At 35.7% G+C, this 71,028-nt stretch overlaps 2 protein-coding genes across 2 annotated transcripts; one reads left to right on the top strand and one right to left on the bottom strand.

Moving 5' to 3' along the window:
- The first annotated feature begins 15,542 nt into the window (after positions 1-15,542).
- Positions 15,543-59,613, top strand: CCDC152 (coiled-coil domain containing 152). The gene is made up of 8 exons (XM_008566691.1): positions 15,543-15,629; positions 17,288-17,393; positions 23,328-23,396; positions 44,017-44,081; positions 47,786-47,888; positions 55,920-56,047; positions 58,544-58,627; positions 58,925-59,613. Exons 1-8 carry the CDS (start codon positions 15,543-15,545, stop codon positions 59,045-59,047), a joined length of 765 nt encoding a protein of 254 aa, XP_008564913.1. The 3' UTR covers positions 59,048-59,613.
- On the bottom strand, positions 59,158-69,021 carry SEPP1 (selenoprotein P, plasma, 1). Its single transcript, XM_008566693.1, is given in 5 exon segments — positions 59,158-60,577; positions 62,959-63,076; positions 64,401-64,613; positions 65,458-65,669; positions 68,918-69,021. Coding segments are annotated over 4 exon segments (1,131 nt in total). The 5' UTR covers positions 65,661-65,669; positions 68,918-69,021; the 3' UTR covers positions 59,158-59,980.
- Positions 69,022-71,028: the final 2,007 nt, after the last annotated feature.

Genomic DNA, 71,028 nt, shown 5'->3' with positions numbered 1-71,028 from the left:
CATACATTGTTGGTGGGACTGCAAAATGGTGCAGCCTTTATGGAAAATGGTATGGAGGTTCCTCAAACAATTGTAGATAGATCTACCATATGACCCAGCTGCCCCACTGCTGGGAATATACCCAGAGGAATGGAAATCATCAAGTTGAAGGTATAACTATTCCCCAATGTTCATCGCAGCACTTTTTACAATAGGTAAGAGTTGGAACCAGCCCAAATGTCCATCATCAGATGAGTGGATACGGAAAAGTGGTATATCTCCACAATGGAATACTACTCAGCTATAAAAAAGAATGAAATACTGCCATTTGCAATGACATGGATGGACCTAGAGAGAACTATATTAAGTGAAACGAGTCAGGCACAGAAAGAGAAATATCACATGTTCTCACTTATTTGTGGGAGCCAAAATAAATAAATAAATACACACAAAAAAAAACAGGGGGCAGGGGAGGGTAGAAGACACAACAATTACAATTCCTTGAAGTTGATACGACAAGCAAACAGAAAGGAAATTGATGGGAGGGAGGGGGGAGAGGGAAGAGGGAGAGAGGTTTCGGTAATTGGCCACAATAATCAACCACATTGTATATTGACAAAATAAAATAAAATTTGGAAGGAAAAAAAATGCCTCTTGAGTTGAGTGCTTGGCTGACATTTTCATTCTTTTGTTGTTGTTATTGTTTAATAATGAAAGAACTTAAAAAGTCTTCACTTTCCTATGGGTTTTGGTCCCATATGCAGGGTTTTTATATGCAGTGTTCTACTTTTCAATAATGTATATAAAACTTATCATTTCACTTTTGAATTCTTATTTGGCTGAAAATTATTTATATTGTTTTAATTAAAATTCCAAGTCATTGGAAATATTTTAAGTTAAAATTTTATTGTTAGTATCTAATTGTATAACATTATCTTCAAAGAAAATTGGTAAGAACACGAAATTTTTAGAACTTATTGAGAATTATTTTGCATCCTAACATATAATCAAATTTTGTAAATGGTATTTGAGTGTTTGAACAAAATGTATATTACTTATTTTTAGGTACAAAGCTAAAAATATAACTACTAAAACAAGATTTCTAATGGTCTCATTCAAATCCTTTAGATTCTTGATATTTGTTTACTTGATCTACCACAATCTGAGAGAAGTAGGTTAGAATATCTCACCATGATTGTAAGTTTTTGTCAAATTGATATATTTTGATGCTGAATTTCTAGAAGCACAAATGTGATTACTGTAACAGGTAAAAGAGCTAATATATTAAGTAGGTATTTTTAGTTTCAAACAACAGAAACAGATAATGCTATAACAGAACACACTGCACAATTCAAAGTCATGAAGATAGCTAGACCTCAGGAAGGTACTAGAATCAAAGTCTGATAGCTACATGAAATATATTTTTGCTTCTTATCTGTGTTCCTTTCCATTGGTCTTTTTTACTCATCTATTTCTTTCTCCATGTATGTGATATTATATGAAAATACATGTGGCATATATACAACAAACAGAAAATATGCAACTCACCACAGCTCCCAAGCCATCTGGATTTTCATGTCAAGCTATCTGAAGACAGTACCATCCTTTCATATTCCCAGAATAGGGATGTTGACTGATCCAGCTTGGGTTAATTACCCACCTCTGGTTCAATTTGCTGTAGCTGTGAGACTGGGCAAGATCACATTGTTCAACCTAATTGCAGTTACCCAGTCTTGTCCATGAGAAGAGGAAGCAGTTGCCAGAAAAGGAGGGCTGGACAAGCAAGCTTCCATGTGTGACCTTGAACAGGAAATCACTTTTAAAGTCTCACATATAACCAAGGCATATAATAAGAGTAGTCCATTTATTATGTTTAGAGGGGTGAAGATAAATATTATTCCACAGCTGTCACTGACATCTGATGCAATGAAATTCAAAATATGAAATATGAAGAGAGCATTTAAAGTGACCCTCTCAACACAGTGGACAGCAGAAGAGAAAGAATAAAACAGAAAGAAAATAGAAGTGACATAATAGCAAGAGAATTCCAGAAAACAACCAGAGAAAAGTTATGAACAATGCTTTCTCATAAATATTTCAAACCAGGCACACAGGCAAAGTAGTCAAAATAAGTGGCACTAGTAGTTAAAGGCAGGAAAAAAGCCTCATAAATTTTTGTCTTGTAGCTAACTTTATACTTTGGAATTCAGGATGGATTTCAGGAAACTGCTATTTTAGCTTTAATTCCAACAAAGAATGAGAAGTGATCAATGATATGGAAATGATAGGAAACTTGGAGGAAAGCTACCATATCATCTAAGAAAGTGGGATAGTAAATTCAAGGACTCCTGTTCAGACATACATTCCCCAAGAAAGCAAATTTCAGCTATTTTTGAGAAAAGATAATGATCCTATGACAACTAAAGGTCCTGAAAATGTGACTCGGACTTAAAAATTACAAATAATTCCTATTCTTTTATTCAATCCAAAATTCTATCCGGGCCTTTTTGACCCCCATTTCACCCTATTCCCCTGTCCTCATCGAGAACTCTGTTTAACTTGATGTCTCTTCCTTCCTTCCCTCCCCAGTGTTTTGGCTGCTTGGTACCACCATGGCAGCTATAATTGTGTTTCTACTTTTTTTTCCTACTATATTCCTGAAGCCACTGCCACCTACACAGTCTTCTACTTTCTTCCCTCTACTTCTTATTTATTCTTTATTTTTTCTTCTGTCTCCTGTTGGTTCTGCAGCAGACTTGGCTCTCATGCAGGAAGTCTGACTTTTAGAAATGGCCAGACCACTAGAGTTTCTTCTGATCAGGAAATAACCGTTCACAGGGTATGGAATATAATCATCAAGAGAGCTCGCTCTAGATCTTCTTGGTTTTTTCCAGGATTGTTCACTGCGCTCTTTCTTCTTCACCATCAGAAATATTTTATGTTACTTTTCTTTTTTCTTTTTTCTTTTTGCTTGTACTTACCAGAACACTGGTTTCTAGATTATTTTAGTTTTGCTGTAAAAGCAAGAGGAGGCAGAAGAGTAAACCCATCATTAACTAGGATGCCCAGGGGATGGAATGTGGATTATACTTTCTGTTGAATCTTACTAAATGTCTTAGTCCACTTTTCTGATGTATCATAAAGCATCAGGATCATTGCTCTGGATTTCAACTCAAATTGTGCTGCTCTATACATGTAGATGTTAAGTGGACTCCTGATCACATGTATCCTGGAAGTATTATAAGTTATTGTCTTTTATTACAATACCCAGTGGCTAATAGTGCAAGTGCAAAATTGGTGCAACTATTTTAGAAGGATATTTGGCAATATGTATTCTTCAGCCTCAACAATATTCTTAAACCTTACTCAGTAATGGCACATCTAGGAATTTAACTATCAGACTAATCAGAGATGTGTACAAAGAATTACATGCTTAAAGGTTCATCACATGTATTTTGAAATAGTTAGGACAGTATGTCCCCCATGCAAGATAAATAAGTACTGGAAATCTTCTGTACAACATAGTGCCTATAGTTAACAATACAGTATTGTTCACTTAAAATTTTGTTAAGATGGTAGATCTTATGTTAAGTAATATTAGTACAAAAACAACAAAAAACATCCACGAGGCACAAGGATACCTGTAAAGCAATAGATATGTCTATTACCTTGATTGTGGTGATGGTTTCATGAATATAGGTGTACGTTCAAACTCATCATTAAATTGTACATATTAAATATGTGCAGCTTTTTGTATATCAATTATCCCTCAATAAAGCTGTTTTTAAAAGAATACTATTATTCAATATTAGTCATATATACTTTGTTCCATCCATAAAACTTAAATAACATGCAACCATTAAAATTCATATTCTCAAAGGATCTTTAATATTTTTAGGGAAATTCTCATAATAAGAGAAAAAGGGAGAGTGTAAAGCAATATAGTCAGTATGGTTTCTATTTGGTATAATACACACACACGTATATATATATATACACACACACAGGTACTTGTGTGTATACATATGCTCATGTGTGTGTGTTATATGGGAAATTTCAGGTATATACATCAAAATGTTAATAATGTTTATCTCTGGCAGAAATAGACACCAAAAGAAATATGGGTCTTTAAATTTTCTTTTTTATATTTTGGTGTAATTTCCTACATTTTCTATAACAAACATTTATTATTTTAAGGTCATAAAACATCATGTAATATATTATTAAAATTTCTATTAAAATGTATTCCTATTATATGCCTCTTTCTCCCAAAGGCTGGAATGCAGGGAACTGAACTTGAGAGTTCTAGTTTTCAGTCTTTTGCTAACTGAAGTTTTCATATTCTGTTTTTCCTATTATTTTAATTTTTATTAGAATTTTATATACACAAACTTATTTGAATTATTGCCTTCCTTCATATGAGAAGTGCTCTGAAGGGTAAAATTCAAGTTTAGAGTATTTAGGATTTGTGCAGAATTTAGGATTTTTTCTGGGAGCTTAAAGGACTGGGATTACTCAAGATAATCACTGCTGTAGACTGGGTGCTCCCCCAACCTCATTGAGGCTTAATCTCAAATGTAACTTTTGAGGGTGGGAACTCATATTATGGTCATTGAAAGGTGGGGCCTTGAAAAGGTGATTAGGTTGTAGAATCATGCCATAGTGAATGGATTAAAAATGGTGGTCACAGGTGTGGTTCTTAGGGATTTAAAAGGGGAGCACAAAGAGTCTGTCTTTCACTCTGCTACACCATTTTCCTAATGTGATACCCTGCCATCATCACTGAAGTCACCAACAAAGAAAACCTTCACCAGATGTGTTCCCTGGACTTTGGATTTCCTAGACTCTGAAATGTAAGCAATAAATTTCATTTTCTTATAAACGACCCAGTTCCAGGTATTTTGTTATAAGCAACAGAAACGGACTAATACAATCACACAAACCTGTAATGTTCACATAGAGGGGAAATCTGTCAAATTTAAATGTCTTCAATAATCCTACTCAGGGATGAGACTTGGAAGTCACTGAGCAATCCATTAATCTATTCCCTTATTAACATCCTCTCTTCTACTACTTTAGTTCAGGTTTATTGCAAGCCTCAGTCTCCTAAATTGTCCCCCGTTTGCATCAGATTAGGAAAGCTACCTTTTCTCTAATTTGAAAGGTCATTTCTGAAAAATGACAATAAATGAAAAAAAATCAAATTCCTTTCCATGGCAGACATATTATGCTCCACTATGTTTCAAATAATAGCAATAAACTCAGCTTTGATGTGTAACGAAGCACCCCAAAACTTAGTAGTTTAAAACAACAATCATTTATTAGCTCACAAGTCTGGGTTGGCCATTTGGGCTGGGTCCAACTGGGCAGTGTTTCTGCTCCTCTCAGGGAGGCTCACTCATTCGTCTACTGTCAGATGATGGTGTGACTGGGGCAGGAAGATCTCGGATGGACACACTTACCTATGGGGCAGTTGGCAGGCTGTTGGCTAGGGGCTCAGTTTCTTCCACATGACCTCTCAGCAGGGTAGTTTAGGCTTATTCACATGGTAGAACTGAAAAAAGATAAGAGTGAAAGGTGCAAAGTCTCTTGAGGACTAAGCTGGGAAATGTCACATTTCTGCATTGTAACAAAGCCAATCTAAATTAAAAAGATGAGGGGCCGGCCCGGTGGCACACTGCTGCAGTGCGCCGCTTGGGAGCACGGGGGCGCGCTCCCGCCGAGGGTTCGGATCCCACATACAGACCGGTTCCCGCTCACGGGCTGAGTGAGGTGCGGGGGCAACACCGGGGGTTGCGATCCCATTGCCAGTCCCGGTCCGGTACGGGCGCGACACTGAGGGTTGCGATCTGTTGCCAGACATGAAAAAAGACAAAAAGGAATAAAAAAATAAATAAATTAAAAAGATGAGGAAAGGGCCGGCCGGGTGGCACACTGGAGAGTGCGCTGCTTGGGAGCGCGGCGGTGCTCCCGCCAAGGGTTGGGATCCCACGTGGAGACCGGTTCCCACTCACTGGCTGAGCACGGTGCGGGTGCAACACTGAGGGTTGCGATCCCGTTGCCGGTCCCTGGTCAGGGCGCGACACCGAGGGTTGCGAACTTGTTACCGGTCAGTAAAAAAGACAAAAAGGAAAAAAAAAAAAAAAGATGAGGAAATAGATTCCACCTCTTGAGGGCAGAAGCTGCAGTGAATTTGTGGCCATTATTAATCTACCACAATATATGATGAGACTTAACACATACATAGAAAGGAAAGAAAGCAAAGAAAGTCAGTCTTGGCTCCCAGCCAGGCTCTGACAGTGACCCAACAGTAACTCATTGTTCCTCAAAGGCATTCACCTGGTGATCCCTTCCCTCTAATTATCCACCCTATTCCTGTGGTTCTGACTCTCTTGTTCTGTATTTCCCCTTTTACTTTCTGACACAGCCTAAGAGAGAAGTTCTGATTAGGTTGGGTGGTCTCAATCCATACAAAACATCCCTACCGGACAGGATTCTCACACTGGATCACCTCCAGAGGGTGCTCGTCTGTTTAAAGATTTCTGATTCTCAAAAGGAAGAAGGTTACTAAGTACTCTGCAAATAAGGGAGGCCAGAATCACCTGTTAACATCTTTTTAATTACCTTTCCTTCTAGAATAGATTCAAATTTACAAGAATTACTTCCTTTGTGAAACCTTCCCTAGCACCTGTAGCAGGATTAGTGGCTTCCTCCTCTGTGCCTTTGTGTTATCCCAAGTTTTGGACTAGTTACATTTTACAATAATGTTGTGGACAGAACACTGGGAAGGGTAGGCAAGGTTATAGAAACATTTCTGGTAGGCAAAATGGGCTCAGATTGAAATTTCTTGGAAGGTTGCCTCGTGACATTTATCTCTAATAGCCTTGAAGTAATTATAGTTACTGACTAATTTAAGCCTATAGCTCTCATAATGCTGGCAAAAGTTGTTGTATTACACCTACATAATATTTAACCTTAATAAAATGATTTTAAAAGAAACACACACACATACACACAAACACAAGAAAACAACAAAACTCTAGCTAACCCTATTCTTATTGGCTTAGCCCTAAATTTACAGATTAATATAGAAGAATTGACATTTTGCAACCATTTTCTTTTCATTTTATAATTTCCTTTTAATCTTTGTTCTTTTGTTTAGGATATGCTATGTTGTTTAAATGTTTCCAAATTTTATGTAATAGCTAATCATTTTCACTTAAAAAGTAGTCCAATTTACTTATATAATACATAAAATAAATTTGTTCCAGAGTTTCATTTTCAATTCAGTTGTTAAATATTCTGAAGGCATGTTTCTAAAAGACTACAGTCAGATCCTATGGTTAGATACACCTATAGAAGACAATATAAACTTCAGTGTCACTGAAATACTATACGAGTATATTCAAAATAAAATTTTTTACACTGGGCAACACCTGATTAAGAAACAGTTTTTAAAGTATCTTTCATTTTATGTTTGAGAAGGATATTTAACTAGAAGAAAATGTGGAGGCAGATGGAGGCTTCTGTGAGAATCATGAAGAAGACTCACAGACACTCCCAGGAGCTTTAGAGTTGATAATACTGGTTGCCAATTTTAAATTACCTTTTATGTGGGTCACACCACATTTGTTAACCATAATTAATTTTGGTTTTGTAACATAGGAATGGATCCAAGAAAGAGATAAAAATTCCTCAAGATTACAGGGCACATATTGAGTATAGTAGAAGGATGTGGTGTACCTGTGAGAAAGCAGTTTCCTGAGGTAGAATTAACTGAGCAGTGACAAATACAATAGCAAAGATAAGAATAGGACTCTCAGTCAGGGTCTGGGCTCATGAAACAAAATCTTGATTCTTTCTAACCGGATTAAGCTTCTTTTCAAGAAGTTTATGATATTCTGTTTATAGTCACCCTGCTGTGTCCTATACTACCTATTCCTATATTTAGCTTCAATTTGTTAGTTTTTTGCTTGTTTGTTTTGTTTTCTACTTGAATATTTTCTGGAGATCCTAATGGAAAGGCTACTAATGACTTCCTTGGTGGAAGGAGGAGGATGGGGGGTATCCAGATTAGCTCTGTTCACTGTGTTTTAAGAAGTGTCTACCTCTACATTTCCTCCATTTCTTCTTAACATTGTTTAAAAATTTATAACTGCATAGAATGGTATGTACCCCCCTATATATGGATGATTAAAAACTATGAGTTGTCTCAAAAGATATTTCATTTTGCTATCTAACTACTATAGAATGAATGACCAAATTTCATTTTTTTTTTTTTTTGGACACAAAATCATTTGGCAAATGTCTTCCAAATTTGATTTGGTTTATACATAACAATTATATACAACGGGCTGTTTTTTTCCTTTACTTGGGCATGCGTTCTGTAACTATTTTATTTTGACAGGTTTATGTAAGGGCAGTTATTAATAAATTTTTTTCAAAACAGCTATCATTATTACCTCCCTGGAGCCATCCCCCTTTGCAGCTCCTGCCATCAATAGGTGGAGTTTGTTTCTTTACCCCTTGAATCTGGGCAGCCACGTACTCTGCTTTGGCCAATAGGATGTGTGGAAGTAGCAGTGGACCAGTGCTGAGACTTGTCCCTTAGAGGGCCTTACATGGGTCTGGTTTCTCTCTTGGAACCCTGATATTCCCTGAAAACAAGCCGGGCTGAGACAGCTGGAGGATGAGAGACCAAATGGCAGTGATGAGTCATCCCAACCAAGGCTCCAGAGATGTGAGAGCCCAGCCAAGATCAGCAAAGCAACTCAAGCTACCTATATAACCCACAGCTGACTACAGATGCATTGGGTAACCCAGCCAAGACTAGAAAAAGTGCCTACCTGAGCCCAGTTTAAATTGCTAACCTGAAATTACATGAGGTAAATAAATGGTTGTTTCAAACTACTAAATTTTAGAGTGGTTTATTATATCACAATAGCTTACTGATACAGGAACTAACATTGTTCATTGGTTCATTCTTTCACGCATCCAACAAATACTTATTTCTGGCCTACTCTGAGCCAGCCTCAGGTTAGATATATATAGTATCTTGCTTTATCCCTACAGTAATCTTCGGAGATTTGTTCCCATTTTATATAGATGAAATATAGGAGCGGAGAGATGAACTGACTTGCCTATGACCACACGGCTAGTAGGGGCAGAGCCAGGATCTGAAGCTAGGAATGCTAAAAGCCCATTTACTCTGCCACCTCCAACAGTGTTATCACTAAGAAAGTAGGTTGTGCATAAGTGGATGTTCTCTGGTGGCATTGGAATATTTTAGTCCTAAGTTATCAAACTTATGCCCTATTATGACATTAAAGTTATCACGGAGTATTTATGTACTTGAACAGACTTAAGGCTGTATATTGAGAAAAAGTTTGATTTCCCCTAAGAGTACCCCCATAAACACCTCCAAGTAGCTAAGGAATGCCAGACCATTTAGAGTTGGTTAGACTCCTTAATTACCACAAAAATGTTACCTTTACCATATACACATTGTTTAAAGTATTTTGATCTCAGTAAATTAAGTGGAATACCTGAACTTCCTGTCCTCAACCAAAAATACACATTCTGCCTAGATAGCAACATGATCCTACTTTTTACGGAAGCCTGTTAAGAGATGAAATATTTACATATCTAAGTAGGATTGTTTAAAGAAAAGTTATCCAAGTACTGCATGGTTTAGTCTTTATCCTAGAACCATGTTCAAATTCTTCTTTCCATTTGGGGAAGAATGGTGATGAGTCCAATCAACAGAGTTCCAGAGTGTCATAGATCTGATGCACAAGGTGTCTTTTACCTAATTCCTGCGAGTAATGCTGAGAGCCAGGGAGCTGCAGAACTGACACCTGAAGTTGCAGTTGCAGTCAACACAATATGAGTAGGTTCAGAAGCAGAATTGAAATATGGGAATCAGATAGACAGAGACAAGTGCAGAGAGAAATCTGTCAAGAGAGCAAATAGGAGGTAAACAGTGTAACCCTGGCATTTATCTGTTGCCCACAGCTAACTTTTTTATGTACTCCTCCAGGTCTCACTTGCATCTTCCCCTGACCTCTTACCTTGACCACACTATATCCAAAGCAACTCCCACTTACTTTTTAAATCAATATCATAGATTTGTATTTTTCTTTGCACTTATTACAATTTTATTTGTAGGTAATTTATTTGATTATTATATATTTCCCTCTTAACCTGTAAGCCCTTTGGACTCAGGGACCATGTCTGTTTTGTTTATTCCTAGAGTTCTCATAGACTTCAAATGTGGTTGGTGCTCAACAGGTATTTCTTGAATAAGGAAAAGGGTAAGTGCTGATAGTTTTTAAAGGGTGAAGGGAGGAAATAAAAAGCTCTAAAAGCTTTGTGCTTAGAAGACTGATTCTTGTCAAACATTAACGTGCACATGAGTCACTTGGAAATCTTGTTAAAATGCAGAATCTGATTTAGTAGTTATTGAGTAGAGTCTGAGATTCTGCATTTTTATAAGCTTGAAGGTAACGCTGATGTTGCTGGTCCAGATACCATCCGTTGAATAGCAGAGCCTTAAACCATGATTCATTCTGATTACCATTGCTAATTTACTCTGGCCTTTTAAATAGAGATACTTTTAGAAAAGTGTCTTACAAAGCTCATATCTGCCTTTGCTCTCAGATTAATATTGGGTAAATTGCTTATTAAATTATCTAGTGCCTCTTATATGAATCTTGATGTGATAAGTTAAGAGGGGAGAGTTAGGAAACACTCTGTTTCTCCTAAGAAACTTGTATGTTTTCTCCTCCTTCACAAGGAAAACTAAGAAATCGAGCCTGTATCCTTTTTTATTCTGGCCAGCAGGAAATTCAAAGCCAAATTTGTGGAAGGAATGCAACAACTTTATAGACCTACAAGCCAATGTATTTGTGTTTTATATTCCCTCCTGGCCTTTACTTCCATTTCTAATTTATATTTCACTTTATGCAGATTTTTTCCTATTTATAACATTTTATAAATTAATATTCTTGGAAATGAGATTGAGCTGAAAATTGCAATTGGTCGATTTGATTAGGCAGATGAAAAACATGCCCTGAACATAAGTAAGAATAATGAGGAAGTTAATTAATATAGCTGGAACAGAGGACTCAATAGACTACCTAAGCCATTTCTAAACACTTGCCATGACGTGGGAGTAACACCATCATATTTTGTTCTTGTAACACACTGATGACAGCAACTAAAGTAATGAGGTAAGAGTGTAACGTCAAAGCAATATTGCCAATAACACATACTAAATTTCAATTCCCTGCTAATTTTTCCTATGAGACTATAAGCTACAAAACAGGAGAATATTCTATTTGTCTTGTTCTCCTTAGTGCCTAGACCTTCAGTAGCTGGTATTTTGCAAGTACCTAGATGTTTTAGAATGAATGAATAAATGAAATGGTTTGTAACCTAAAAAACAACAAAGAAATTAATGTCACTCATATTAAGATCCTTATATGAATAAATCTGTAGCTTCTGATTTTTTTTTTTCATTTGCCTAGGTGTATATGTGTTTCTTTTCCAAATCAGGGTATTTTTAATGGATTCCAATATTACTTTCTTTGTTAGCGTGGCATAATAATGTAATTTGCTTCTCTCTTATGGTTTTCCAGGCAGTTTTTCAATAAATATTTAATGAATCCTTAACTAATCAGAAAATGAATATTTTCTGAGCAAATATTTGATCGATTCTCTTTCTCAATTGGATGATGTTTGAGGAATAAAACTGTGAATACAACTGTGAAGAGCATTCTCTTTTGAAGGATAAAATCATGGGAAGCTCATGAAGTTTTTCATTGACATATTTTGAACCCACAGGATTCTTTGAAAAAAATGCTAACATTTATAAATAGAAGAGAAACTTGTGACTCATTCTGAACTAGAAAAAACAAGCTAAACCTTCCCGATTTGTTTCTGGTGTGTTGTTTCATTCCTATTTACCTATTCTAGGCACTATGGAGGAATAAACAACTATAGATATGTGAATAATAAATAAATAAATATACATATATATAAAGAAAATAGAATTTCTTCTCCCAAGGAGCCAGAAATAAATAAAGCATGAAAGATAGCACACCAGTTCAAACAGTCCTAACAAATGCCACAAGAAGGCCAGCATGTTCCAGAGTAAGGAAAGGTAGGTCACTGCTGACTGATATAATCAATGAATGACTCATGGAGAAGGTCACATTTTAGGTGAGTCTTAAAAATGGGCCATTTCAAAAACTATTATGACATGAGTCACATGGAACATTTTATATATGCTAATTGATAGAACCAGCAATTCAGAAGGCCATTTTCAACATCACTATTATTACTAATGTCAAGGAAAGCTTATATGAACAGCAGAGTGAGGATTACACCTCACATTTCCCATTTTGATCTAGTTCTCTTGCCACTATGCTATCCTACATTTCAAATAATTAAGTATAGATTATCCTATTACCGTTTACACTTTTCTGCTTGCCAAATTTTTTATCCCACAGAAAAATCAAATTAATAAAAATAATTGTCCCATTCCCACTTTAAAAAAAAAAAGTAGATGGGGCAAAGTTAGCAGTGGCTACACTTTCAAATTGTTACTGAAAAAAATTGAGAAATTATAACAATTAACATTTTTGAACACTTTAAGCAAGGAACTCCATTAAGCACCTTCTAAATGCATCATTTCATTTAACAGCCCTATGAAGTAGGCATTATTTCTAATTTCTACTATGCGGATAAAAAAGCTGAGGCACATATAATAAGAACTTGCCCAAGATCACCCACTGGTAAGAATGAGAGCTGAGGCTTGAATCCACACAAGAGCCTATGTCCTTAATCACTAAGCTACCAAGACAAAACTCTGTAGATGAGAAACCATATCTATTAACTGACTCTGGTACTTTAAAAGCCTCCTTAATATGTTATCAGAATAAATATGGATTATTATTTATTCAATGGTGTGGACTCGCAAATCAAAACTAAAACCAATGTGATTTATTCCTTGGTTAGGAAAATACTGATCTGGCAGTCACTGGCTGCTGATCCTTGTTCTAGAAACCACATGAAAATACCTAAGAAGCAATAGATGTGGAGGGGAGCTAGGGCCAAGTTGGTAAGGAGGCTGGTGGTGGGAGCTCCAGGACAGGGCATAGGAGGGGCTAGAGAAGTGCGGACCCATTGTTGCGGGAACTTGCTTCCTGGGGAGGGGACGGCAGTCGGGGGCGGACCGGGCATCCGAGGAGACGGAGAGGACTGGGGGGAACCAAGAGGAAGAGCAGGTACGCTCCGGACTCTGTCAGCGGTTCGAAATTCCCACTTTTTCCGTGGGGATTCTTTTCTTCACATCTCCTCACGGCGTCCTGGGTCTGTACAGAGTTTTGTCCCAGCCACTTCTCTCATACCTGCGGGTCCTCGGCCCTCACGCTGTATTTCATTTGGGCCCCTGAGGACACCGGCACGCGGTGGAGGGGGCCGGAAGCCCCAGGCTTCAGGACTGAATCAATGGCGGGCGGCGGGGAGAGGAGAAGAGGAGGTGACCCGAGCCTATCCTCTGGCACCGGCGCCAAGGACTGGGACGACGGAGCGGCGGGTGCCGGACTGAGTGGGGTCGCCGAGAGCAGGGAGACAGGAGGAAAGAGAAGGAAATGAGACTGTCACTTGCCTGTGGGGAGGGATGAAGCTGGGCCGGCGCCAAGGACTGGGACGACGGAGCGGCGGGTGCCGGACTGAGTGGGGTCGCCGAGAGCAGAGAGACAGGAGGACAGAGAAGGAAATGAGACTGTCACTTGCCTGTGGGGAGGGATGAAGCTGGGCCTGAAGGTCACAAATAGTCTCTCCGGCTCATTAAAGGATTTGACAAGCACTGAATCACCAGCTTGTCACCTAGTTTCACCGTGCAAGACCATATCCCCTGAAAGGATCTTGATCTAGGAAATTGGAAGAGGGGACAATGAAGATGCCTAGACATGAACTGGCTGGCTCGGCTAGTGCGACCAAAGAGATAATATGCAATGATAGCAAGTGGATACTGGTGGTGGTTTTATAAAGAAAACACTCCAAGGGGGAAGGAGTTGGGAGAAAATCAAGTTCAAATTTAGTTCAGGAGCCAGGTTCTGAGACAAAATCCTAGTAAAGCCTTTTTTATTTAAAATATTAAGAATTAAGAAGAAAAAAATTGGGGATGGAAGGATTTTGTATTAGCTACTGCAGATGATCCTAAAGAATAACAGTAATATCAAAGAGCAATGATTTTTAATTTTACCCCCAAAGGAATTTTACCGTATTTATCACAGGAGGTTTTTACAATTATTTTTCTATCATAAGGATTAAGTTTTAACTGTTTAAAGGATTTTATGTAGCGTTTTACTTGTGTATGTGATACAGAGGATAATCAACAAAATGAAAAAATACAGCTAAAATTCTCTCAGATTTAAAAATCATTAATACTTGCTGATGTAAAATAATATGAAAAAGAAGTAAATGGGATTTCCTGATGAAGTAACATATTGTCAGGCAATGTCTGTTTTGGTGTTTTTTTTAAACAATAATATTTCCCCAAATTACTCTGAACAATTACCTCAGGAATTTTACTTACCTTTTACTTTAGACTAATTGCCAAAGTCACCATACCTCGACTCCTACTCTCTCCTCAATCTACAATGCTTGCATTTCAAATTTGTATTTTCCTCTTCTTTGCTAGAGAAGTCTAAAGACAAGTGTCTTATACTTGCACATTGTATTAATACTGATTCTGGACATCCTCCCACTCTTAAATACAGATGCTGTCTACTTTGCAAAAGTCAGTTTCTCCATCATTACCAGATGAGTTTACCTTTGGGATTCTGAAAAATTACATGTGATTAGTTCCATCTGACTAAAATTGAAACTCTTATTCTTCACTTTAACAGATAGCTAGCTGTTTCCAAAGAATAATCTTACACAAAATTATGAGAGAATAGAAATACAGAGAGACCTTTGAGCACATTAATTTCCATATGTCCTTTATTTACCAAACAAGTTACCAAACAAAATAGGAAAAACAGCACATTACTAGAAAATATTTATGGCACTGTAGTTAAATGAATATTTTTAACCTCTTAAATACCCACGCTCAAAAGTCATGCCTCAGATTGACTAATGCATCAGATTTTAAGTCCAGCCATACTGATGGCAAGGAGATGAGTGTTGGACAGTGTATTTGTTGTTTTGGAGGTTTTTTGGGTTTTTTTCTTTTTCTTTTCTTTCTTTTTTTTTTTTTTTTTGGTATAATAGGAACAAATAATTTCTATATATGCACATATCATTGCACTAGATTTGTTTAGAAAAAACTCAGCTTGGGGGGGGTGGTAAGAAGTGGAGAAGACTTAATGCATTAGATCATTGTTAATACTGGGTATAACAAATTCTCTGAGTGCAATGGAGCTCGAGTAGGTGCTCTGTGAGAAAAGAACAGAAACTTAAGTGTTTGAGGTATAACCACTATTGTGATGATTTAGATCTTATTTACTGATTTATTTAATTTTTTTAAACACTACTCTTCGCTAGGTTCAGGCATGGATCAAAGCAGCAAAGGATGTATGAAAAAGATTAGCAGTGTGAATCTTGACAAACTTATAAATGACTTCTCACAGATAGAAAAGGTATGTAAAGTTAGCAAACAGTTGTAGTATGTAAGGGAAAATGCAACAGATTTTGCCAATGTAGGAAGTTGGGAAGAAAGAAAAATGTACCAAAAAATGAGCAAGGTAATAATGAAAATGTATTTTGCTAAGCCCTTAAAATATGTATTTAAAATATACCTGGTTTTGGCTCATTTGTTTTAACACATCAAAATGTTTCTTGGTCAGGGGGACAAATATTTGATGTACTATTGCCAAAGTTAAAGAGAAAATATATACTTAAATACCCAGATGTCCATAAACTCAGGAATGATTTTAGTAAGAATTGAAGTAGACCCATCTTTCAATCCTTTACCATTATGACTAACTCTAAAATTTTTTGAATCTTTCCTGTTTTATCTGTTCCCTTTTCCTTCTTTTTTGCCTAAAAGCAAACCAATCTGAAGTCCCTCTCCCCAAGTCTAGACAAATGGTAGACCAGCCCACAACTATATATTGGGTTTTTCCTTCTCCTCTGCCAGGGAGAGAAGTAGGCATAGTCGTTGAAAAAATATAGGTGGATAAATTGAAGATTTGGGGAGTGGGTTTGTTAAGCAAGAGTGGGAGGAGGAGTAAAACCTACCTCTATGTTCTTTCCTTTTCTTATTATTCTTTACTATTCCTTCTTTTCTTGTGTGCACAAAAAAAAGTTGCCATAATGAAAGAATTTTCCTGATGATCAGTATTTTGAGATAATAATAAACTTTTTTAAAACAAGAAGAGAGAAAAGAAAGAATTACTGCTGGGATGAGAGGAATTAATGCAAGGTTTTTGAGATTAAATTGGAAATATCTATCATTTTTGAATATTTTAAATAAGAAATAATTGTTCATTTTTTGATGTGATAATAGTACTGTGATATTTTGCAAAAGTCTTATCTCTTAGAGATATGTATGGATGGTGATATTTACAGATGAAATAATATAATGTCAGGGATTTGCTTTGAGATAAATTCAGAAGTGGGGAGACTAAGGAAGTAGGTAGAGGTACAGATGACATAAGACTGGTCATGAATTAATGATTTTTGAAACTGAAGAGTACATAGAGGCTTATACTATTCAAAAAGATTTCAAAGAAATATGTTTAACAATGTTTATTCATTGTCTGTAATAGCAAAAAAAAAGTAGAAATAACTCATTCTCCTCCATAGAGACTAGTTAAATAAATTATAGCATATTCAAAAATGAGACTCAACTCAGCTGTTAAAAAGAATAGATCCATATGTGCTCACATGACATCATCTCCTAGATAATAGTATTAAGTGGAAGCCAAGATAAGGTGCAGAACAGAATATATGATCGTTTTCTATAATCACATAGTCATAAAATACTTTGGAAACATATATAAGGAATTGTTAACCATGTGACTGAGGGTTGAGTAGTTGGAAAGAAAGAGGTTCAAGTTAGGTCATATTTTTACTTTTTATTTATAACTGTTAGTCTGTTTTAATATTTTACAATGTTACTTTTAAAATTAAAAATAAATCAGGAAATTGGCTTATTTAAAAATACGTGATAGATTTAATTATTAGACTTTCAGGTAATAAGTAGTTTGTATTTTCATTATTCTTCATATCTCAGTAAAAGAATCAAAATAGCAGCAGTGATTTGGTAATAATATATATTCTGTTTCTTTGACAGAAAATGATAGAAACCATTGGAAAGAACAATATACTGGATATCCAGTTGGAAAAGACTAACTGTTTATTAAAAGTAATGCAAACAAATGAGGTCTCAATTAAAGAAGGTTAGTTTTTTACTGCTTGAAGAAATAGTAATTCTAATGAGAGTCCTTTTTAGTACAACAGTGATTAATTTTATACCATACATTTGTAAAGTGTTTTAATTCCACATGGGACTTTCCAGACTGTTATCTCATTTTATCTTTAGGATAGCCCTAAAAGACAGGATTAGTACCATTACACTACCTCGCTAATTAAGAAATGTAAATGAAAGAAGTTAATCTGTCTGAGCTACTCAGATAAGAAATGGCAGATCAAAGGCTCAGTACAGGCCTGTAAAACTATGGGGGGAAAAGTTGAATTCCTATCTCAAAATGACATGAAAATTAATGTGAGATGGGTCAAAAAAATTGTTGTTAAAAATGAAGCCATGCACACATATTTTCTTGTTCTGTCAACTGAGAGAGCCTAGAAGCAATAATACCCCAGTGGCAATGAGCATACCTAGTTCCCAGATCTCAGTTTCTAATGCCATTCTCTAATAAAAGGAATCAGGATTCTTTGAAGAAATGTCTGATTCTAGGACTGGGGCAGGAAATATATAAGATAAGCCTGAAACATCTTGTCAAAAAGTAAGAAAGTGCTCAAAACAACAAAATCCAACAATGATGGGAGAATGTCAAAAGGGACAAAGGAGCCAACTGAAAGAGCTCTCAATGGGAAAAGCTGGAATAATTTGAGCAACAAAATAGTGTTGGATTATAGCCCAAAGTATAAAATAAATATCCATGGGTCTATACTAATATAAATAAATTATTTAATAAATAAATAATTGGGGAAAAAGAGACAAATTTCCTGTGCAAACTAATTCCAGATAATTTATGTAGGTAATTTGCCCTCAAGTAGGTAGAGTGCAACACCACATTCATTAAGTGTGGGCTGAGTATAATGACTTCCTTCACTATAGTGAAACATACAGTATGGAAAGGATGGGGAAGAGAGAACATAACACAGTTATTTATCAGTGGAGAAACCTGATAAATACTACCTCAGCCCCATGATTGGGGTCAACATCAAAAGAGATATGTTGATAGTACATACCATTGATGTATATGATGAAAATGGCAATACACTTCTGTGGCCTTCCTCTCCAAAATCCATAACCCCAGTCTAACCGTGAGATAAACATCAGACAAAACCCCACACAGGGACATTACAAAATACCTGACCAGTACTTGTCAAAACTGTCAAGTTCATCAAAAACAAGGAAACTCTAAGAAACTATCCTAACCTAGAGGAGTCTAAGAAGACATGACAAATAAATGTAATGTAGTGTGGTGGATGAGATCCTACAATAGAAAAAGGACATTGGGTAAAAACTAAGGAAATTTGAATAAAGTATGGATTTAGTTAATAGTAGTGTATCAACATTTGTTCATTAATTGTAATAAATATACCATATTAATTACAATGTTAATAATAGAGGTGACTAGATATATAGGATATATGGCAACTCTCTAATATCTTCCCAGTTTTTCTGTACATCTAAAATTGTTCTAGAACTGAAGCCACCAGAAGTGGGAAAGAGAAAGGGGGAGGGGAGGTTAGTGAGAAATTGTTAAGGGGCCACAAAAAAAGATTACATTGTGTAATGTTGAATATACTAATTATCCTAATTCGAGCATCACATATTACACACAGGTATTAATATTCAATGCTGTACCCAAGAGATATGTACAAACAATTATGTTTCGATTAAAAACAAGTGAAAATAAAAAACAAAAAGTTAAAGTTTTTAAAATCAGAAAAATAAATAAAACTGTTCTAAAAAACAGTTTTATTGAAGATCAAAAAGATGAAACTACAGAAAAACTAGAAAAGAATATAGATATTTAATTTTTATAATGGAGGAGGTCTTTCTCAGTATGTGACACAACATGTAAAAGCAATAAAAGAAAGGATTTGTATGTATGACATTTTAAAATTAATAGCAATTATTTGGAGCAGTTTTAGGTTTACAGAAAAAATTGAGTGAAAGTACAGAGGATCCCCATATACTCTCTCACCCCCTCCAATTTCCGTATTATTAATATCTTGCATTAGTGTGGTATAATTGATAGGCCAATATCAATACATAATTATTAACTAAAGCTTATAGTTTACACTAGTGTTCACTCTTTCCAAATGTATCCAGCCACCATTTCAGTATCAAACCAAATAATAGTTTCACTGCCCTAAAAAATTCCCAATATTCCACTTATTTAGCCCTCTTTCCTTCCTCCCCCTGAAGCCCCAGCAACCACTTATCTTTTTAACGTCTCTATAGTTTTGCCTTTTCCAGAATGTCATATAGTTAGAATCATACAATATGTAGCCTTTTCAGATTGACTTCTTTCACTTAGCAATATGCATTTAAAGTTCCTACTTGTCTTTTCATGGCTGAGTAGCACAATTTCTGTTATTGTATTATTGCATGGGTGTACCACAGTTTATCCATTCACCTATTAAAGGACACCTTAGTTGCACACAAATTCTGGCCATTATAAATAAAGCTGCTATAAACATCCATGTGCAGACTGTTGTGTGGACATAAGTTTCAGCTCATTTGGGTAAATCCCAAGTAGTTCAATTGTTGGATCACATGGCAAGAGTGTGTTTAGCTTTGTAAGAAACTGCCAAACTGTCTTCTAAAGTGGATGTGCCATTTGACATTCCCACCAGCAATGAATGAGAATTTCTGTTGCTCCACATTGTCATCAGCATTTGGTGTTTTCAGTGTTGTGAATTTTGGCCATTCTAATTGGTGCATTGCAGTACTTCATTGTTGTTTTAATTTGCAATTCCCTAATAACAAATGATGTTGAGCATCTTGTCATGTGCTTCTTTGCCATCTGTATATTTTCTTTGGTGAGGTATCAGTTCATTTTTTAATTTGGTTGTTTGTTTCTTATAGTTGACTTTTAAGGGTTCTTTGTATATTTTGGATACCAGTCCATTATCTGACATATTTTGCAAAGATTTTCTCTCAGTCTATGGCTTGTCTTTTCATTCTCTTACGTATGTTTGAATTTGATGATGGAATAACTCTATGTGGCAAAAAAAAAAGACATATGAAGTAAAATAGCAAAATGTTTACAACTCATATTACAGGTAAGTTAATGAGAAAAAGAACAGTAACAATATAAAAATAGGCATGATACAGTAGGTCACAGAAAATAAATATCAAGTGACTCACAAACATATGAAATTTGAGCTCTCTCATAACTTAAAAATTCTACATGAAATGCCATTTTCACATCAGGTTGAAAATGATCAAAATGTTTGATATTTTATTGGCAAGGATGTAGAGAGGCAGTCATCTCATATATTTCTAATAAGGGGGTAAAACCTCTGTTGAAAATAGATTGGCAATATCTATCAAAACTTAAAATTCATATGCCTTTTGACTTAACCATTACACTTCTAGGAATCTATGCTAAAGATACACTTTTATATATGCAAAATGATGAATATATTTGTTGCTATATTGTTTATAAAAGAAAAAAAGGAAATAATCTAAACTGTCAGTGGAGTTCTTGTTAAATAAGTCACAATATATTTATTTAATGAAACACTGCAGGTGATAAAATAAATAAAGTAATTTTATATGACATAGATAATCTCCAAGATACAGTAAATGAAAACAACAATGTGCAGAATATTATGCTATCATTTGTAGGAAATTACATCTTTACACACACACACAAACACCCTCTCTTCAATGTATTTGTATATCCCTGGAAAGATACACAGTGTCCCGGTAACTGTGCTTGCCTTGGGAAGAAGGTAACTGATTAGTTTGGGGGCAGAGATTGGAGAGATATCCACTTTTCACTATACTTGTGTGTCTTGTGTATTATCTGAAAAAAAAAAAAGTACTTTAAAAAAAATCCAGCTGTACTTTTTCTACATCTAATGTCTTTTTCACTAGGTTATAAATAGCAGAAGTAAAAGAATGAGTGAGAATCACAACTTACAGAGCCATTTAGGGAAGAAGAACGAACTATAATATAATTAATATAATATAAGTATAATTGTATTTATTCAACAATAAAAGTGGTATTTAGACATTTTATTTTCTACATTTGTTGCCAGATAAAGAATTTTTTACCAGTTCAAAATGTTAATAATATTAGTATTGAGGACCAAGTGCTGTAGAACATTCTTTACATGCATAATTACATCTGATATTTATCACTAGCCTATGAAATAGATATTAATACCCAAATTGCTGGTTAATGTTAGAGCCTAAATTAGTGCTCAAAATGATCATAGTCTTACCAATTTATGTAGTATAAGAAATAGCTTAATATTTTGAACTCTGACTTTTGGGAAGAATTTAATAGGACAGTATTCTTCAAATTACATAATAAAGTCTAACAGAAAAGATAATGTGAGTTAAGGTTTGCAAAGAGAATTAAAAGTCATTATTCTAAATTAGTGAATGCTATTCACCTTATGAAGAATTTCTTATGGAGCAAAGTTTCCACTGTAGAAAAAAAATGTGATGAGGGAGCCACCTTGTGTTCTACCTTTGAAAATACACATTTTTGAAACAAGTCCAATATACGTACTTTCGGTTGCAGGGCTGTTTTCAATCTGTTGATCAGTGAGGTAAATTGAGCTACTGTACTTCATGAATTGCTGGATTCATTACTCTAAAAGATACAAATACAAGTAGTGGCAGAGTCTATGCCTCTTTAATTTTTTAATTGTAGCAGCTAGCACGGTAACATACACGAAGCAGGTTCTCAGCTAATGTCTATCAAATGTAGTTTAACCATCTTTCTGTTACTGGGAAATAGCAAGATAGAGAAAATGGAAGATGTTAGGAATTTTGCCTGAGTGGGTGGTAGGGATGGTAGAGAGGGCAGGGAGGAGTGAAGAGCCACAAAAATAGAACATTATATCTGCATAAAGCTTTTAACTTCTACAAAATGCCTTCATTTCTATCAGCATAGTTGAAGAAAGTGCATGGAGACTGAGTGCAGAACCTCTAACTGAAAGGTGAAAATTTTGCATTCTCTCTGCACAGTATTGGTTCTTTTATTCAGTCAATAAAACATATGTTGTTTTCAGGCCAGAGCTTCTCTAGAACACTTACCCATTTTTTGTTCCAGTTTACTGTGATATTACCTATCTAGCCATCAATCATTCAACAAATATTTGTGAATTGCCTACTATGAAACACAACTATTCTAAATACTAGGAAGAAATAGTAAACAAAACAAAAATAATCCCTGCTTTTGTGGAGCTTATAACCGATAGACTGTTAAAGCCATGGAAGTTTCCACCACTACTGCTTCCCATCAAAGGCGTGGCTGTTGCTAGTGGTAACCAAGAGTATGATCAGGCTCAGATGCACATGTCAGGGCTCTAACACTTGCATTGAAGGTTCTATCTCACATTATGTCAGAAGTCACTGATACTAAAAATGCTGATGCTTTGTAACACTACTCATTGAGTTGTTACTACTTTTACTGCTATTCTCTTGTTCTAAAACTCATGCATGAGAATTAAGAGGACAGACAGTGAGTAAGAAAAGCATCGTCTTATTGTCTTATACCTTCTTACTGGCTCTGGTCTTTTATCATTAAACAAAACTTAATATAATTTGATTCTCTTTTTTTAGGATGTTCTTTCATGGAAGATTTGTATGGAATACTCCATAGTTCCCAAGACATGTATAGGTGTGCCTTACTTCTAGGGCAGATATGGTACATGGGAGGATCCCTACTATACTGTGCCTTAGAAAACACATTACTAAATATTGGAATTCATTTGACATAAAGAGCGATTTAAAAGTATTTATAATATAATTAACTTCAAGTTGCTTGGTTGCTTTATTAAATCTCATAATTATCAATTAAATGTTATTTTATGTTAATTATTTCAACTGAGAGAATAATTACAAAACGAAAGCAAAGGATGTTCAAATAAATTTATTTTTTGTGTTTTAGAATGTGCTACTCTTCATGATATGATAAAAGGGCTACAGCAGACCATTGAATATCAACACAATTTGAAAGGTGAGTTTGGAAACAAAAATGTAAAAATGCATGATTTACTCGAGCATCTTTAAAACTAGAGGGGTTTTACATCATTGAGAGTAAGTTTCTTTTAATTTGATCATATTCAATTCATCAGCTAAGGGCAGGACTCCTTACTGCTTAAAAATAATTTCCTAAATTATTATGAAATAATAAATGCTATGCTGAACAGAATGTTTCAGTAATGTTCTATCTATAAAACATCAAGGGATGTTTTATAATACATCATGATAGTTATTTTTATTGCTTTCAGATGTTTAGAAGTATACCGTATTTATTGTCTATGGCACTCTTGGTCTTTAATAATCCTGTGTTCAGTTTTGAATGGTGGGTATTTACTAGTTAAACCATGAATATTCTATTCATAGACTAAGACCGTATTTGTGGAAGTGAAGCCACCACATTCAGCTTACCTTCATTTTAATAATCATATTAACTCAATATGCCTACCGTTGATTAAACAGAGAGACCAATTGTTTGTACTGTTCTGATTCAGCTGTGCAATGGCTGTGAGATTTTCCTCACTATATTACAGATTAGACTGAATTGCTTTAAAGGCCCCCTCCAACATACAGCTCTCATCAAATAAGTATTTCTTGTCTTAGACCTCTGCCTTTATCATAAAGAATGCACCTTACATATGGAAATGAGATAGAATATTGATCTTATATGTCATTTCTTTAATTTGGCATGTTATTTCTTACTGTCTTTGTAATTTTCTGGTTGAGATGTACCTTAAGAAATACTATTAGTTCTTATTTTTTCCACATTTCCGTCCCCTAAAATGGGGGCTTTCATTCCCCCACCTCAATGCTGTGGGCTCAGAACAACTTTCACCTTCTTTGTGACTATAATATAACACCCAGCTAGATTAAATGAATATATGAAGGCTCATAATTTTTCCAGACCTCTTATTCTAGGATTAAATTGTATTTCATTTAACTCTTCCCAGGATTTCATTCAAACAAAACATCTATTAGAAATTAATGTTAAATACATTGAAGTTCCAGAAAATCTGTTATTAATATATTATACATTATTTTTTGGTAAAAGGATATCAAATATTGACCAACAGTCTAGCATACCATTTTTTCACAAATGGTAGTACAAGTTGTTTTTCCAGCTTTATTGAGATATAGCTAACAATTAGAAACTGTGTTTATTTAATATGTACAACTTGATGATTTGATGTACATCTACACTTTGAAATATTCAACATAGCCAAACTAATGAACATATCAATCACCTCACATTGTTACTTTTGTGTGTGTGTGGTGGGGGGGAGAACACTTAAGATCTACCCTTTTAGCAAATTTCAAGTATACAATACAATATAGTTAATTATAGTCACATTGTTAAACTTTAGCTCTCCAGAACTAATTTCTCCTGCACAACTGAAACTTTGTATGTCTTGACCAATATCTCATGTCTTCAGCCCCCAGTAACCACCATTCTACTCTTTGTTTCTATGAGCTAGACTTTTTTAGATTCCACATATAAGTGAAATCATGCAGCATTTGTCTTTCTGCATCTGGCTTATTTCACTTAGCATAATTTCCTCCAGGTTCATCCATGTTTTCTCAAATGGCAAGATTTTCTTTTTTAAGGCTGAATAATTTTCTCGTGTGTGTGTGTGTGTGTGTGTGTGTGTGTGTCACATTTTATTTAGCCATTTATCCATTGGCAAACATTTAGGTTGCTTTCATATCTTGGCTATTGTGAATAATGCTGAAATAAATATGGGAGCATGGATATCTCTTTGAGATACTGATTTTATTTCCTTTAGATATATACCCAGAAGAGACATTGCTGGATCATATGGTAGTTCTATTTTTAATTTTTTGAGGACCTGTACACTGTCTTCTATAATGGCTGTACCAATTTATATTCCCACCAATAATAAAGATTTCCTTCTTTCCGTATTATCTTTCTGATAATAGCCATTCCAACAGGTGTGAAGTGATATCTCATGGTCTTCGTTTCCATTTCCCTGATGATTAATGAAGTTGAACAGCTTTTCATATACATATTGCTATTTGTGTGTCTTCTCTTGAGAAATGTCTATTCAGGTCCTTTACTCATTTTTTGATCAGGTTATTTGTTTTCTTGCTATTGAGTTGTTTGAGTTCTTTATAAGTTTTGGATGTTAACTGCTTATCAAATATTTGGTTGGCAGATATTTTCTCCATTCTGTGGATTGCCTTTTCACTCTGTGGATTGTTTCTTTTGCTGTTCAGAAGATGTTCAGTTTGATGCAAGCCTGTTTGTCTATTTTTGCTTTCATTGCCTGTGCTTGTGGTGTCATATTCAAAAAGTCATTGCCCAGACCAGTGTCAAGAAACTCTCCCTATGTTTTCTTCTGGTGATTTTATGAGTTCAGATTTCACATTTAAGTCTTTAATCCATTTTGAGTTGATTTTTGTATATGGTGTGAGATAAGGGTCCAATTTCATTCTTCTATATATGGATATCCAGTTTTCTCAACACCATTTACTGAAGAAAATATTCTTTCTCCATTGTGCATTCTTGGCATTCTTGTTGAAGATCAGCTGACGACAGATACATGATTTATTTCTGGGCTCTCTATTCTGTTCCATGGTCTATATGTCTGTTTTTATGCCAGTACTATACTGTTTTAACTAGTGTAGCTTTGTAATATATTTTGAAATCAGGAGATGGATGGCTCCAGCTTTGTTCTACTTGCTCAAGATTGCTTTGGCTATTGGAGGTCTGTGTGACTTTTCTGATTGTTTTATCTACTTCCATAAAGAATGCCATTGGGATTTTGATAGGGATTGCATTAAATATGTAGACCACTTTGGGCAGTGTGGACATTTTAGCAGTATTCATTTTTTTTATCTATTAGTACAGGATATTTTTCTTTTTCTTTTTCTTTTTTTTTGTGTCCTTTTTGAAACCAGCCGCACTGCGCTCAGCCAGTGAGCGCTGTGAGTGAACTGGTCATCCCTATATAGGATCCGAACCCGCAGCGGGAGTGCTGCTGTGCTCCCAGCGCTGCACTCTCCCGAGTGCGCCACGGGCTCGGCCCAGTACAGGATATTTTTCATTTATCTTTCTTCTTTATCTTCTTTAATTTCTTTCATCGGTGCTTTATAATTTTCAGTGTACAAGTCTCACCTCTTTGCACAAGTCTCTCACCTCTTTGGTTAAGCTTATTCCTGAATATCTTATCCTTTGTTTTGCTATTGTAAATTGGATTGACTTTTTAATTTTTTTCAGATATAGAAATGTGATTGATTCATTTATTAATTCTAAGTTTTTTTTCCTTTGAGTCATTAGAGTTTTCTAAGTATATGATCATATCATCTACAAACAGAGATAATTTTACTTCTTTCTTTCTGAATTGGATGCCTTTACTTCTTTCTCTTGCCTAATTGCTCTGGCTAAGACTTCCAGTATCATGCTGTAGAGAAATGGCAAAAGTGCTAAACACACTCTTGAACATAAATTGGGTCAAAGAAGAAATCTAAAGAGAATTTAAAAAGCATCTGAGACAAATTGAAAATGAAAATGCAACATACCAAAACCTATGGGATGCAGCAAAAGCAGTTCTAAGAAGGAAGTTTATAGCAATGAATGCCTAGATTAAAAAGGAAGAAAGATATCAAATAAACAACCTATCTTTACATCTCAAGAAACTAGAGAAAGAACAATAAACTAAATCCAGTTAGCAGAAGGAAGGAAATAGTGAACATTAGGGGAGAAGTAAATCAAGTAGAGAATTAAAACCAATAAAAACTCAACAAAACGAAGAGTTGTTTTTTTAAAATATAAACCAAATTGGCGAACCCTTAACTAGACCAAGAAAAAAAAGAATGAAGATTTAAATAAATAAAATCAGAAATGAAGGAGGAAACATTACAATGGATGCCTCAGGGAGGGAAATAGAGTCATCAGGGACTATTATAAACAATTATATGCTGACAAACTGGGTAACCTAGAAGAAACAGACAAATTCCTAGAAACATACAACCTACCAAAACTAAGTCAAGAAATAAAAATACTGAACAGACCAATATCAAATAGGGATATTGAATGAATAATCGAAAATCTCCCAACAAAGAAAAGCCCAGTACCAGTTGGCTTCATGGATAAATTTTATCAAGCACTCAAAGAAAAATTAATACCAATTCTTATTAAACTCTTTTAGAAAATAAAAGAGGAAACACTTCTAAACTCATTCTGTGAGGCCAGCATCATCCTGATACAAAAACCAAAGACTACAAGAAAATAAAACTGCAGGCCAATATTCCTGATGAACCCAGATGCAAAAATCCTCAATAAAATACTAGCAAACCAAATTTAATAACACATTAAAAGGATCATATACCATTACCAAGTGGGATATATCCCTGGAATGCAAGGATAATACAAATCAATCAATGTGATATACCACATTAGCAAATGAAACAAAAACCCACATGAACATCTCAATAGATGCTGAAAAAGCATTTGACAAAGTTCAACATCCATTCATAATTTTAAAAACTCTCAACAATATAAGTATAGGTATAAAAGGTAATAGATATAGGAGGAACTTACTTCAACGCAATAAAGGTCATATGTGAAAAGCCCACAGCTAACAGCATAATCAATGAGAGAAAACTAAAAGCTTTCCCTTTAAGATTCAGTACAAGGTAAGTACAAGTTTTTAAATAGCCATTCTTGAGAATGTATGTATTAGTCCATTTCTGTTACTTATAACAAAATTCATGGAACTGGGTGATTTATAAAGAAAAATCAAATTTATTGCTTACCATTGCTGAGGCTGGGAAGTCCAAAGTCCATCTGGTGGTGGAGACAATGACCCAGAGGTCTCACATTGCAAGATGGTGGAAGCCGAAGGAGCAGAGAGAGACTCTCCTCTCTCTTCTTTTAAAGCCCTCAGAACCACGCCCCTGATTACCATTTTTAATCTATTCACTACTGCACAGTCCTATAATCTAATCACCTCTTCAAGGCCCCACCTTTCAATTACCATAACAGGATCCCCCCCCTCTTAACAATCACAGTGGGGGCCAAGTTTCTAATACATAAAACTTGGGGGACAAAATTCAAGCTTCAGGGAGTTTGGGGGGACATAATTCAATCCATTACAATGGATATCCTCTGTTGCCTCTCAGGAAGAAATGGGGATTCACTGAGTTCATTTTCCCACTGTTTCTGCAAGGCTTGGTTGAGCAAAGTGATGGTTGTAAACTACCTATATTTGACTTCTTTCACCCAATTGATTACCCAGGTAGTACGGTTAACTTGCTTATTTAAGCTACCCAGTGTTCTCTCCAGTAACTGTTTCCTCTTCTTAATAGAAACCTGATTTTTTTTCTGACATTCACCCTTTGTTCAATTAACCATATGCCTCAGAAGAAGTTGATTGCACCCTATTTTCAAGGGAGGACTTCTGGAATAATTTTCCACTCTCCCAAAAGATGAGTTGTGTTCTTCTTGTTATAAAATTGCATATGATGCCTGAAAGTATTTCAGACTTCTTGCTTCCAGCCTAAAAATTGTGCCAGCACTGAGAATGGCAAGAAAGACTATGAGAATGGTTTCTTGGTAACATTATTGAGCTGGTGGATCAATTACTCTCTGAGTTTAAGAGTTTTTTCAGTTACAATTCGAGAAATAATAACTTTCTTTATTCTCATCCATCAATCTTTTCAGTAGGGACTTATGGATTAAGAGTAAAAGATGATCAACTGAGATATAGAAAAAAGATTACAATTCCTATTTGCATTTATTTTTATCTAAAAAACATCAAAGCAAGTAATCTTATGAAAGTTTTATAAATAAAATAATATTCCTTATAATATGTATAAGTCAGTTATGTGTCATTTTGGATATACAAGGTGCTTCCTCTGAGAATGGGAGTTCTAAAACTGAACAGTTGCTTGTTAATTTTTCCTCCAGTCTCAATGTAAAGACATGTAGTACAGTTTACCTGTAGCTGGATAAGAGAGTTTTGCAGATAATATTAGCTACTTCTAATCAAATTATTCTTTTCAAATGGACAAGTGGCTTTCAAGAAATATAACACATATTGAGGATAACAACAGCAACAATAATGATAATGATAATAATAATAATAATAATACAAGCACAAGCCAAAAAAAAAGTATGAGAGCTGTCATATTTCCTACCGCTATAAAAGTTCTTCATCAGGTATATTAATAAATTTAAAATAATGAAAATATATTAAACCTGATGAAATATCAGCCAAAAGTGGCCAAGTAACTGATTTTGGAAGAAAATTAATCCATAGAAAGGCCATTTGATATTTAGAAATGGTTCCATCATTAAGCAATTTGAGGGCTGAAAATGTATTGACTTTAAGTACTCTGGCCTGCACATTAAACTTGGAAACAGAACTCTAACTTCAACAAAAATCCTTCAAATAGACCTTAGGTTTCATATAAGGAAGATGTAAGGATCTTAGAAGATGCCGCTGCATCCTATCAATAAGTAAAAAGTTGAATGAACTGAAAAATCAACAATTCTTCTTAGATTCAACAGAGAAGTGGGGTCACAGGGCAAACCACTGCCTTCAAAGTTGGAGAGACAGACAAACACATACAATCACAACTTATCAGAGAAGTTGTGAGCAAAACCCCAAACAGAAACCTTCCCAAGTATCAGGAAGACTCCAAGTAGGAAACCCTAAACTGTAATTGATTAACTGCTGGAGGCTCAGTATGGGCAAATCTAAGAGAAAAAAACTTCAAGGAGAATTAGCCATGGGTGGGAGGGGCAACACGTTTACAGATTTTACCTCTAAGGTCTACTAAGTTCTCACAATGAAAATCTGAGAAAAATCTCCTTGGGCTTCTGGAAGGGGGAGGGGAATTAACCATTTTGAAATAAGCTAGAGCATCTTCTTAATAAGACCTGCCCCCAAAGAAACTATTTTACCACAGACTAACCTACTGGGGTTTTATCAGAGGCTAATGTATGTGGGGGAAGGGAAATATTCGATTTCAGCCCTCTCTAGTCTTCCATATCTAGTCAGGGTCCACCCCAGCCCACTCTAGCCATCCTTTCCCACCTACAGGAGGGGGGACTGAGAACCATATGTGTAATAAACAGTTCAGAGGCATAGGCTCACTAAAAGACTGTGATCTAAGCATAAGACTATAGAGTGCTTCCTTTCTCTCACAGGTATATTTACTGGTGTTCCATTTACCAGTACTTCATGTCCCACTTTTTAAAAAAATTACAAGGCATACTAGAAGGAATAACACACAGTTTGAAGAGACAGACCAAGCATAAGAACCAGACTCAGATATGTCGTGGAAGAAGGAAAGAAGCAGAGCATGCCCAGGGTCCTAAGGCAGGCACTGAAGGCTGCCTCCTCTACCCAGAAGCAGACAAGAAGCAGAGCACACCCAGGGTCCTAAGGCAGGAGCTGAGGGACGCTCCTTCTGCCTACAACCAGGCAAGCAGAGGATGCCCCAGGGTCCTAAGGCAGGAGCCAAGGGCAGCACCTTCCACCCAGAAGCAGGCAAGAAGCAGAGCACACCCAGTTTCCTAAGGCAGGAGCCAAAGACAGCACCCTCTGCCCAAAAACATACAAGAAGCAGAGCACAACTGTGGTCCTAAGGCAGGAGCAAAGAGTAGCACCCCTCCATCTGGAAGCAGGCAAGGAGCACACCAAAAAACACCACTTCCACAAGGGTGTCCTACCACAGTCACTTCCAAAGCCACAGCTCCACTAAAGCAGCTCAGTGCCACAGCCACTGTGCAGGTGGCCTGCCAGACACTCAACTGCATTGACACAAGGAGAATCATCAGTGCAGACCAGAAAAAGAAGATGTCTCTCTCCTCAAAGCCTATTCCAGAGTAATAGAAGAAGCAACTGCTCTACCAGATGACTGGACATCAATGTAGAGGTACTAGAAATATGAAAAAACAAGAAAATATGATAGCACCAAAAGAATACAGTAATTCTCAAATACCAGACTCTATCGAGCAGGAAACACTTGAAATGACTGAGAAGGAATTCCAAGCAACAATCTTAAGGAAATTCACTGTGAGATGAGAAGACTCAGCTAGACAACATAATGAAATGAGAAAAAAAATCCAGGATATGAAGGAAGAAATTCGCAAAAAGATTAATACCTTAAAAAAGAACATAGCAGAACTCATGGAACTGAAAGATTAACTCAATGAAATAAAAATCACAACTGTTAGCTTAAGCAGCAGGCTAGAACAAGCAGAAGAAAGAATTTCTGATCTTGAAGATAGTCTTTTTGAAATTACCCAGGCGGACAAGAAAAAGGAAAAAAGAATTTTAAAAAATGAAGAAAATCTAAAAGAGCTAGCAGACAACCTTAAACATACAAATATTCAAATCATGGGTGTTCCAGAAGGGGAGGAGAAAGGAAAAGGGATAGAAAACCTATTCAACAAAATAATAACAGAAAACTTCCCAGGTATAAGGAGAAACACAGACCTTCAGATCCAGGAGGCTCAAAGATCCCCAAACAGATTCAACTAAAAAAGATCTTCTCCAAGACATATTATAGTCAAACTTGGAAAGCTCAAAGACAGAGAATCTTAAAAGAAGCAAGAGAAAAGTGTCAAGTCACCTATAAGAGAGTCCCTATCAGACTAATAGTAGACTTCTCAACAGAAACTCTACAGGCCAGAAGAAAATGATATATTCAAAATACTAAAAAACGAACAAACAAACAAACAAAAACTCCAGCAAGGCTACGCTTCAGAAATGAGGAAAAATAATGTATTTTCTAGACAAACAAAAACTGCAGGAGTTCACTACCACATGACCAGACCTACAAGAAATTCTCAAGGAGGGGCCGGCCCGGTGGCGCACTGCTACAGTGCGCCGCTTGGGAGCGCGGCGACGCTCCCGCCAAGGGTTCAGATCCCACATACAGACCGGTTCCCACTCACTGGCTGAGCGAGGTGCGGACGCAGCGCCGAGGGTTGCGATCCCGTTGCCGGACACGAAAAAAGACAAAAAGAAAAAAAAAAAGAAATTCTCAAGGAAGTCCTGCATATATAATCCAAAAATGGAAAAATGGTAAATAGTACCATAAATACATAAGTAAGAACAAAACCCATAGGTAGAACAAAAATGCAAACAAGAGAAAGAAACTAAATCTTACCACCACAAAAAACCCTAATGACAATTTAATAATGCACCTGCTTTACTCATGGTTTTAGTAATTTTGGTCTTCTCTCTTTTTTTTCTTGGCCAATTTAGATAAAGCATCAACTTTTTTAAAGAATCAACTTCTGGTTTTATTGATTTTCTCCATTGTTTCTTAATTCCCTATTCAGATATTTCTGTTGCAATCTTTGTTATTTCCTACTTATATTTGCTTTTGATTGATTTTGCTCTTTTTTTTTCTATTTTCTTAAGATAGAAGTTTACGTTACTGATTTGAGATTTTTCTTATTTTTAACATAGGCGTTTACAAGTATAAATTTTCCTCTAAGCACTGCATAAGCCCTGCATCCTATAAATATTGATATGTTTTTATATCAAAGTACTCTCTAATTCCCCTGTGAATTTTCTTTTTGCCCATTGTTTATTTAGGAGAGTGTTGTTTAATTTCCACACATATGTGAATTTTTGAAATTTCCTTCTGTTATTCTGGTCAGAGAACATATTTTCTATGATCTTAGTCTTTTTAAATGTATTAAGACTTGTTTTATGGCCAAAAATTATTTTCTAATTTTTAAAAAATGAACAAATTACTAATATCAGAAATGACAGAGAGGACATTACTATAGATTCCATGGACATTTGAAGGATGATAAAGGAATACTATGAAAAACTGTATGCCCATAAATTTGATAACCTATGTGCAATTGACTAATTCTTTAAAAGACACAATCTGACAAAACTCATACAAGAAAATATAAAACAATCTGAATAGTCCTATATCTATTAAAGAAATTTAGTAAATAATTAGTAACCTTTCAAAACAGAAAGCACCAGGCCCATATGGATTTACTGGTTAATTCTACCAAACATTTAAGGATGAAATTATGCCAATTCTCTGTAATCTCGTCCAGAAATAAAAGCAGAAGGAATGCTTCCTAACTCATCCTATGAGGCCAGCATTACCCTAATACCAACACCAGCAAAAGATATTACAAGAAAAGAAAACTACAGACCAGTATCTCTCAGGAACATAGATGCAAAAACCTTCAACAAAATATTAGCAAATCAAATCCAACAATGTATAAAAAGATTTATACACCATGAGCAAGTGATATTTATCCCAGGTATTTAAGGTTGGTTCAACATTTGAAAATCAACTGATGTAATCTATCACTCCACCAGGCAAAAAAAGAAAAATCCCATGATTATATTAACAGATGTAGAAAAAAGCATTTGACAAAATTCAACACCCAATCATAATAAAAACTCCTAGCAAACTAGGAATAGAGGGGAATTTCCTCAGCTTGATTAATAACGTCTACAAAAAAAACTACAGCTAATATCATACATAATGTAAGAAACCAGACGCTTTCCTTCTAACACAGAGAGACAAGGATGTCCCTTCTCACCATTCCTTTTCAGCATATACTTGAAGTCCAAGACAATGCAGTAAAACAAGAAAAGGAATTGAAAGGGATACAGATTGAGAAGGAAGATATGAAACTGTTCACAGACAACATTATTATCTATGTAGAATTGATAACAACAACAAAAACCTCCTGGAACTAACAAGTGATTATAGCAAGGTTACAGGATACAAAGTTAATATATAAATTCAATTGCTTTCCTATATACCAGAAATGAACAAAGGTAATTTGAAATTAAAAACATAATACCATTTATATTAGCACCCTCAAAAAGAATAGGTATAACTCTAACAAAACATATGCAAGATCTATATGAGGAAAACTACAAAATGCCGATGAAAAGAATCAAAGAAGGCCTAAATAACTGAAGACATAGTTTATGTGCATGGACAGGAACATAATTATGGGCAAAATTATAGAGAATTTCAGCTGGGGATGACAGATCACTAAGCCAAATCTGGGGCACATCTAAGTGCAGGGCCCCATGTCATAGGTCCCATGCCCAGGAAAGTGTTGCTTGGACATTCATGTTTCTTAGATTCCATTGCTTTCTTTTTATATTTGAAGCAAGTTCTTATTTATATGTAAAATGTGGCCTCTCAGGTCTGTCAAATCTGCTACTTACTTAGATGTAGACAGAACACGCTTACTTTGTATTCACTTTGAGTCTGGCTGAACTCCTAAGCATCCTGAGTCCACTGGGATTCTGTGCTCAGGGGGATTGCAAACAATGTGTGAATGTGGTGGAAAGAACAGAAGACAATATTGCTTCTATCTCCTCTGCTTATGTGCATTCTCCATTGTCCCACTGGACTTCACTTACAAATTCAGAGACAAAACTATTAAGAATTTTAAGACAGTGATAACAGAGTATTAAACCAAGAATGGCATATTTATGAGCACAGGGCTCTGTACAACTGCACACATCACACTCCTATAAAGCTGGTCCTGCCTATAAGTAAGTAGGAAGAGAATTGGATAGATACTTTGATCAGAAACCAAAGCTGAGGGGTCATTGCTTCAATATAGCACAAAAGTTAGCTCTAAATTTTCTAGAAACCAAGGTAAAACAAAACAAAACAAAAAATAATTTGGTGAGTTATTTACTATCAAAATCTGATTTAAAAAATAAAATAGAGAGAGGGCCGAGAGCTGCCAGGCCCATGTGCTCCCCAACCCCCAAAGCACCCACACCAGAGCAGGTAGGTGCTGCCGCAGGACGCCCCCAGCCCAGGTCAGTGTGTGCCACCCAGAAAGGCCCAGAGAGCTACCAAGCCCACACGCCCCCCTTAGGCATCTGCATCAGAACAGTAGGCACTGCTGTGGGACTCCAATCCCAGGCCACTCCCCATGGCCCAGAGAGGCCCGAGCCTCCCACCCACAGGCAACAAGGCAGCTGTGCCAAATTGGCAGTCCCAGCAGTATCCTAGCCAGACATTAGGGCCAAATGAGTGGACTGTGAAATCACCTGCCACAATGACTAAACACCAAAGGAAAGATACCAGAAATATGAAAAATCAAGAAAGTACACCACCAAAGGGTAATAATAACTCTCAAGCTCTAGATCCTATAGAACAAGAAGTCCTTGAAATGACCGATAAGGAATTTCAAGTGATAATTCTAAGGAAACTAAATGAGATACAAGAAAACTCAGTTAGACAACACAATGAAATGAGAAAAAGTATACAGGACCTGAAAGAAGATATGTACAAAGAAATCAGTGCCATGAAAAAGAATGTAGCAGAGCTTACAGTGCTGAAGAATTCATTCAACAAAATAAAAAACACAACAGAGAGTTTAACCAGCAGGCTAGAAGAAGCAGAAGAGAGAATTTCTTGGTACCTTTGTCAAAGATCAGTTGGTTTTAAGTACCTGGGTTGATTTCTGGGTCCTCTATTCAGTTCCATTGGTCCATTTGTTTGTTTTTATTCCAGTACCATGCTGTTTTGATTACTATAGCTTTGCAATATAATTTGAAGTCAGGTAGTATGATGCCTCCAGTTTTATTTTATTTTTTTGCTCAGTATTACTTTGGTTATTCAGGATCTCTTGTTGTTCCGTATGAATTTTAGGATTGTTTTTTCTATTTCTGTTAAGAATGTTAGCCAGCCCGGTGGCGCACTGCTACAGTGTGCCACTTGGGAAGTGCGGCGGCGCTCCCGCCGAGGGTTCGGATCCCACATACAGACCAGCCGCTCACTGGCTGAGCGAAGGGCGGGGGCAGTGCTGAGGGTTGCGATCCCGTAGCTGGTCCCGGTCCGGTACGGGCGCAACACTGAGGGTTGCGATCCGTTGCTGGTCACGAAAAAAGAGACAAAAAAAAAAAAAAAGATTGCATTGAATCTGTAGATCACTTTGGGTAATATGGACATTTCTACCACACTAATTCTTCCAATCCATGAACAAGGAATCTTTCCAGGTTTTGGTGTCCTCTTTAATATCTTTCAGCAGAATTTTGTAGTTCTTATTATAGAGATCTTTCACCTCTTTGGTTAAATTTATTCCTAGATATTTTATTATTTTGGTAGCTGTCATAAATGGGCTTGCTTTCTTGATTTTATTTTCTGTTTGTTCGTTGTTGGTATATAAGAACATTACTGATTTTTGTGTATTGATATTGTATCCTGAAACCTTACTGAATTCATTTATCAGCTCTCGGAGTTTTTTGGTAGAGATTATGGGTTTTTCTATATCCAAGATCATGTCATCTGCAAACAGTGACCATTTGACTTTGTCTTTTCCAATTTGGATGCCTTTTATTTCTTTTTCTTCCCTGCTTGCTATGGCTAATACTTCCATACTATGTTGAATAGGAGTCGTGAGAATGGGCATCCTTATCTTGTTCCTGTTCTTAAAAGAAAAGCTTTCAGTTTTTCCCCATTTAGGATAATGTCAGAAATACCTCTCACCATATACAAAAATCAACCCAAAATGGATTAAAGATTTAAGTGTAAGACCTGAAACTATAAAATTTCTAGAAGAAAATATAGGGGAAATACTTCAGGATGTAGGACTGGGCAAAGACTTTATGAATAAGACCCCAAAAGCACAAGCAACAAAAGAAAAAAATAAATAAATGGGATTATACCAAACTATAAGGCTTCTGAACAGCAAAGGAAACAATCAACAGAATGAAAAGACAACCTACCGAATAGGAGAAAATATTTGCAAACCATACATCCAGTAAGGGATTAATTTCCAGAATAAACCAGGAACTCAAAAGCCCTGCCCACTGCTGGAGCAGGAGCCAAGGTGAGCAGTGTACTTCGTGCCACTGGGGATGCATACTGAAGCCCTAGAAAGCCCTGCCCATGGCCCAAGCAGGAGCCAAAGTGAGCAGCATACCAGGCACCACCAGGGGCCCAGACTGAAGACCCGGAAAGCCCCTCCCACCATGTGAGCAGGAGCCAAGGTGGTCCACCACAGCCACTGCCACACCAACTGCCACTGCAAGGATGGCTCACTACCACAGTAGCAGCCAGGGCTACCCCACAGGCAGCCTACCACACACTTAACTGCATTGATACAAGAAGAATCACCAGCAGAGCCTGAAAAAAGAGGAAGAAGTCTTTCTCCTCATAGCCCACTCCAGAGTAATAGAAGAAACAAGTGCTCAACCAGATAACCAACATCAACAACAAAAAACCACTAGAACTACAAATAAATGAGAAGATATGACAACACAAAAGGAATACAGTAATTATTAAGTACCAGACCCCATTGAGCAGGAAACTCTTGAACTGTCAAAAAAGGAATTCTGAGTAACTATCTTATTAAAATTTATCTTAAGAAATAAGAAAATATCCAATTAGAGAACACAATGTAACAGGAAAAAATATCCAGGGTATGAAGGAGAAAATTTACAAAGAGAATAAAGCCTTAAAAAAGAATGTAGCCAAACTCCTAGAAGTGAAGGATTCACTCAATGAAATAAAAAACACAACAGAGAGCTTGAGCAGCAGGGTAGTAAAAGCAGAAGAAAGAATTCAGATCTTGAGATGATCTTTTTGAAATAACCTAGGTGGACCAGAAAAAGGAAAAAAAGAATTTTAAAAAGTTGAAGAAAATTTAGGAGAGTTAGCAGACAACCTCAAGCACACAAACATATGAATCATTGGTATTCCAGAGGGGAGGAGAAACCCGTGGGATACTGCAAAAGCAATACTAAGAGGGAATTTTATTGCAATAAACACTTACATCAAAAGAATAGAAAGATTGCAAATAAATGACCTAATGCTACACCTCAAAGAACTAGAGAAACAACAATCCAATCCTAAAAGTAGTAGATGGAAAGAAATAATTAAGTTCAGAGTAGAATAAAAAGATATAGAGACAAAAAAATGATGCAAAAGGCCAATGAAATGAAAAGTTGGTTTTTTGAGAAGATAAATAAAATAGACAAATCATCAGCTAGGTTAACAAAAAAAAGAGAGAGAGAGAGAGAGAAGAACCAAAAAACAAAACTCAGACATGAAAAGGGAGATATTACAACCTATATAACAGATATACAAAGAATCATTAGAGACTATTATATTTTTAACAATTTTTTTACTTTATTTATTTATTTGTTTATTTGTTTGTTTATATTTAAAATTAATTTTTTATTGAAACATATTGATTGTACATATTCATGGGGTACAGAGCTATATTTCAATACAAATATACAATGTGTGATGGTCTAATTAGGGTAATTAGCATTTCATCATTGCAAAACTTAATCATTTCTTTGTGATGTGAACATTTGATCTCCTTTCTTCTAGTTGTTTGAAAACATGCAGTAAATCATTGACTTTAGATTCTTGGTCAACTATACACCAGTAGAACTCATTTTCTCTATCGAGCTGTAATTCTGTAACCATTAAGAAATATTATCTTTTCTCTTTTTCTTTTTTAATGTTTTGTTTTGTTTTTATTGGTTATGAATATTCATGGTGTGCAAAGCAAATTGTCACCACTGGTGCCTAAGATGTGATGGCCAGATCCATACTAACAACTGTATGCCAACAAATACGAAAACCTGGAGGAAATGGATAAGTTTCTGGACACATACAAACAACCAAGACTGAACCAAGAAGGAAAAGAAAAACCTGAACAGACCAATAACAAGCAATGAGATTGAAGCAGTAATCAGCAATCTTTCAAAAAAGAAAAGCTCAGGACCAGATATCTTTTCAGCTAAATTATATCAAACCTTTAAAGAGGAATTAATACCATTAATTTTCAAACTATTCCAAAAACCAAAACAGAAGGCATTCTCCCAAACTCATTCCATGAGGCCAGCATCACCCTGATATGAAAACCAGACAAAGATACAACAAAAAAAGAAAATTACAGGCCAATATCCTTGATAAACATAGATGTAAAAATCCTCAAGAAAATATTAGCAATCAGAATACAGCAGTACATCAAAAGAATTATACACAATGTTCAAGTGGGATTCATCCCAGGGATGCAAGGATGTTTCAACATATGCAAGTCAATATATGTGATATGCCATGTCAACAAAACCAAGGATAAAAACCATATGATGATCTCAATAGATGCAGAAAAGCATTAGACAATATTCAACATCACTTCGTGATAAAGACTCTCAGCAAATTAGTCATAGAAGGAAATTATCTCAGCACAATAAAAGCCATATATGACAAACCAATTGCCAATATCATCCTGAATGGGGAAAAGATGAGATCTTTTCCCTTAAGAACAGGAACAAGACAAGGATGCCCACTCCAATCACTTCTATTGAACATAGTATTGAAAGTACTAGCCAGAGTAATCAGGCAAGAGAAAGAAATAAAGGGCATCCAGATTAGAAAGGATAAACTCAGTCTGTCCCTGTTTGCAGACAACATGATCTTGTATGTAGGAAAACCTGAAGTCTCTACCAGAAAACTCTTAGAGCTGATTAATTATTTCAGCAATGTTGCAGAATTACAAAATCAACACTCCAAAATCAGTAGCATTTTTGTACTCTAATAACAAAATAGGAGAAAAGGAAATCAAGAAAGTAAACCCATTTACAATAGTTGCCAAAAAAATAAAATACCTAGGAATCAATTTAACCAAGGAGGTGAAAGATCTCTACAATGAGAACTACAAAACACTACTGAAAGAAATTGAAGAGGATACAAAAAGCCAGAAAGACATACCATGCTCCTGGTTTGGAAGAATTAACATTGTTAAATTTCCATACTACCCAAAGCAATTTACCGATTCAATGCAATCCCCATCAAAATACCAATAATATTCTTCACAGAAATAGAGAAAACAGTACTAACATCCATATGGTATTAAAATAAAGACCCCAAATAGTCAAAGCAATCCTGAGCAAAAAAATAAAGCCAGAGGCATGACACTACCTGACTTCAAATTATATTAAAAGCCTACTGTAAGCAAAACAGCATGGTACTGGCATAAAAACAGACACTCAGACCAATGGAACAGAAAAGAAAACCTGGGAATCAACCCACATACTTACAACCAATTGATCTTTGATAAAGGCAACAAGATCCTACATTGGGGAAACGACTGTCTCTTCAGTAAATGGTGCTGGGAAAATTGGACATCCATATGGAGAAGAACAAAATTGGACCTGTACCTCTTACCATATACCAAAATCAACTCAAAATGGATTAAAGATTTAATAAGACCCCAAACCATAAAATTACTGGAAAAAATAAAAACATAGGGGAAACACTTCAGGAAGTAAGACTGGGCAAAGACTTTATGAATATGACCCCAACAGTACAAGCAGCAAAAGAAAAAATAAACAAGTGGGATTATATAAAATTAAAAAGGTCCCACACAGCAAAGGAAACAATCAACAGAGTGGAAAGACAACCTATGGAATCGGAAAAAGTATTTGCAAACTATACATTCAACAAGGGATTAATATCCATAATATATAAGGAATTCAAACAACTACACAGTAAAAAAAAACCTAAATAATCCAATTAAAAAATGGGCAAAGGAGATGAATAGACATTTTTCAAAGGAAGACATACAAATGGCCAAGAGCTACATGAAAAAATGTTCAAAATCACTAATCATCAGGGAAATGCAAATCCAAACCACATTGAGATATCATCTCACCCCAGTTAGACTGGCTATTACTACAAAGACTGAGAATAACAAATGCTGGTGAGGATGCTGGGAAAGGGGAATTCTTCTACACTTTTGGTGGAACTATAAATTAGTACAGCCATTATGGAAAACGGTATGAAGCTTTCTCAAACAACTACATATAGAACTACCCTATGATCCAGCAATATCACAACTGGGTATATATCCAAAGGAATGGAAATCATCGTGTCAAAGGGATAACTACACTCCCATGTTTATCTCAGCTCTATTTACAAATATGAACTATGGAACCAACCTAAATGTCCATAAACAGATGACTGGATAAGGAAAAAGTGGTATACATACACAAAGGAATACAACTCAGCCATAAAAAAGAATGAAATTCTGCCATTTGCAGCAACATGGATGAGCCTGGAGAAAATCATGTTAAGTGAAATAAGCCAGGCACAGAAAGAGAAATACTAAATCTCCTCACTCATAAGTGGATCAAAGAAGGAAGGAAGGAAGGTAGGAAGGAAGGGAAGAAAGCAGGGAGGGATAGAGGGGAAGGGGATGGAGGTTAGGGAGAAATAGGGTAATGACACAAAGAATAATTATACTTTGTAATGATGAACATGCTAACAGTACTGATTTGATCATCACATATTGTACACAAATATTAATAGTCAACTCTGCACCCCATAAATATGTATAATCAATTATGGTTCACTTAAAAAAGAAAAAAGAGACAAATTGAACTTTATCAAAGCCAAAAACTTTTGTGCATCAAAGGATATATCAGCAGAGTAAAAAGACAACCCAAAGAATGAGAGAAAATATTTATAAATCATATATCTGATAAGGGATTAATATCCAGAATATATAAAAAAACTCCTACAAGTACAACTCAACAACAGCAAAACATTTGGTTCACAAATAGCCAAAGGAGTTGAACAGACATTTCTCCAAAAAAGACATACCAATGACCAATAAGCATATGAAAAGATGTTCAACATCACTAATCATTAGGGAAGTGCAAATCAAAACCACAATGAGATACCACTTCACACTTATTAGGGTGACTATTGTTTAAGAAAAAAACAGAAAATTAGCTTAGTGAGATGTGGAGAAATTGGAACTCTTGTGCATTGCTGGAGAGAATGTAAAATGGTACTACAGATACAGTGGAAAACTGATGATTTCTCAAAACATTAAATATTGAATCATCATATGATCCAGCAATTCCACTCCTGGATATATACACAAAAAATCAAAAGCAGGGCTCAACCAGGTATTTGTATACCAATGTTCATAACAGCATTATTAACAATAGCCAAAAGATAGAAACAACCTAAATGTCCATCAAAGATGTATGAATAAACAAAATGTGGTATATATACACATACAATTGAAATGTTATTGAACCTTTAAAAAAATGAAATTCTGGGGCTGGCCCGGTGGCGCACTGGAGAGTGCGCCGCTTGGGAGCGCGGCGGCGCTCCCGCCGAGGGTTCGGATCCCATGTGGCGGCCGGTTCCCGCTCACTGGCTGAGCGCGGTGCAGGCGCAACACCGAGGGTTGCGATCCCGTTGCCGTTCCCTGGTACGGGCGTGACACCGAGGGTTGTGATCCCGTTACCGGTCAGTAAAAAAGACAAAAAAAGGGAAAAAAAAATGAAATTCTGATACATGCTATAACATGAATGAACCTTGAACACATTATGCTAAGTCCAATTAACAAAAACAGCAAAATAACTAAATAGCTACATATTCCCATATTCTAAAGAAAGATGCTAAAAAAATTACTAGAAGTTGGAATAAATCTAGGCTCTCCATTATATTTGCCACAACCTCCTAGAAGACTAGAATCCCAGAACTTAAGTAGAGAATTTTTCAACTCTTCCCATTACTTGTCCCCAACCCCCAAGAGATAGAGCTGGAGGAAAGACATGGAAGAGCAATTAAAGAGCCAACTAAGACTCCTTCCTCACTTCCATTGAGTCCTTCCAGACACAGATCTAGCCAGTGATGAGGGTCATGAAAACTTTCAGTCAAATAGGAAATTAGAATTTTAAGTTGACCTGAATGTTTATTAATCTAAATTAACTACAGGGTTTTTAAAATTGGTCAAAAATGGTCAATAAAGTACTGTTTTCAGTTACCCAAACCAGAAACCTAAAAGGTTTCTTTCCCCTTTCTCTTTTGCCTCTCCTATCCAACCAGTCACTAAATCCCCTGGTAATTCTGCTCTCTAAATAGTTCTTCTCATTGCACCTTTTTTTCTGTACTCTACTTATCTAATTTATGTTCCTGTTATCTCTAACTTGATCTATCCTTACTAATTTTCATGCCTCTAGGATCAAAACCCTGCCATTCAGTATACACATTGCCAGATAATCTGTTTAGGATGTAACTCCAATCATTTCACTTCTTCACTGTTCAAAATTCTCTGATGTCTCCCTGTAACCTATAAAACAGAATCCAAAGTCATATAGAATATGTCCACCTGGGTGATATGGCCCCAACCAATAAAGCACCTTCTCACATTTTACACTCCAGCAATACTGTACTTAAATTATAGCTTTCCTAAACATGCTATACTCACTCAAGCCCATGGTCTTCTGTGCTATATTCTGTGTCTAGAATGCCCTCTCTTAACATGGGTAAGCTTTTCTTTCACAGGTTCCCACAGACACACTGCCATTATAGAGCAGTTATCATAGCATATTGTAACTTCTTAAACATCTGTCTCACCACCAGGCTATAAGTTCTTCAAATAGCAATAACTCTATTTCTTTCCACATTCCCAGTGTCTAGCAAAGTGCCTGATGTGCAGTAGGTGCTGGATGCATGTTTGTTGAATGTGCACATGAATGGAAGCTAGACTGTTAGACATATTTCCATATTAATTGAAAAGTGCTATCTATGTATTAGGATGTTCTTTGATTATTTTTACACAGGTGAAAATGAACAATTAAAAAGAAATGCTGATCTTATAAAAGAGAAGTTAAAATCTCATGAACAAGTGAGTTTACATATCATTATATTCAATTGAGTCTCTGTAGAGCATTTGTCTTTTCAAATTAGAAAAAATGGGGGGGTTATAAACACATCCAAAAATTTGTGTATGTGTATGTGGAGATGTATGTGTGTGTATATATGTGTGCATGTATATGCCAAAATCTTTAACAAGTGAAAATATGTTATAAAAGTAATATAAGTTTTGAGAACCCTAGTCTTTTTATGAAATATAGTATACTAATGTATCACTTGCATTACTTTTTCTTTCTACCAAAAAGAGATGTGGTTATTTTTCTGCATATTTTTCAATTATGTTAGTAGAGTTTTTACTCTAGAGTAAAGTACATTGATTAGCACTTTTGAACTCTTTTCATTATGAAGTAAATGAATCAGAACTCTTTATATTTGAGTAATCATTGCAGCATCCACATGAAAGGGGCATTTTATATGGATCACAAATTAATTCTCTCCCAAGGACCACCATACCTTCTTCTACTATTCCTTATCTCCTATAGGAACAGTATGGTAATAGCAATTGTAAAGCATATAACACAGTGCCTAAAAAACATAAGAGATGCTTAATAACTGTCAGTTCTCATTTCTCTACCCTTTGGGAGTTTTACTATGCTTTTTCTCATCTCCCGAGAGCCAATATGTCAAATTCTGGCAGATCTATCTCTAAAACTTGAGTTGAATCTGTGGCAGGCATCAACTTGAAACATCTTCTCTAAATTCAGTCTGGTTCCTCAATTGAGGAGCCTCTGAAGAAACACAAGCTAGTTCTAAAAACCTGCCCAGGACATCTAAGTAACACTCAGCAGTAATAAATAGCATTCTGGCTCTTGGAAAATTTAGCTTCTCATCACCAATTTTGAGGTAGTTCAAGTATCTCTGGGATGTATCCCATCATCTCCCCCCTTTCATTATCTTCTTTCCTTTATTCTGTCCTGACACCTTCCATATCCTGACTCTAGAGCTCAGCAATAGATCCCGAAGTCAGGCTATAATTGAGGTAAGGACAATTTTACCTCCTTTCCCTTCTAAAACTTCAAGCCCTAGAATACTGCTTTGTATAGAACATTATAGAAATTTAATTTTCAGAGGGGTGGAAGTTAAAAAGAAAATGCCACAGACCAAGATTCTGAATTTCTTAATCAGCTGCTGTCTAAAACAAGCTAAAAATGACCTCAATCCAATGAGGATTCCCTAGAATACTGCTTTGTATAGAACATTATAGAAATTTAATTTTCAGAGGGGTGGAAGTTAAAGAGAAAATGCCACAGACCAAGATTCTGAATTTCTTAATCAGCTGCTGTCTAAAACAAGCTAAAAATGACCTCAATCCAATGAGGATTCACTAGTACAAAACCTCCAGACACATCACAAACTCATGGAGAACCACTACCTAGGAATAAACTCAGGAGGTACTTAATGGCAACATTTGTGGGACTGGGAGGATTTTTGTAACTTGTGTTTAGAGAATCTTTAAGTTTTATAAAACCAGAATACAATCCTTGGAATTTAAAGCTCCCAGAACACAAATGAGAAAAAAGCAACCAAATATAATTTATTGGGGCTGAGTTTATTTATTTTTTGTAATTTGTTTTTCCTTAGAAAAAGGTAGGGAATAAATTCCTTAGGGCTGCCATAGGTTAAAATGGAAAAAAGCAACCAAATATAATTTATTGGGGCTGAGTTTATTTATTTTTTGTAATTTGTTTTCCCTTAGAAAAAGGTAGGGAATAAATTCCTTAGGGCTGCCATAGGTTAAAATGGGGGGAAAGAACCTAGTGAGATACAGCCCAGCTCATCCCAAACACTAGGATAGCCTTCATGCCTGGAGGCTGGAATGAAAATTCTGGGTCTTACTGAATAAATGGAAACATTCCACTTTAGTGGTGGCATCTTCAGGTGGCAAAGTGGGTGGGGAATGAAAAGGTACATAAATTTATCTCTTGTGGTTTCTCAGAGCTGCAACAGCTTAGTGCACCCATTTGAGTCAGGAGTAGTTTATAAAAGCCACTCTGTAATTACCCATCTAGAAACCTGCATACATACATACTGAAAATGGTAATTTGTAAGATTCACCCCTGTATTCACATGCTCAGCTTTAATCAGAGCCAAGAGGCTGGGTAGGTTTGACCATTTCTGCAAGTTGCCTGGCAGAGTAAGTAGCACAAATAGGAATCCAGAGTATGTCCCTTGAACTGAGGTAATCCAGAGGGATGTGTTTCTATTTTTTATTATGTACATTTAAGCCAGTGTATCTTGACCTTTTTTTTTCTAACCTCCTCAATGCCATTGTATATCTATTGAAAGTTTGAACCCTCTCTGAGAAAAATGTTCAAAGTCGCACACGCACACGCACACGTGTAATTTTTGCATAAAATTTCAGAAAGTTGATGGACCCTCAAAAGTCCGTTCACTTGGTCTAGGCTAAGAGCTTTGACCTAAATAATTATTGGCACTCCAATTCATTCAACAAATATACATCAAGATATATATGCAAAGAGTTGGGAACACAATGGTGAGTCCTCGCTTTTATGGTGTTTAGAGGCTTTTCTTGACCTCTTGCCCTTATTATTGCCTTTTTCCTACTATCCAACTTAACTTTTTTTCTTCCCACTTTCCTTTTCTCTTACCTACATCTTGAGCCTGCAAGTAGTTTTTGTTTGTTTGTTTGTTTGTTTTATGTAGGACCATACCCCTGACAAAATTATAAAGTTTATCTTTGCAGGACTTTCTCTTCTATCACCATTCTCAATGCTCTTCTCCCTGTTCTTAGCATAATAAATTACCCCTATGCTTCAACAGCCTAAGAAGCTAAACTCAGTCCGCTGTCAAGGACCTCACAAATCCCAAATCCGTCTTTCTCTAGACAGCTCCTCACAAAGCTAACCCTTACCATGGGTAGTGCTTAACCTCCTTCTGAGATTAGTAGTATTTATGTAATTTTCAGAAACAGAAGTTCAGCCCGCATTCCAATAAACTCATCCTGCATTAGAATAAGCTTGCTAGCTATTGGACAGTGCCTTTTGTTGGCTCTAAACTATAGCTTCGGCTTATATTGAACATATTTTAATGCTGTAATGGCATTTATTCATACAATTAAACTAAATATTTTGAGCATCTGTGATATGATAAACACTGGTGATGAGTATTTAGGAAGCAAAGATAAAAAGACATTATTTCTATATGAGTTTTATCTCCTTGGATCAGAAATTGGTCTTTCTCGTGGAACTCATGGAAGCAGGGAGGAAAGTGGTGATTAGCAGGGGCTATGGGAGGCAGGGCAGGGAGCCAGTGATTTGAGAGATACTGGTCAAAGGGTACAAAATTTCAGTGAGGCAGAAGGAATAAGTTCAGGAGATGTACAACATGGTTATTGTAGTTAATAAAAACATATCATATACTTAAAAACTGCTAAAGAGTCTAGATTTTAAATGTTCTCACCATGAAAAAAAAAATAAGTATACAAAGTAATAGGTATGCTAATTAGCTTGATTTAGTCATTTCACAATGTATACATATATCAAAACATTATGTTATACACCATAAATATATATTATTTTTGTCAAGTAAAAAATTAAAACTAAAAATATAAATAAGCACTTCATTACATACATACAAAATTAATCAAAACTAATTAATCAAAAGTTGTATGCACATATTTAAATCTAAAAAACGAATATATATTTTAATCTCCAGGAGTATAAGAATAAGATTGCCAAACTTGTAACTGAAATGAAAATCAAAGAGGAAGGACATAAGATAGAAATAAGCAAACTTTATCAGGACATGAAGAAAAAAGGTAAGTTTTTTATTTTTAATTTACTGAATTCTAAGACATTATAAAACAATTTAAAGGTGTATTTAAATTTTTCTCAATAATAGCCAATATTCTTGAATGAACACTGCCTTGATGCATTTTACTTTTAGACTTTTTTTTTTTTCTTTTGGCAGCTAGACAGTAAGGGAATCTGAATCCTTGACCTTGGTGTTACAACACCACTTTACTTTAGATTTTGCACCTTTCTATATATTTATGTGATGTGAATACACATACCTAAATTTGATTCGTGGTGCTAGCACTTAATATTATCTAATGTGAAAGAGTTAGTGTCCTTTTAAAATTAATATAAAATATATAATTAATAATTTTTGTATTTATGTGCTGAGCATATTGAATAAAATTTCACTAATGAAATTTTCTTCCTTAAGTAAAGCAGCTCTCATGAGCTATGTTGAAGGTCAATTGGTTTCATACAGTTATTAAAAACCATCCTTAATGAGACCACCTTTATGCACATCACATGCAAAAATTAACTTGAAATGCATGTTAAGTTTAAATGTAAAACCTATACTTATAAAACCACTAAAAGGAAGTATAAGAGATTATCTTTGTGACCTTGAGTTAGGCAGAAATTCTTGGAAAGAAACAAAAAGTACAAACAATAAAGGAAAAAAATTTTAATTGAACTTCATCAAAATTATTAATTTCTGTCATTCAACACTGTTAAGACAATAAACTATAAAGAATTCTAACAATTCAATAAGTAGTCAAATAACTCAACAAGGAAGTAGGCAAGACACTTGAACAGATACTACCCCAGAGATATACAGATGGAAAATAAGCACGTGAAAACATGTTCAGCATAATTAGTCAGTAAGGAGATGCAAACTAAAACTACAATGAAATACCACCTTGCCCCTTTTAGAATAGCTAAAATTTTAAAAACTATCAATGCCAGGTGTTGATAAGAATGTGGAGTAACTGGAATTCTCATACATTATTGGTGGGACTATAAAAATAGTTTGACAATTTCTTTTAAAGTTAAAGATGCAGTGAGTTAATTTGGATCCTCTAAGGAGCAGATGCCAAGACAGGATTGGACATTCAAGAGATTTGTTGAGGAAAACATTTATGAGGGTAGACAAGTTGGGAACTGAGAGAGATTCAGTGAGCTGTGAGTCTATGATGCAGGTTTAACCTATGTGAAGAAGAAAAGAAAGGAAAGAATATTGGGTAGGAGAAGTCTTAGACTGTGACACATTCCTAGGGAATTTTTAGCAACGTTGAGCCAAAGTGGCCCATCAAAGGAATCCCGCAACTCTCAGGAATAAGCTTGTTTTAGTATCCTTACCAAGCTCTGTCATTGGCTAAGCAGCTCTCGGCAAGCATGGCCTCATCATAAACATGGTCATGAAAACAGTGAGTCAATTATGCTCTCTGAAGTTGGAGATCAGAAAGGTGCATTTTCATGGCCACCATAGTCCATCCTCTGTACTACACAGGTTTATTTCTCCACATGGGTTCAGGTAGCAACTCTTCCATGGTTCCTGTGGGACTCTCTTTCTGAGGGGACACCAGGGAAAGGAGTTGTTTAAGTGTACGTCCTTCTCGGGGGCCTGACCATATCTTCAGCCAATGGGTTCCAGATCCAAAAATTGGTTCAGGTCTGGGAACTGGGCAAGGAATGATGATTTTTGATTTGGGACACCTACTTTTTCTCCATTCTTGGTTTTTTTGGGGGGGTTTTTTGTTTGTTTTGGGGGGGGGTCTTTTTGGAGTAGATGTTAAGCAGAATCAGCTGCCCATTTATTAACTATCTCTACTACTCTCTGCAGATCAAGTCCCTTTGGCAGTTCTCTGACCTTCCTAGTCATTGTGGTAATTGTGGCCTCCTAGCTTTTGGCAGTTAAGCACTATCATCTGGCTTTTATTACTTTGTGGTGGTGGGAGGGCTTCATCTCCATGAATATTAAATGAGCCTAGCTCTGTGACCATCTCTTCTACTATCAACCCTGGCTTGCAGAGGAGAGTGATCATTGAACTTTTTGGTGATTTTGGTTTGCCTCTTACCAGCACATTTCTGATGGTCCTGATTAACAGTGTGTCTTCTAGTAGGTTTTCACACAATGTATCCATTTGAGCATGCCAACTTTCTGCAGTCTCCTTATTTCTTTCTCTACTATCTGCCGGGGCAGTTTGGGCATTTCCACTTTACTCAGCTTAGGTCATGGCTTTCTCTAGAGCTTGAAGGCCACTCCACAAGAGCGTTTGTCCCATTTCCTGGGGTCCTTGCTGGGGTGTTATATCCCTTGTCCCTAAAGAGTAGCTTCAAGTCAATGAATTCTTGCTTACCCAGTCTTACTTTCTGTCTCCTTTGATCCAGCACTATCAAAGTCTATTCCCAGGGGTACTCATATAGGTTTTATTGCTACAACCAAGATAATTCTTGCAGATCCTTTGAGGTAGAATCACTTTCCTCCCTTATCAGCCCCAGCTCCAACCCCAGCATTCCCCCAGCCAGGTTAGGCTGGGCCTCACCCGTAGTTATTGGCCTGGCAGCCAAAAGAGGAGGTAGGAGCAACTTCTGAGAGGAACCTCTGCAGCATCTGTAAGCACAAGGGAAGTGATACTCTTATAAGGAAAGTTCATACCTTACAAAACTCCAAGTATTTAAAGAGATTTTCAGAGCCACCATCCTCAGAGACACATCTAGACGTTCCTATACTATTTTTCAGGATCTCAGGTTTTCCCAACCAGGGTCCCAATTTTATCATGGTAGACCTGTTTAGGCTAAGCATTTAAACATTTCTGGAGTTCTTCAACTCTATTAAATTTTCTGTTGGTCAGCTGTGGCCATTCTTCAGAGGAAAGAGCATGTATGTAAGCTACCAAAGAGTTCCTCTGGCTCTCCCACTTATTCTTTAAATATTTATGTTCTTGTTATCAGCCCTCACTTTCTCAAGTGATGTCAATTTAATTTAGCAGTAACTAGCCAACTCTATTGTCTTTGTGGGCATTGTTTCCATCCATCTTTAAAAAGCCTGAATTGTCACTCCTGCAAGGCATTCCCCACCACCAAAACATTTCCCCAGATTACTTCTGGTGAAATCTGTAGCAATCAGAACCCCATTGTATACTAGGAACTGCCAGTACTTCGCATACCACTAAAGAAAGTTTCTTCATTGCCCACAAAGTGGTAATTGGGCCAATATCAGAAACCCATTTTATCTGTATTCTTATGCTAGTTCAGGTTTTCCAAGAAGGAAACACCAAGATGGGATCAGACATCCAAGAGACTTATTGGGGAAAATGCTTATGAGAGGTAATAGGAAGGGAGCTAGAGAAAGCTGGGTGAACTGTCAGTCCACAAGTCAGGTCTATCCCTATGAAAGAGAGAAGCAAAGAAGGTTGGATTTTTTTTTTATAAAAGTCCTAGACAGTTCTAAGTGCAGTTCTAAGAAAGTTTAAGCAAAGACAGTGGGGAATCCTTGATTCAAATTCAACTGTGAAAGATTCCCACATCCCCCAGGAATTGGCGCACCTTAGTGTCCCTTCCACACTCTGTCATTGACTGGTTGCGAATCATGGAAACATGGCCTCAGCTCAAAGGTAATAATGGATTTCAGAGTGCAAGAGCTGGGGCAGTGATCAGCGAGACTCCCTGATATCTGAGAGGCTCATTTTCATGGCCACCACATAACACATACCCTATGACCCAGCAATCCCATTCTTGGATATTTACCCAAGAGAAATCAAAGCATATGTCCACACAAAGACCTGCTTGTGAGTATTTATAGCAACTTTATTCATAATGGCCCCAAACTGGAGTCAAGCAAATCCATGCACTGGTAAATAGATAAACAAATCATGGTACAGCCATACAATGGATATTACTCAGTAATAGAAGGGAACAAACTGCTGATAAGTTCAGCAATATGATCACTTCAAAAGCATTATGGTAAATGAAAGAAGCCAGACCCAAAAGGCTATATACCATATGATTCTGTTTATATGACCTTCTGGAAAAAGGGAAAATTATACTGACAAAAGTAAGATCAATGTTTACAGTGTACCAGTAAAGAGATGGATTGCAAAGGGGCACAAGAACTCTTTATAAGGTGTTGAGAAATTCTATTTTTTTATTCTTGTGGTAGTTAGGTTATTGCATATGTTTGCCAAAACTCATCAAATTATATATCTCAAAAGAGATTTTGCTGTATATACATTATGCTTCAGTAAACCTGATTTTAAAAATGAAAACAACCTAAGAAAGATCAATTATACATTTTTAAAAAGAAAATGAATGTAGATCCAATTATGATCGAGATAATAGCATTATCAGGTATGGAATTTACAATAACTCTGATTAATATAATCGGGGAATTAAAGTTCTCAACTGGGAATTTTGATGGAGAACTGAAAACCATAATAAAAAAAATATATGAAAATCTGAGTACTAAAAACACAATAACTAAAACTAAAATTTTAGTGTATGAGTTTAATAGCCAATTAGATACAACTGAAGATAGAATTAGTAAGCTGAAGGGTAGATCAGAAATGTCTAACATGAGGCAGGAAAAGTCAAGAAGATAACATATACCATAAAGAGCATATGAGACACAGAAATTGGTACTGAAGTCTACAGAAGGCTGTTGTCTCTGCATCTAGTATTGAGCCTAAAGTTGCTGCAATTAGAAAGGCCTTAGAGATAAAAACTGGATGTGAAGTTGGAAAGAGTGAGGAAACTGCATCTTTCTTATGACTTCCAACCTTGATTACATGGCAACTTACAGGAAAAGATGGTGCCTTTGCCATGGAGCTGCAAGGACATCTGGCCTGGTACTCATAGCAGCTAAAAGAAGTCTGGTAGGAGCTTATGAAGCTGTGGAACCAAATGCTTCTCCATGTTAGTAAAGTGAGCCAGTGATCAGTGACAACTTGTGTGCAATATACTATAAAGCATATGTACTTCACAGGGCCTGGTTTTCCAAAGCCTTGTAGTTTCAAATATTGACCTTGTGGAGGACTGGAAATTTCCCTCAGGGTATAAGTCTCTGTTGCAAGATAAAGATCGTGGCACAGTAGGTTGCTGGCTCAAAGACAGACTAGTTACTGATTGTTATGTAAAAATACTGAGAAATTGCTGTTAAGAAGGAATGTTTGCTAAGATCAAACTGTTGTTGATAGGATCACTTAATTGCCTTACTGGAATGTCATCTGGCTTGTTTCACTGAAAGTTACCAGCCTATACTGTTAAACTATAACCCACCTTTGTTCTCTTCCTGTAACTTCCTGGTCTGGAAAATAAATACAGGAAGAGAACCCCAATTCGGCATTAATTTCCCAAGGAAGGAATGCCTCTCTCTTGAGGGTTCCAGGAGATTAACCACTTTGGGGCCTCTCACTACTCAGAAGAGATGGGCTTTGAGTAATCCTTTGCATCTCCGTCACCCAGGGGAAGTGGGGTGACAAATCCGTGGGGGGCGAAGCAACGCAAAGCAACAAATTTGCATGAATTGCAACATTTCCCGGTGTTCTACACTGACGTTCAGAAAATAATAGCTGCTAATTTGGTGAGCCAGAAGATAAGCAATACCCTGTGTGAACTGCAACATTGCCTAGCATCCTACACTGACCTTCAGAGCAAATTAGTTTCTGCCTTACTTCCACATTTCAAATCTTGTGCATATTTCTCTTGTGGCCAAATCTAACTTAGAATCACACAGGAAAGGGAATTCTGAGGAACATAGTTCTAATTTAGCTGAGTTAACATAATACAAAACCACCAGAGATAGAGGGAGAGTAAATCGAGTTAAAGTGTTATAATATTCTTATAATGTCCATAAAGCGGTGTATTAGTCTGTTTCTTTTGCTTATAACAAAATACCTAAAACTAGGTAATTTGTAAGGAAAGAAAATTTATTGCTTACATTTTTTGAGACTGGGAAGCTCAAGGTACAGGGAACACATCTGGTGATGGTTTTCCCTGGTGGTGGCTTCAGGCACACAGGGTATCACATTGCAAGATGGTGGAAGCAGAGAGAGAGAGACTCTCACGTGTTCTCCTTTTAAAGCCCTCAGAACCACACACATGACCACCATTATTAATCCATTCATTAGGGCATGGTCCTTAGAAGGCCCCACCTTTCAATAACCATAAAAGGATTTCCCAAAGTCTAAACAGTCAAGGTAATGATCAAGTTTCTGATACATAAAACTTGGGGGATTCAATGCTTATTAAGTGGTAAAAGTACTAATTTCATTCTATTCTAATAAATCAGGTATGCATGTTGTAATCACTAGGGTAACCGCTAAAGGAGGAATAAAAGAATATATATCAAGCTAATGACTATTGAGCTAACAGAGGAGAAAAAGAGTAATAGAAATAGTTACTCAGCCCAAAAGAAGGCAAGATAAGATAGAGAAATGAACATAGTATATAATAAACTGGTATATTTAAACCCAAATATATTAGCAAATGCATTAAATAAAACTTGATTAAATGTTCTAATTAAAAGACAAAGATTGTCAGATTGGATAAAAATTAAATTCTGCTAATATTCTGCTTTTAAGAGAAACATCTAAAATATAAAGATAGAAAGATTTAAAGTAAGAGATGGAAAAGGATATACCGTGCGAATGGTAGCCAACACAAAGCTGGCATAGCTATATTAATATTTGACAAAGTATTCTTTAAGGTGAAAAGCAATACTAGAAATAAGAATGGATATTTCATGATTAAATGTTCAATCCACCAGGAAGATATAAAATCAATTCTAAATTTATATGTACTAAATAACGTGGTTTTAAATATATGAAGCAAAAAATGGCAAAACCAGTAGGAGAAAAAGACAAATTCACAATTGTAGTAAGAGATTTGAATGCACCTCTTTTGGTGGTTAAAAAAAAAAACTACATACAAACATGCAAAATCAATAATAATATGGACAATTTAAACAACAAAATTGACAAACAGGTACTAATTGATATATATATAGATAACACTATACTCAATAAATGCAGAGAATGCATTATTTTCAAGTGTGTGTGGAACATTTAAGAAAGTTGACCATATCATGAACCAAGAAACAAATTTCAACACATTTCAAAGATCTGAAGTCATACAGAGTAGGTTCTTTGACTGCATTGCAACTAAGGAAAACTTGATAAAATACAGGTGACTAGATCTCTACACAAGAGTACTTCAAAAAGTTCATGGAAAAATGGAATTAAAAGATAATATGAATCTTTTCGTGAACTTTTTGAAGACCACTCATACATCTGAAAATTATTTCTGAATAACCTATGGACCAAGGCAGAAATCCCAAATGAAATTAGAAAATACTTTGAACTAAATTATGTAGAAAGCATTATATATCAAAAATTGTGGGACATAGCTAAATCTGCGTTTATAGATAAATTTACAGCCTAAATGCAAATACTGGAAAAGGTTAAAAATCAATTATCTAAATATCTACATGAGGTAGTTAGGAAGCCCTATCTGTGGGGCTTGTAGACTAATTCACTCTTTCTTTTCTCTTTAAAATCAAAGATTTCCTTGAGGTTCCTGTCCTAAATGGCCTAGTGTCATTAACAGGAACAAGGAAGTTGAGAGAAGAGTAATTTGATGAAGCATAAAGACTTGATGTGAACACGAGAGAGGTCTGATCATTTGCAACAGTATAGCGGGGGCTTGATGTAGCTCTAGAGTCATCTAGTAGCTTGGGTCCTCTATACCTAGGAACCCAGGTTTTGTGTCCCTCCTTAACCATTGAATGTGCCATTTATTTTCTAGGCCATTGATGTTTAAGAGTACAAATTAGTTTACTCATTCAAAAGCATTTGATGAGCAACCTATGTGTTTCAAACATTATGCAGGGTCTTGTCCGAAATATATAAAAGGTACCCTACACATAAACAATTCTAAAATATATCTTATTAACAGAACTTACTTTCTTGTGAATTGTTTTAAATACTAATGAAATATAACCTTATAATATTTTTGAAATGCTAAATGAATGAATTTTTTATATTTTTGTGTTTTTTCAGTTGAATTAAATGAAGAAAAGCACAAAGAACTAATGGAGAAAAAGGAGATGGAAATTTCAGAATTAAATGCCAAGTTAAGAAATCAAGAAAAAGAAAAACAAAATGAAATAATCAAACTACAGCTAGAGGTGGGTGTTTAAGGGTCTGCTAAACTTGAGGATACATTCCTTGGTCTAAACCATATTTTGAATGTTTTTCATCACAGTGAGATAAATTTCAGAACTAGAAACAATTCTGTGAGAGGACTTTGCCCATGCTTATTTTCCATCAGATGCAATGGTCAACCACACAACTGTCAGCTACACTGTCATTCAGCACTTGACCTGAAGGTGGGACTCTTCAGTTGTTCAAACAGTCCTGGTTTCCAGGAATTGTCATTTCCTCTGAGAGTGGGGACAGATGACTCAGGGGTTACCTGCATTTTACAGTTTAGTCAGTCAGACTTCATAAAAGTATCATTCCAGCATGGGGAGAATGTTTCTAATCCTTAACATTACTTTCTCCCCAGCAGATATTGTGAATCCCTGGTAAACCAACTAGAAATTCCTTTTGCTTTACTTGGGATAAAAAGAGACAAATTTCTCTCTAATAAATTTCTGGAAAAACATATATTCTAGGGGCAAACTAACCAAATTCCTTTAAAAAAATTGTAAAAGGGACTATAAACAGGGCATCTCAAAGGCTGAGCCACCAGCTGTTTACTCAAAAGCCTTTTCAGTTGGTTAATCAGATATCAGAATCTCACAGATATTGATATTTTGACAAAATATTTGTCCTTTAAAGTTTTTTCTAGATTTTACCACTCTCCCTTTCCATCATTCTTCTATTGCTTCTCCCCACCCCGACTCCCACTTTACCTTATGTTGTAAGAGTTCACAGGTCTTTTTCTTTTATTATTTTGTCAATGTACAATGTAGTTGATTTTCGTGTCCCTTTACCAATTCCTCTTTCCCACTTCCCTCTCCCCGCTTCCCCCTATCAACATCATATCTGTTCCGTCTTAACAAGTTCAAAGAATTGTTGAGATCATTGTGTCTTCTTCCCCCACCTCCCCACCCCATTTATTTGTTTGTATGTTTATTTACTTTTTTATTTTTAGCTCCCACAAATAAGTGAGAACATGTGGTATTTCTCTTTCTGGGCCTGGCTTATTTCACTTAATATAATGTTCTCTAAGTCCATCCATGTTTCTGAGAATTGTAATATTTCATTCTTTTTTATAGCAGAATAGTATTCCATTATGTAGATATATCACATTTTCCTTAGCCACTCATCTGATGATGGACATTTGGGCTGGTTCCAACTCTTGGCTATTGTAAATACTGCTGCAGTAAACATTGGAGTACAGGTATCCCTTCAGCATGATGATTTCCATTCCTCTGGGTATATTCCCAGCACTGGAAAAGCTGGGTCATATGGTAGATCTATCTGTAATTGTTTGAGGAACCCCCATACCATTTTCCATAAAGGCTGCACCAGTTTTTGTAGTCCCACCAACAGTGTATGAGAGTTCCTTTTTCTCCCTAACCTCACCAGCATTTATCATTCTCAGTCTAATTCACAGGTCTTAGTAAAGTAACTTACTATTCATTTTCCTAAAATTTTGGTATGCCTCGAGTGCTTGGTGAGGTACCATGCATAATCACTGGACAGAAAGGTGACAAATGTCACCTTTCGAGGCTCTTTGCTGCTGCTGCTGCTGCTGCTGCTGCCGCCACCGCCTAGTGGACAAATGTAATCACAAGTCTCAGAGAGGGCTGGGTGGCCAAGTAAAATATAGTAGGCCATATTTCAAGATCTACCACCAACTTTTAATCCACTGGTTGGGAATTTCCATTTTTTTTTTTTTTGTCATCTGGGCCCTGTCATTGGTTTAACCCAAGTCTGTTATTTGAATAGTATGCAGAATTCTTTGTTATTTGTCATCTTTGTAACTATCCATTTTTCTCCCCACCAGAATACAATCTCACAGAGAATTTATTCTTAGTCCTCAGAGAGGCTACATTAAACTAAATCTGAAGGGAAGAATTACAATGGAATATTGTGCAAAAAAAAATTGGCCTGTGAGAACAGCCTGAGAATTTTTTTAACCTGATTCAGTTTAACTTAAACCAACAAGAGTTCAAACTAAATCAGCAAAATCATACCCAAATTCTACTATTCAGCCTCAGAGTTTCTAAAGAGGGGTGACTGTTGCTTATACTACATTTTCTTTACAAAAGTACACTTATGGTAATATGAAAATATTTTTATCTATTTTTAAGTTAAACTAGATTCTCAACCTTTGACTTCACAATAAGATCACCTGATGTTTTAAGAAAGTGATGATGCTAGCTGCACCCCAGAATTTCTAAGATAGTGCCCGGGCATTTGGTAGTTTTAAAAAGCTCCCTGGGTGATTTTACCATTCAATTAGGGTCAATCTTATTTGAGTGTTCGTTGCTCTTTCTTAAAAATTGTTTGTTACATATTTTTCTATTGTCTACTATACAGAGAATACACTTAAGTTACAGATAATGTCAAAGGATATCACAGATTTTACTTAGATACTTAGATTTATAGAAATTGTTTCTAATTGTTTAGCTAGAATGTTCTCAATAACTTTCTTTTTAAACTTGGTTCAGTTTGATGCCAAACTAGCAAGAGTTCAAACTAAGTCAAAGCCATATGCGGATTCAACTGTTTTGACGCAAAGTATCTACAGAAGGGTATGTGAGTTTTTCCCCCAAGATTGTTGCGTAAGAAAATAAGTTTTCTTAGTGTGTTTTTATAAAACTTATCTAATATTTATTAACAATATATCTAATGGGGTTTTTTTTATTCTAATGCCAATTTCACCCCCTTAAGTCCCACAAAACTGAAATTATAAACCTTTCAAAATAAGGTATCCTTTTTAATACTTTGGTAAAGCAGAAGTATATTTTGTTGTTGTTGTTTTGTTGTTCCTTGTACTTAATCTTATTATTTCTGAATTGCACTAACAAATTTTTTTCTGCTTCATTTAGAAGCTTCAACATGTTCAAGAAGAAAAAAACAAGGAGATTGCAATTCTTCGTAATACCATTTGTGATTTGGAGCAACGCCTTTCTGTTGGCAAAGATTCTCATCTTAAGCGTAGATGGTTTTGAGTATAGCAAATTCATTAGTTGCTCTTTAATTTCTTTAAAAGCAATTGAAAAATTTTCTTCTCTTTTCAATATAAGCATACTGCCTAAATAATAACAAAAAAAGAGACAGCTTTAAACTTTTTATATTGAGTTTATTTAGAAAAATCCACACCTTAGCCAATTCTGAACTGCACTCTTGCTTAATAGTATTAACCATAAAGGAGTTCAGGTTTATAGGGATTGGTTTACCTATAGTACCATCATTAATTATGGAAATACTCTCTAAGCAGTCTAGAGATAGACAACATTCCTTTATCTTTCGCCTTACATCTTTCAAAATAGCCACTGAAATTTTAGAAGAGTGTGATACTATGCTAGGTAAAGAAAACAAAATACAAAGGCTTTAATCACATGTAATAGTAAAAATCAAGATATGAGTCATGGATACAAAAAAGTGGATATTTAAGATGTAGTCATATATGCTTTTCTAGCAAAATATTCATGTGTTAAGTAAAGATTTAATCAGTTAAAAATGTAAGATTAAAAAAACAAAGATAATATTGTTTTGAGAGTTAAGTAAAGAAAAAGTGGAAAACATGTCTTTGTTGTTCTTTCTCCATTCTAAATTGCTAACTATCCAGCAGAAACCCCTAGGTCATAGTTTATGTTTCTGTTCTCATTAATGCAAGTAGAATGCCGGAAAAAGAAAAAGAAAGACATATTATCCAAAAGCCACAATCACCTTTCAGTTGCTTCATAATGAAAATTTGGTTTGGGTTAAAATTTCAATGACATAAAATTTGAAATTTGGAAGTCAATCTAGTAAATTTCTCCATGTTTGTAGAAATCCAATTTCTATTTTTGGCTCACTAATAAAAATAGTGGAAATGAAATTGTGTCTAGAATGACTTGGGGAGTATATCCTATTTTAAGTATTTAATTTGAAGGTCATTTTCATTTTTTCGCCTTAATATTTCAGCTTCAATTGGTGCTGGCTTCTGTAGGCATAAGCTGCTGACTTTGTCAGACAGCAGGAGGCCGACGTCATTGACAAGATTCAATGACATTCTCCTCTGCCCAAAGTCCCTGTCAGCTACACAAAGATGGGAGGTTTTCTGTACACTGTCAGGTGATTGCAGACCCTGTTTTTTCAAATATCAGATGTCGACAGTGACAGCAACAGCTACTAGGAGCCAAATCTGAATCTTTGGGCAACTTGCAGCGTAACTGATTTATGCATCTCTTTCGACAGAGCTTCTTTTGTAGAAGTGAAAGTTGTAAACCTTCACTTTCTGGCATCTCTCAGCTCTCTGGGTGACCCTGCCTATGTTGACCCTTGTGCTTATGGTGGTGATGAAGGGCTGAAGGAGGGAAATGTGGAGGAGTATCTGGTGCTCCTAGTTGCTGATTCTCTGAAAGGTGACCGCTTCCAAGATGTTGATGCCCATGTTTGTGATGATGCTTGTGATGGTGATGTGGCTGTGGAGCCTCTGTTGTTTTTTCCACAGTTGCCAAAGATACATTTTTACAAAAGTCTTCATCTTTGGGAGTCTGGAACAAATTTATAAATCATTTATCAACACATTTATAGATTTAGCAGGATTGCATAAAAAATGATTTGTAGAGCTACGTTACATGAAATTCCAAATAGTTATTAGGATAGAGCTGGCTTTGTTTTTCTAGCATCATATCAATGAGAAAAGAGTCCAATGGTAGTCTCAACACCTGGACTTTTTATTAAAGGCTTAAAGAGAAAGCTAAACCATTGTATTTATATCTGTGGAAGAAAAACTAAGTAAACTGGCTAAAAGAACTTAGATTGCAGTAAAGTCAACCAAGTATCAAATCTTAGAAACAACTAACCTACATGGAACATTTCACACCTGTGTCAACAATGTATCTGATGTAATACTGTATTCTGAAGCACACTAATTTCTCTATGATAATTCAAAAATGCCAATAAATTCTGCTGAAAACTGGTAGTTTTTCATACTTCAGCCTATGCCAGGAAATGTTTTGAACTTCACCAAAGCTTTGCTAATGTGTCCTTACTGTGTTGCTGTCAGCTGAAAGTAGCAAATTACTGTCTGTTTCCCACTGAACAGAATAGTCCATTCTGTATGATACTAGTTCTTTAATTTACTGAAAGTCTTTACTGCTTTGTGTTACCCACAAATCACAGACTCAAAGCCTATAAGTATAGCAACATAATATTAAACCTCAACCTAAAGTTGATTTGTAAATAAAAGTACAAAATCAACTTCAGAACCCAAAGACTCACTATGTAGTGTGGTTCCATGTTTTGAAGGTTTTGAAAGTTTATGAATTCCATTGAATTTTAGCTTATAATTACTAAGTGGTATGTTTTGGGGTTATTTCTGAATTACTTCTAAATGAGAACTAAGTAGTATTTGGTTATGAACATATAAACAATTTGATAAATATTTAAAATACACTATGTAATGTGCTAAGTATTCAGTGATTAAGCAAACACAGGTAGCGATGGTATTAGTCTAATTAACTTCAAAAAAATTACTATATTTCACTGATTCTGTAATGCATATTTTTGCACATTTTGATATCTCTAAAATTAAAATGTATCCTACTATTGATGGTGTCTTACCATTGCATCCTACTTTAATTGGCAGCATTTTTTAACAGTACATAAAATAATATGTCATATAATTGATAGCTTCTAGGTGACAATGAAATAGAAGGACTCTAATCTGATTTGGCATGTCAGATACATATAGTATATTATTCTTATTTAGAGATGGTTATAAATTTTAAACATATTATCGGAATTGGTTTTGCCTTTTTTCAATTCAGTGAGATATATTTATCAGGCATTTGCACAAATGAGAAATACAGAAATAATCCCCAAATATAAGGAAACAATACAGCTAGCATTTGTGAAGTACTTAGTGTATATTAGACATTTAGTTAGTACTTTATTTCCATTACTTCAGACTCCTCATCTTTAAAAGCAGTAAAATAAACCCTCATAGGGTTATTAAGAAGATTGAAGTGTGTGAGGATTTTTTATTCTAATCATTAAAAGGACATAACTAGAGTAATTAACCTGCTGTGCTCCTTAACAACTAAGTAAATTAATTAAATGATTCGTTAAAATTTGAGATAGCTTTATTTAGTGCTGGAAAGATTGTGAAGGAAGTATAGGTCACAAATAAAGTTCAGAATTGTTTTTAAGCCTGAGTTCAAATTTTTCCAATCTGCCCTACCAAGGAAACATTGTTCAGAATTGTTTTTCTTTTTTATATGAAGGGATAAGAAGTCTAGTTAATACAAATTAAAATCAATTCTTTGAATATCTTTTTTATTAAAAAAATTAAGTATAGTGCTTCTAACAAGGAAAATTTTCATGGCTGTTAGAAAAGAAATATCAGTAATGAGTAGAAAACATTCCATTTTGAAGTTAATGCAGCAATTCAAACTGCAGAATGGGCAGACAGTATAAGGGCTTCACGAAAAAGCTGACAGTCTTGCATCCTTGATAAATTAAGTAGTTATCTAGCCCCAATTTTATTGCAGGTAAATGCCATGGGTAAGCTTTCTATTACTATGTTCTTGTGTGAACATATTCGGGTTACTACAATAATATTGTTTTAGTGTTGACTAAATTCTTTGAGCAATTATGTAACATCATTTGGCAGTAATTGAAATGTATGATCTACATTGATTTTTATTTTAGAAAACGCTTCTAGATAAAGGCAACAATACAGACCTTTAAAAGATGTTTTAAAGTATGTATCACATAACTGGAAATGTGTATAATTATAAAAAGTATTGTTATTTTTAGTACACCAACAAAAACATCGATTGGCTAATTTATCATAAAACGCTAACTTATTTAGATAGCTCTTGAAAGATTTCCTCTTTTCTCCCAGAAAAAAAATAATTGAGAAAAATACCATGAGATCGCAGTTTCCACATTTCTTTTCACAGTAAGCAATCTTAATGGCTTCTTCTACATATGGGAGACTTAGGTAGGAATAAGGCAAACCAAGATAATATACTAGACGGCCACATCTAAAAGAAAAGACAAATGCAATGTCATTACAATATTTTCTGTATCATGACCCTTCTCCAGCATGGTTTTGGGTAGGTATTATAGGTTTAATGGTTTTATAACTAAGACCCTTTCACACAATCAGTAAATTTCATTGGATGGAGTCTACAAGTGAGCACTATATACCAGGTCAGGTCATAGCATGACTACAATGAGTCTAATACTAGCATTTTGAAATATTATAGATATGTCACTAAATAATATCAAAAATGTGTAGTATAGTCATTGTGACTTGGTCAAATACAATTTTTAACTGATTTATACATCCTACCAGCACCCAAACAACTAACTTATAAATTAGGCTTTGCAAATCACATTAGCATTTCATAACTACTAAGGTAGCACAAATTCCACACAAGAAATCACATCACAGCAAAAGAATCTCCAAGCCTGGGCCAGTAGCCCATTTATTTAAATATATATCTGATGCAACAAAAATTTCAGCACAGTAAAGGAATTGGAATTATAACACTTGGCATTCTCAGAAATGGTGGAATTGAAATGTCCTCCTTGCCTACATTTTACCCAGTATATATGGTGTTATGTGACTATCAGAGGGTTATACAGTACTTTGGACCTGACTAAATTAGAATTTTGGAGGCCCAAAATAATGAAATGTAATATCAAAAAAATATATTTACTGTAAGACCAAGTAGGGGTTAGGCCTAGGCAAAGTCTGGCTCACCAGACTCTGAAGAGCAAAGAGAAATCAGAGCACAAAGAATGTTTGAAGTGGCAAATAATATATGTATTGAGGTTCCCTCAAAATATGAATGTTTTATTTGTTCATGGAATCAAAAGCAGATTCATGCACATCATACTTAAATGATTAATACACTTTAAAGTTCAGAAACTCAGGTTTGTAGCCTTAAAATTATTAATTAGATTACAGATAAGCAGGTATGGTCTGTGAAGTGTGGTTATTCATCTGCAAAATACTTAGGTTAGAAGTACATGATGTACAAACTGATCTTTCTTTTTATTTAACCAGAATGCCAATTTACATGGCAAAAAATGTATAGTTAATTTTCTTTATTTCTCTATTAGAATGATAACTCTTTTGCATGGCTTACTTTCAAGAAAACAATTTCAGAAATATTAAAAAGAAAGTGGTTTTCACTTCTAAGTGTTTAAAGAGACATTATATGAGATGAGGATGGACATATGGCATTGTATAAAGATTGCTACATGTGGTGGGAAAAAATGATAAGTAAATAAATAAGTACAAAGCAGGTATCTTTTAATTTGGGGTATGTTTGTGTGTGTGTATGTGTGTGTACACACCTGTCATATATGAGGAAGTCATTTTTGTCTCCATTTAAAAGAGTCCAGACATCTGTTTGGGTTTCTTCTTGTTGATAAACAGGAATATGCTCTGAAACCTTATTTTTAAGATGTATATATTGTAATTGAGAAGAGATTCCTTGATGATTAACAATAGCATAGGAAATATTAAAATATCCTTCTTTCTCCAGTTTTACTCTCAGGTCTTCCAATCTAAAATATTTGGGGAAAAATGCATAAAATGAATCATTACATCCAATTTGATTAGTGGTTTCTTCTCTCTTCCTTCCCAGTCTATTTTATTTTTTTTACATAAAACTCTCCTTCTTACTATTTTTGACTGACCTACACCTGTTCTTTATATTGTGGTAAAATACTATGAAACTTTCATTTCTAGAACTATTTAAAACCTGTGCTCAGTTAAAACCTTATGCTAAATACCTACACAAACATTAGCTCTTTTAATCCTCAAATTAGCCCTATGAAGTAAGGTCATCTTACGTATACATAGAATTCTACCTAATGAATATCTTGTGAACAAGCCAACAAATATTTTTGATATATATGAGGATAGTTCAAAAAGTTCGTGGCAAAATGGAAATAAAAAATAATACATATATTTCTGCAAACTTTTTGAAGACCACTTGTATTTCTTAAATGACCCAGGACCCTTAGTAGCAAGTCTAGTGTTCGTTCTACTCTGGCAAAACACTCTTCTTTGCCTTCTTATACTGGAGTAACTTATTCATTTGCAGGAGTACATTTTAGAATATTTTCAATGCACAAGTAATGCATATTTAGTAGGAAGTTATAAAATATAGGTCCACAAAAAGAAAAAAAATTCCCATAACCCCAGGAAAACCACTACAAACATTTTAGTATATATCCTCCTAGACTTCTCTTCCAATATGTTCTATGCAAACACATACAGTCTTTCAAAAAATGTGATTCGATAAGCATATTGTTTCTATTTTTATTATGTTTTATGTACATATGTATGTATGTATCTAATAGCTTTCCCCTTAAGATATCCTAAACCACACAAAAACTATCTTACCCGGATGCCTGCAGAATGCACACGTATCAGCTGGCTTGAAGAAGAGCAACCACGGTCACTGAACCATAGGAGTTCAGCATTGGATTCTGTTCTCCTATGCTCCAGGTTGGGGGTTGCTTACAATAGGAGCTTTGGCCCTGGCTCTCTGTTCCTCCCCAGGGGAGGAAACAGAGAGCCAGGGCAAGCCCCAGGCTTCGCCACATTGCTGGGTCCTGTAAAAGAGAGAACCTGTCAGTCTTCTTCATAGATAAGTTCACAGTCATAACTATGAATTTCTATAAATCCAGCAGGTATAATTCTACTTACTATACTTATCAAGACTGTGGATTCTGTCTCTGTGTTGTTGGGCTCATTACAATTGGCTTCCCCGCACTAAATCTTCCTTTAAGGGGAAGGGATCAGCCAGAGGCAGGGGAGTTGTCAAAGTGTCTCTTAACTATCTGGCTTAGCAAGATATTCTAGTAAGCATGCTGTGGAAATCTGCCTGATCAGGCAGCCAAGCATTTCTCTAGGAAAAGATACATGTTTAGAAAAATGTTCAGACTGTCATTTATGTAACCAAGTAACAGTCTGCAAACACAATCTGACTTGTATTGGAGACACACCAAGTCCTGACTGGTCTTTCTGTCCTCAACCAATCGAAGGAAGGAAAGGGTAAGTATGGGTTCTAACCAGAAATAAAAAGAGCCAGCACAGAAAGAGAACCCAGAAAGAAAGAGGTAGCAGCAAGGATGATGGACCAACATGAATGAGGCTCATGTTGGGCCCTTCGCTTTTCAGGTGCAAACCTTCTATATTCACACATATCTTGGGTATGGCTCCCTTCTGTTTCTCTTATTCCTTAAAGTCTAAATCTGTATTAATATTAAAGGATTTAAATCTCTTCAGTTATAAAACTGCCTGCCATAACGTTATTAACACACCCAAAATAAATATGACCAAGGGGAAAAAACCTGACCAAGGAGAAATATCACAAATCACTGTCCCCTGTACCACTGAAGACTCACCAAAACCTACACTCAATTTGTCTATTTATTGGCTACCAGTACTTTCAGGAAGTTCCTGTAACTAGGCAGCATATTCTTTGGTAAAAAGATGCCCCCTCTGAGCAGGGAAGTCAAAATGTTCAATATCTGACCAGAAATATCCCCAACACTAGGGCTAGCTCTCTCAGCAAAGAGGAACAAAAAAACAACAAAGAAAGAGTGAGTTGTAGAGAGGTGGTGAAAAAAGGAACACATTCAGCAGAGATGAGCAAAAAGAAATCCACAGAGGTAATTCAGCCTCAAATTGATATAAGAGTCTGTGGCGAAAGATCAGGACAAAATTCGAGAACTAGGCCATCGGTGCATTTTTTGGCACTGATTTGAGATTAAAAAAAAAAGAAAAAGAAAAACATTTTTTGGAGGGGTGATGAGAGCTAATGATAAGTTATCTAGAATGAGCCCAGAATTAAGAGGGGAGTAGAAAAGCTAAAATCAGATTGATTTAGGCTCTAAAGTACTGGTAGATATAGACAAGAATTTTTTAAACCTAATTACTTTTCACATTATTTAACACCTCAAAATTCTTAACTATATGGTTTTTTTAATTGTTATTACTATCAAAACATGGTTGATTGTACATATCTGTGAGGTACAGCATTGAATATCAATACCTGTATGGAATATGTTATTCACAAATCAGGATAATTAGTATATTCAACATTATACAATGTAATATATGGGATATCTTGGTAAAAGCTTAACTAAAGGAAGAGAGAAATAGAACGAGAGAGAGATGAAGAGGAAGAAGAGAGGATAAATTAAATGTCTTATTAAGGCCATCCTGACTATTCTAATATTTTTAAAATTCTAATATTTAAAAAAGATGAAGATATGTTTGGACTAAATTTAGGAAATTTCCTTAGGATGCTATCTCCATTGTTAATAAACTTATCCTTATTATAGCTACCACTTATTAAGCATTTGTAGAAGTATAAGCAGGAGGCTCTAAGTACTTTTATATTCTGTGTCAGTTAATCCTTACAACTGTGTGACCATTATCCCCTTTTGCAGTTGAGGAAACTACAGCTAAGAGAAAGTTTAAGGCATCTTGTCTACAATGACACAGATAGTAAGTCATAAGAGAGACTGGATTCAAAACAGTGCCATCAAATCCAAAACAACCTAATCTTAACTATTGCAATATATTGATAGTTTTTAGATGGGTCACCTTATAATAACTATATCCTATGTCGTAGGATAGCAACGAGAACATCAAAATCATTTAAGCTATTTAATTTTTTAATAGGATGGCTAGATTTCTCCTATTTTCTAGACAATAAATTCAGTAGTAACAGAACCTTCAACATAAATTCAGCACTTGGTACCCTCAGTTTGCCATACAGCACACACAGAGTTTCAAAAGACTATTTCATTCATTTCCCTCGTTTAGATTTTCAATAGAAAAATAAGCCATTGGCAGAGGGTAGTGGATTACAGAGTTCACACTTTCAGATTTCTTCTGTCAATACAAATCAATAGGCTGTTTGATTGTGTTTTCTTAAAATCATTTTTACATAATAAACTTTTGAGTATAATTATAGCTATCAGACAACTATATAAAAATAGTGAAAATAAATACCAAAACAGGATTTACTGGGAATCTGACGCAATGAAATTGGAAAGTACTGCAGTAAACTGCAGTAATCTCACCACTGTTCGATTACAAAATCACATACAGACCTATATTTGTTTAAAATTCCCCATTAAAAGTCAGGGTATGCAAAAACTTTCTCCATCCTCTTCCTTTGAACTTCAGCAGCTGAAAGCCCCTCATTTATCCGAAAGCTCCCTTTCTTAACTACAAAACTATGCACTTAATCACAGACCACCTGATTGTGACACGGGTTTTAACTCCTTTAAGGGTAACCACTTCTGCACGGGGGACCAAACCTACTCTCCCTCAAGCCGCGACACGGTCCCTTTTTTTCTGAAACTGCCCATAATGTCCTTGGACATTTTTACAACATGTGGAATTAGCATGTTTCGGTCTCTGCTCTTCAAATATATGGGGCTTTTCCCCTGTTTATTTCCTGTTTGCTTTCACTCTACATTTCAGTGTGAATAACTAAATGTAAACATATTGCCTCTATAACACGACAGCATTTTGCAAAGTGAAAGTGTTAGATTTCTTCGGCTTCCCCTGCTCTAGAGCAGGGCAGAAATCAATAAACACTGTCAGATATGCCCACTGGAATCTTCACCCACCACACTCAAGTTCAGACTCTTGTTCTTTTTCTTTTCTATCATTTTTATTTCTTTCACCCATCTTTTTTCTTAATCTATTCTAAAGAAAAAAAACACATTTTCTCAGACTCAAAAACAGAAAATTTATCAAACTTTAAAAGAATCAAGAATTGGAAAACAAAGTTCCTACTTACACAATCAAGTATTAGGAAACAAAATTTTCTACTTACACAACCCCTTCCAACAGGCCTGCTTCCTTTCTCTTTGCTTTGCTACTGCAGCTCCACAAAGCCACAGCAAGAAATGGATATTTATAGTCCTGTTGTTTACCTCATCTGTCAGCTGTAGTCCAAAGTTCAATGCTCACTCTTGCAGTAACCTCCCAAGCAGAGCAAACTCCTGATCTGATTATTATTATTAACTTAAAAGAAAGCAGAAATGCTGCCATGCATAAAGTGGGGGAAAAGTTTTTGACAATTACTGATTTATTCCCTATCTTTTTCAGTCACCCCAGCATCTAGGGTTTAATGGTACAGTCGGAGTCGGAGGCGGAGGCGGGAGGAAGGGCCAGTGGTAAAGAGGACCTCCAAGTCGTGTTTTTTTCAGACTATAATAGGGAAAAACATTTGCTGAGCTAGCGAGTTATGTTGCTGCTTAAAAAAAAAAAAAGAAAAGGAAAAAGTTTGCTTTTTTTTTTTTTTTCCTTTTGCTTTGTGATGAAGATGAGCTAGCCTAACCCACACTGTGTAAGCTTTGCTAGAAAAGTCACCTGCCTTTTAAAATTATTCTGGTCTCCTGCAGTTACAGACATGTGGATTATTTTGCTTTGTTTAAAACTTGAATTGGTACGGGATCTCACAAAACTGCTGCTCTTTTCTTTTTTATTTAAGGAAAGGAAATAAAATAGGCCTCCTATCTGAGGGAAACCAGGCCTCATTTTCATTTTACAGAAGTCCTATTCCTTGGAAGACCTATGTATTCCCATAGAATTTTTTAAGAATCTAATGTAAAATCTTCACAAATAGAAGTACCATACAAATAAAAGCTAGTGGTAGTAGTTGGACATGGAAAGGGTATGGGAATTTCAAAATGTACGAACAAAATAGAACATTTCTACTATTTCCAAAAGAAATTCTTTCCAGTAACCCTTAAAAGTTGGCACACCCATGATGGGAGAGGTAAAGGAGTAATGTCAAATGATGCCATCCCTGGAGAGTAATGGTTTTCAAGTAAGCCTTGCTTTTACTATGGGTGCCCTGCATCCAGACAAACCCCTATTGATTTCTATGTGCTGATACTGTTGTACAAGGTGCAGGAAATACAAAGATACTCAGATGTTATCCTTCCTATGAAAAAAATTTGCATCAAATTACAAGGTTGCATTTGAAAGCCAAATTCCGTTTACTTGCACTAAGTGGTATTAGCCTGTGGGGGTGCCAGATTTCTTTGAGAATCCAGTAAAATACTTAATTTCTTCCCAGAAAAAAATGCACATTTATACACCTGCTTTTTAAAAGAATCTTGTAAACAAAATCTTTGTACAAAGCAGATGGTCCCCCTTTAGTTCATTTCCTTGACCGATTTAAATAGTCATATTGATCTATCTGCAGCAGGAAAACAAATATTTTACTATCTCCCCCTTCCTTTACATGTAGCTTAGCTGGTTCCTCCTGCCTCTAAAGTGTTCCGTGCAAGTATGCAGCTGGCTCCACACCCAGGATCGTGTGCATCCAGGCCAGTGTATGTCTAATATCCCCAGGTGGCAAAAGGAGAAGATGGGGAGCTGTAATTATCGAAAGGAAACCATTCTTAACAGCCTCTTCTGTGCTGGGCAACCTGGAACCAGTAAGCATTTCTAAGAAAGCAGAATTTTCAAGCAAACATTGATTAGGTGTTAAATCAAATTACATTAAATCAAACAAATCAAACATTTATTGGGTGCTTATGCTAAGCACAATGCTAAATTTTAGGACTATCGATATTTAAAAATAAAAAAGTTTGTATCTCTTGTGCTCAAAAACTTCAAAATCTGATAGGGTAGACAGACAAGCAGAAAAAAAACGTATGTAAATATGTAATCATGTCTAGTGTGGCTGTAAGTACAAGGTTCTGTTAAAAACTTTGAAATGGGGCCAGCCCCGTGGCTCACTCAGGAGAGTGCGGCGCTGAGAGCGCAGCAGTGCTGGGAGCACCGAGGCCGCGGTGTTCGGATCCTATATGGGGATGGCCGGTGCGCTCACTGGCTGAGCGTGGTGTGGAAGACACCAAGCCAAGGGTTACGATCCCCTTACCGGTCACAAAAAAAAAAAAAAAAAAAAAAAAAAGCTTTGAAATGAAAAAA

This window comes from Galeopterus variegatus, unplaced genomic scaffold (genome assembly GCF_000696425.1).
Source record: "Galeopterus variegatus unplaced genomic scaffold, G_variegatus-3.0.2 Scaffold263, whole genome shotgun sequence".
NCBI classification, from domain to species: Eukaryota; Metazoa; Chordata; class Mammalia; order Dermoptera; family Cynocephalidae; genus Galeopterus; species Galeopterus variegatus.
The sequence above is the reverse complement of the archived record's forward strand: the minus strand, read 5'-3'. Positions and strand labels throughout refer to the sequence as shown.

Coding starts and splice junctions, on each gene's coding strand:
- CCDC152 (XM_008566691.1), top strand. CDS start 15,543: ATGGATCAAAGCAGCAAAGGATGTATGAAAAAGATTAGCAGTGTGAAT. Junction 17,394..23,327: donor TGAGGTCTCAATTAAAGAAG/GTTAGTTTTTTA, acceptor TTTGTGTTTTAG/AATGTGCTACTCTTCATGAT. Junction 44,082..47,785: donor AGTTAAAATCTCATGAACAA/GTGAGTTTACAT, acceptor TTTAATCTCCAG/GAGTATAAGAATAAGATTGC.